Source organism: Hippoglossus hippoglossus, chromosome 24 (genome assembly GCF_009819705.1).
Source record: "Hippoglossus hippoglossus isolate fHipHip1 chromosome 24, fHipHip1.pri, whole genome shotgun sequence".
Taxonomy (NCBI): Eukaryota; Metazoa; Chordata; class Actinopteri; order Pleuronectiformes; family Pleuronectidae; genus Hippoglossus; species Hippoglossus hippoglossus.
This window is the reverse complement of record NC_047174.1, coordinates 9,935,130-10,006,935: the sequence shown is the minus strand read 5'-3', so window position 1 is coordinate 10,006,935 and position 71,806 is coordinate 9,935,130. Positions and strand designations below refer to the sequence as shown.

The 71,806-nt window shown below is 41.4% G+C and overlaps 3 protein-coding genes and 1 long non-coding RNA gene across 9 annotated transcripts; 3 read left to right on the top strand and 1 right to left on the bottom strand.

Annotated features, from left to right (window-relative positions):
* Positions 1-16,859: 16,859 nt before the first annotated feature.
* si:ch211-142k18.1 lies at positions 16,860-29,033 on the top strand. 3 transcript variants are annotated; one of them, XM_034579916.1, is made up of 3 exons: positions 16,860-17,028; positions 25,379-25,945; positions 28,065-29,033. In XM_034579916.1, the coding sequence occupies exons 2-3, from the start codon at positions 25,404-25,406 to the stop codon at positions 28,201-28,203; spliced, it is 681 nt and encodes a 226-aa protein (XP_034435807.1). In that variant the 5' UTR covers positions 16,860-17,028; positions 25,379-25,403; the 3' UTR covers positions 28,204-29,033. The 3 variants fall into 3 exon arrangements, with proteins under 3 accessions (XP_034435807.1, XP_034435809.1, XP_034435808.1); XM_034579918.1 differs by lacking the exon at positions 16,860-17,028 and adding an exon at positions 21,242-21,292 and having other exon boundaries at positions 25,398-25,945; XM_034579917.1 differs by lacking the exon at positions 16,860-17,028 and adding an exon at positions 21,316-21,394 and having other exon boundaries at positions 25,398-25,945.
* Positions 29,034-29,611: 578 nt separating this feature from the next.
* Positions 29,612-38,928, top strand: chrna2b (cholinergic receptor, nicotinic, alpha 2b (neuronal)). Of its 2 annotated transcripts, XM_034579915.1 has the most exons (7): positions 29,612-30,313; positions 34,335-34,486; positions 35,221-35,265; positions 35,446-35,555; positions 36,400-37,552; positions 37,859-38,020; positions 38,087-38,928. In XM_034579915.1, the coding sequence occupies exons 1-6, from the start codon at positions 30,196-30,198 to the stop codon at positions 37,982-37,984; spliced, it is 1,704 nt and encodes a 567-aa protein (XP_034435806.1). In that variant the 5' UTR covers positions 29,612-30,195; the 3' UTR covers positions 37,985-38,020; positions 38,087-38,928. The 2 variants fall into 2 exon arrangements, with proteins under 2 accessions (XP_034435806.1, XP_034435805.1); XM_034579914.1 differs by having other exon boundaries at positions 37,859-38,928.
* A 474-nt stretch (positions 38,929-39,402) lies between these two features.
* On the bottom strand, positions 39,403-57,207 carry ptk2bb (protein tyrosine kinase 2 beta, b). 3 transcript variants are annotated; one of them, XM_034579913.1, is made up of 31 exons: positions 57,061-57,207; positions 51,082-51,317; positions 50,574-50,752; positions 50,363-50,450; positions 49,701-49,780; positions 49,397-49,459; positions 49,160-49,214; positions 48,912-49,052; positions 48,715-48,789; positions 48,197-48,298; positions 47,998-48,115; positions 47,830-47,866; positions 47,578-47,615; positions 47,397-47,441; positions 47,211-47,308; positions 46,497-46,578; positions 46,311-46,411; positions 45,957-46,072; positions 45,558-45,658; positions 45,179-45,268; positions 44,152-44,356; positions 43,153-43,261; positions 42,971-43,030; positions 42,761-42,883; positions 42,453-42,605; positions 42,177-42,212; positions 41,541-41,565; positions 41,382-41,416; positions 41,017-41,151; positions 40,817-40,897; positions 39,403-40,342 (listed from the first exon to the last, which is right to left on the bottom strand). In XM_034579913.1, the coding sequence occupies exons 2-31, from the start codon at positions 51,277-51,279 to the stop codon at positions 40,127-40,129; spliced, it is 2,985 nt and encodes a 994-aa protein (XP_034435804.1). In that variant the 5' UTR covers positions 51,280-51,317; positions 57,061-57,207; the 3' UTR covers positions 39,403-40,126. The 3 variants fall into 3 exon arrangements, with proteins under 3 accessions (XP_034435804.1, XP_034435802.1, XP_034435803.1); XM_034579911.1 differs by having other exon boundaries at positions 42,177-42,605; XM_034579912.1 differs by lacking the exon at positions 57,061-57,207 and adding an exon at positions 53,026-53,208 and having other exon boundaries at positions 42,177-42,605.
* On the top strand, positions 52,143-61,697 carry LOC117758330. Its single transcript, XR_004613266.1, has 3 exons — positions 52,143-52,213; positions 56,153-56,160; positions 61,685-61,697. It is a non-coding gene; the product is annotated as an uncharacterized LOC117758330 (long non-coding RNA).
* Positions 61,698-71,806: the final 10,109 nt, after the last annotated feature.

The window sequence follows — 71,806 nt, the reverse complement described above, 5'->3', positions numbered from 1 at the left end:
TTGTCCTCTCGTCTCTGCGTTGACTCCTCGGCAGCAGAGACAGTTGGTGTTGAGAGTGTGTACCACACCTGATTAGTACAATCACTCTGCTGCTCCAGTATAAACAATGCGAAGGAGAAGTGTCCAGGACAGCAAAGTGGATTTTAATGGTGCCAACCCTGCATCAGCATTAGAGAGGGCACAGTGTGTGTGTGTGTGTGTGTGTGTGTGTGTGTGTGTGTGTGTGTGTGTGTTTGTGTCTTTGTCATGGGGAGGCTGCAGGGACTGACTGAGAGATGGAGAAAGACGAGAAATGCATTTCCACCTGAGATGAAGTGTGCATCCGTGTTTTTTCCTATCTCCTCCTGAGGTGCAACACAAATGTGTTGTCATGCTGCTCAGGAGGCGACGTTCAAGATAACTGGGACAGAATCTACGAGAACATTTGTGTTGGGAGATCCACTGAGAGCACAGGCATATATAGCAAGTTCAGAGCAGGGGGCATAGGTACAGGAGAGGCAGTTCATCACACACCTGAGCAGGACTGGGGAGTTCGGCCTTTGGAAACAGGGATACAGAAACGATAGGAATCCAGTACCAATACCTCAAAACTCTTCAATTGCTTCCACCCTAAACTTTCACGAATATGACCTTACTACACTCTGGGAATTGGGGCATCGCCTCTTTTGATACAGCTTCAGATAAACAGGCCGCTGCCTCTGTGTCCTTCTGCAGCACAGAGTTCCCCTACTCTTTTGCAACAGTACACCCACGAGCGCTGTGGAAGATCCTCCTTTGCTTGCTAATGTGCCGTGAACTCGGATGGCTCTCAGTGTGCAGGGGAACGAGATCGATATGGCTCACATCACCCTACATGCCTCCAGCCTCTGGTGTTCACTGTTGGGATTTTGGGATTGATGACAATTCACCTCACAAGCTCTCTTGTTGTGTTCATGACTATTCTGTGAGACTGTAGCTGTGATACAAAATTAATAGACAAAAGTGAAGTATCTGCTGGTGCCATTCCTATCCTAGTTAGAAAGTGAAGACTGATTACGGCAGAGGCTCCACAGCTAACCAGCTGGCTATCAACCCCTGACTCATTTCAGATTAACTGACATTTGGACGGGCCACACGGATGTGTTCCTCTACCACAGGGAGGTGATGCAAAGTGGCATCTTCACTCACAGGGCACAGGAGAAATATGAAATTACCCCCACCACCTGCCCATGGTCTTTGCCACGCTTGCTTTCAAGTTAATGAATTCCTGCAGGCGGACTCGCTGAAGGGAGCGCCACTCCACCACGCTGCACAGCTGCAGCACTTCAGCAGCAGGAATATCTCCAGACAGGCTCATTTGGCTCAGGTACTGTGACAAGAGGGATCACATTACCACACGGCTGAAGAATTCAGTCATTTTGACCGAGTGAAACTACAAGTAAGAAGAGAGGTCAATTTAGTTTTTTAAATAATTATTATTGCTCACTATGCATGTTTTTCTTAGCTCCTACAGTCATAGAATAAATAAACTGAGCAGTGAATAATGCAGAGTAAGAAAAATAAGACATACAGCTCGTGCTCATACACTTTAACACAGCGATGCTTTGAGCTCAATTCTGATGTCGGTGTGCTAAAATGTTCACAATGAGAATGTGAATATGTTACTAGTGTTTGCTATTATGTTAGCGTCTGAGCTAGAGTGTGGCTCGGGCTGCAAATCTCTGTCCGAACTCGTCAGAGCCCGAGAGAAAACTAACCAAGCCTGACCCGAAACCCAACAGGTATTTTGTTTTTGTGTCCATGCCCAAGCACAAATTTTCCCCACACTTACAGGCACATGCATCAAGGCCAACGAGACTGAACCCGACCCAAACTATCATTTCAAAATTTTAGACCGAACCTGGCCCCTGTTGCTTCCTGACGGGCTCGGGTCAGGTATCCACACTCATGTCTGAACAAGTATAAGGTTCATCATGTTCACCATCTTAGTTTAGCATAGTAGCATGCTAACAACCTGATGGAGAAGTACATGATGACCTGATTTATTGGATTTAAGGTTGAGAAACGTAAGTTACAAGTTACACGGATATCTACATAGCAACTTGTGCAAAAGTTGTCGAGATATTGTTCTGAAAGCCAAAAATATCAACCTCTTTGTACCTTTGGAAACATGCATGTCTGTGCAGAATTTTACATCCATCCAATCGTTGTAGAGATATTTTATTCTTGACAGACCAACGGTAACATTTCTAGAACCACGTTGTTAGAATGCATTAAAACTACCTTTCACGTGCTGTGTAGGATTACTGAAAAAAGAAAGGATGTACAGATTTGACAGAACCTGTAATATGCTAAGCAACAGGGTTTGATTACGCCGTGAACTCAAGGAACACTGCAATAAAATGTGCATTAATGCTCCAGTTTGTCAGTGTGAGTGTTGCCCCAGGCCTCTGAAAACAGATAACACTGGGGCTCCAGAAACCTGTTACAACTCATGAAACACAACCATGTGACGGGGGGGTGAGGGCGGCTGGCGGTGTATACTGTCGGGGACCTTTCTGAGATAAACCCATTCCTCAGTCTTGGAAGAAATTACTGGGTTGTTGGGGAAAACATCTCCCTTGATGATGAACACTGGAGGCTATCAAATCTGTCAGTCATGAGCAAGACTTGAGTGCGAAAAACATTATCAGTCATGCCCCCCCCCCCGTTTCTCCTCACGGTGAAAGTACATTCTTCACTCTGTCACTTCTTCCCATCACTGTAATCTCGGCCTAATTAGAACCTAATAGGTGCATTTGTCACACTACAGGAGCACGGAGACCTTTGATAGGCTGTGATTTATCTGTTTCAAAACAGCAGTTGTTGGTTCTCGGGGGTCTGCATTTGTTCTGTGATTTCATAGAGGGAATAATTCCAACACCAGCAAGGACAATTGTTTTAAAAATAAACTGCTCCCAGAAGACAATCAAATCAATCAAATTTTATTTCTATAGCCCAGATTCATAAATCACAATTTGTCTCATAGGGCTCAACAAGGTGCAACATCCTCTGTTCTGAAGCCTCAACAAGAGTGAGGAAAAACGACCAAATAAAACCCTATTAACGGGGAAAAAGAAAACAGAGAGAGCCACATGTGAGGGATCCCTCTCCCAGGACGGACAGAAGAGCAATACATGCTGCGTGTAGCTGAGATCAACAGAATAACAGCATTTACAACATTGATTAGAAGAAACAGTTTGTAACATAATAGAGAAGTGTGTAAATGTTTTAAATATTTATACATTATAAAATGTCTACTTAATTGAGGAGTTATTGTCAGTATAGGCGTATTGTATGTCAATATCGATGACGTCAAATCATCTTGACAAAACCCCTGGTGGCTGGCTGCAGTTTAGGTCATGCATCCTCCATGTTAGTGGGTGGGACATGGACCAAAGTAAATAGTCGAATACATTTTTCTCAAAGATGGTTTCTGCCAGATTAGGTATGTTAGATTCACAGCTGAGAGTTACTCGTGATAGGTCGAGCACATGTATCGATGCTGCGGCTCCACACCACGATCACTCCTGTGCAGAGTCAACAAAAATCTACATCGCAAGATACCATCCTCCATATCCAGGATATTTTAGCTTAATTTTGGAACAACAAGAGGAAGTGGAGACGCATCGTCCATCTTCATTTACAATCATATGATCAAGCTTTGGGCTAAATCTTAATGACAATGTATAAACGTGACACTGCTAATATGCTGATGTTTATCAGGTAGAGCGTTTATCATGTTCACCAACTTAGTACTAGCATATGTTCGCTAATACGCACTAAACAAAGTACAGCTGAGGCTAATGGGAATGTCGTCCTTTAACTGGTATTTGGTTTTAGACAAATAAATGGAAGGTCGGTAGTTTGATTCCTACCTCCTTTGGGCAAGATTGAAATTAAATGTGAATGTATGATTGCTGCACTATATTGATGTTTGAATGCGAGTGTGAATGGGTGAATGTGACATGTGAAGTGCTTTGAGTGATCGTCAAGATTAGAAAAGCATTAAATCACTGCAGACCGTTTTGCATAAAAGAATTTGACCTGATGATGAATGGTTTAAAGGTTAAAGGGTCACCAGAGGTACAATTCATCTTGTTGGTGACAAAGAAGCATAGCAAAAGAAACGCAGCAATCTTTACAATGGTGTCAAGACATTTACTTAAAGTCATAAATTAGGCCAATAAAGTATAAATCAGGAAATCTAAATTAGGGTTCAGTCCCAGGAAACCTCGAATGTCTACAGAATGTTATTGTATTTGCAATTTTTATTGATGTCAAAGTGATTGAATAACATATGAAACTTTTACAGGATGTTCAATTAATCTGCAAACAAGAGCGGCCATTATTTGGCCCACATTAGATTCCACATTAAGTAATTTGTCAAACTGATTCGGTCATATTTGGATATGATCAAGATGTTTGCTTTGCCAGAGGTAAATGAGATTAATGATGAGTGTTTCATGACTAAATAGGTGTCATTAATCTGTTATGGTGTTGTGAGCTTTCTAAGTGATGAAGGTGAGAATGACAACAGCACGGTGCTGCAGGAGCATTTGTGAAAAAAACAAAACAAAACTGCAGACCTAATTAAAACAAGTTGTAATATTGGTGTCAAAAAGCAAACATTAATCATCCAGAATCTTCTAATTGGCTTTCCCCTTTAAGGGACTCAAATGTCCTCTCACTTTCACTTACTGTGATGGGAGCGAATTAGGGAATTGCACAGAGCTGCAGACTTCTCCCCGAAAGTCTTCCATAAAGTGTGTGCCCATAAGAAATGCCCATAAGAAGTGCAGTCCCATAAAGGCCTTGTGTGACGCTATAAAACACAAATACACAGCATTTCAATTTACGTAAGTGTTTTTAAAAGCAGCAGATTTGTAAGACAGATGTGAAGTTTTCTCTTGCTGTCAACACAGCCACCAATTCACATTAATTCAGTGTGAACATCAAAGCAAGTGTCACCACCCGTGGTGATTCACTTCTTTACTGGACAGATATGCTGTAGTTTCTATGCCTTCAAATTTGCCTTTAGTCCATCTACAAATGTTCCTGTTTTCTGCAATGATTCCGATTCTTTGAAGGTTTTTTGAGTCCACACTATTTTTTCTTTTCATACATTTCCCGTCTACTAAAAGTGGTGGTAAGTGTTCAGGGGGCCAGAAGGAAACTGAGGAGAGAAGTCTGGTCCAGCTCTAAAGACTCCACAGGAATCTTCACCATTTGGTATCTTAATAGGATTTCTAGCTCGATTTCCCAGCTGCCAACGAGTTTCGGGAATTTGTAGACAGGAGCTCCTGTTTAGAGCCAAATTGTTTGATGTGAAGTTGTAATTGTGTGAAGTCTTCAAAGATTGTGAATGGAGGGGGGTCGCAGACGCCGACTAGATTTCTAGAAGGCCCAATAACTTGATGGATGGGGTGTCAACTACCGCCAATCAGAGTGCGGGGCTGGGGGGGAAGGTGGCGAAGGTACATGTGGTGGTGAGGTACAGCCCTCGGTTTTTGCATGTTGCTTTTATGCAAAGTACTGTAGAGATTAATGAAGTAGTAAGTTAGACTATGAGGCACAAACTACCATTATTTGCCATTTCTATATAACTGATGTGACATCCTCCAGCTTGATGTGTCAAGAGGAGCATATTTTATTTCAATCTACCCGTATGTAAAGAGTGCATGTCTGCTTTTTTAAATATTATGTATTCTTTTCATGTATTAGAAAAATAAAACGGAGCAGGTGGACCAGTCAAACTGTCCTTTCGCCTGAGTCAACATAGTCAACTGTAGTACCAAGAATAGACCTACTAGCCTCAGGTTTCTCCTGGTGAAAGTGTGTGACCCCTGTCTCATTCGAGTAGAATGAACTCACAACGACTGCAAGACTCCTGGTTACATAAAAGCAATTTATGTGTGTGTGTGTGTGTGTCAGTATTCCTCAACATCCATTGATTGTAAATTAAAAATATCGAGGGATACATTTCAAACTAAATTAAGGACTTGTTTTTGTTTTTAATGTCCTCACTGTCCTCTTACCAGTGCATTGTCTTTGCACTTGCCATTCGACAAACATAACCTTCAAAACTAATACGCTTGTGTATTTGCATAATTGGAACGTTTCCTTTGACACCAACCTAGTGCTCAAAGCAGGAGAAAAACATTTGTAAATACAAATGACACTGGACCAAAGCACAGAAACCTCAGCAGGTTTATTTGGTAAATATAAAAGGTGTGAATTAAAACAACTCCTGCCAAGAGATATACAAGCTTTCATGGACTAATTTGCTCAGCGCTGTTTGTTTTTACAACGGTTGCTTTTGTTTTCCGTTTGGTTTGTGTTGTTGGATCCGCGCTGTTGTTTGATGCAGCCACTTTGTCAAATGTTGCAGTGAATAAATTGGGGGGCTGCATCAGTGTTCACGGAGATAAATGTCCACATCATCTAGGAAAAGACTGTTTTATTGTCACAGCACTTTAGAACTAGAAAAGTAACGTCATGGTCCCTTGGCTTGGATATATATAAAACACCTGACATAGCAGTAGCTGATTTCTGCTACTTAATCAGTCCACGTCGCAGCATGAAAACATCATTTAAAAATAGCTTCAACTGCTTTGTTTGAGTTTGAGAAAATGGCAATAACTTCCACAGGGATGCAATTTAGAAATCAGTGTTGATTTGCCTTTTGCCACAGTGAAGCCTGCCAGTACCCTCAGTCCCAATAATCCCTCTAATAGAGGAGTGGCTTTCAGGCACAGAGCGTCCAGCAGGAGCCATTAGCGACTCTAATCTGTCAGTGTGGACAATGTAAACACAAAGGCCGACAATAACCAGAGCAACTTGTATTAATTCTTACCATACCAACAAGTAAGGAAACATCTGAGGACATAGGTGCGCTGAAAGACATATGACAAAAACTCAAAGCTATCCAATGACGGTTTGTTTTGATTTACAAGAATAAAACAACAAAATGCCGAACAGACATGTGTTCCACCCATCCATTGACTTCTGCTTAGCCGAGCTCGGGTCCTGGAGAAAAAGTATGGTATTCCAGACCTCCCTCTCTCCAGCCATGCTTTCCAGCTCTGACTGGGGGATCCCTCGGTGTTCCCAGGCCAGATGGGATCCGTAGTCCCTCCAGAGAGTTCTGTGTCTACCACTGGGTTTCCTGCATGTTGTGACTGGTAACTGATATTCTGAACTAACCTTGTCACATGTTCATTAGTCAAACATGTGGCTGCATCTTGCGAGCTTAAGCAATATGCTGAATGCATCATCATATGCCCCTAGTGGCCTTTTTAGTTTTGCATTACTGTAGCTGAACCACAAATGGGTTGTGCTAAGTGGAGTACAGTTGGCTCTAAAAGTGCCATTTTAAAACTCTAAAAGTTTGCACCTTTGCCTCGTGCGGCACATGCACTGTCCACCAGCACTGAGCCACAATGAGCGCCCAATCACAGTTCTCTGCAGTCAACATGGAATTCGATATACAGAGGTGCACAACAGGGCTTGACCCTGACTAAAGCCATGCCATCAGCTCGTTTTGCAACCAAGCACAGTAATGTGAGAGGAACGAGACAGCATTGTTCTGAACTGAGCCCTTGACCCAGAACAGTACACACAGGCAGATGGGATGTTGACCCGACTGTGAAGGAAATCACTTGTATAACTGCCACCACTAGACAAAGGGTATGAAGGAGAAACACAGTCACTTCAAACAGTGTTCAGAGCCCATCACTTTATGCTGCTGTGGACTTCATTTTAAATTGTGAAATTGCCAAATCAATCTACACCAAACCACTTATTATAGCAAATTGAGAAAGGGGACATAAAATCTTCTGGAAATCTACCAAAGTAGTGATGTGCCTCTTTGGAACGGGCTGTGAGTTTGGCCTGTGGTATTGCTGGTCACAGCTTTCTTTCTAAAAGTTACCTGCAGTAATTGGGCCAAAGCAAGAAAGGCCTGCTGCGTATCACATCTCCAAATTGCACTAAATTAAACACTGGTTGCTTAGCAGTACATATACCAGGTGTGTAGCAGATGATACAGATTAGATATATTTAAAAAATGTAAATCTTTCATTTCCACAAGTATTCAGAGACTTAATGTATGCACTCTTTAGAAGCCTATTTGTCAGCAGGTACATTTTCACACTTGGGGAAGTTTCTCTTGACTCGGACCTGGATTGGATTCTTCCTGCCAGATTCAAGCTCTGTCAGAGACCGGTCTTCACATTTCTCCACAGATAAGTTTGTAGCTGCTTCCTTAGTCGTAGAGTTTGCATCTGAAGGGCGAAACGTCAATCCAGTCTCAGGTCGTGTGCCATCTGGAGCAGGTTCCACTCAAACACGCCTCCCTGTATATAGCTGCATTCATCCCTCCCATTATTCTGACCAGTTTCCCTGCTGATGAGAAATCCCCCCCCAACCAACCACCCACCCACCCACAGTATGAGGCTGCCGCTGCCACCACTATACTTCTCCCAGGGATTGCATTAGCCAGGTGATGAGCATCCTATAAAGCGCGCCTTCATGTGCCCTTTACCCGTAATCAATTTAAATTAAATCATCACAGCAATAAAATGTGCCAGTGGTGAAGGCGTCTTCATTCTTTCTGAAGCGACTGCAGGTCCTCAGTGCAAGGTCGATGCAAGGGGAAAATATTTCTTTTGAAATATTTTTCTTTGATTTTCCTTGAGCGGACTGCAGCTACAGTGAAATCCCTTAAAGGACGAGATAGTTCATCCTCTGAACTGAAGCCCTTTGTCCATTTTTATTTTACTGTCACTGATGTGTTTTACTTGGATCTCTCCCACGTCAGGTTTGAGACTTTAACGCTGACGAGCCATGACGCGGCCGACCTGCAAAGTTTCTGCCTCCTCTCATCGCCCCAGCGCCGTGGCTTTACAAGGATACCGTATATCATGTGTTCAATTAGTTAAATGTGAAGCCTCGACTTCCTATACGACGTATATGATCTTTGATGATGGCTTTACAGCGCACCAAATGGAAGCTGTTAACTTTGAGAGAAAGACAGAGGATGATCACAGAATGCACTGCTTCCACAGAGCTGGCGCTAAAAGCAAAACACACCGCTCCTAAGTATTTGGTGCTCCGAGCCGAGGTGCTGGATAACTGCTTCACATTTTTCATATAACAGTGGAGTTTCTAATGGATTCTCGCTGATGACCCTGAGAGATGCAGCTGCTCTTCTTCACCGCAGCAATGACAAAGAAATGAAAACATAACGTGCACTGGTGCTGAAGACCCGATATGTATTATATATATTATAAAAGAATTGGGAGTAAAATCAAATGTTTCCAGGGAGCGGTGCTTCAGGCCGTGTTAGTTATTGGGGAGATGAATAAGTACTATACTATAATACGTTTTATGGCCACAGTTTTTTCAACTTCCCTGTGACTAAGAATAATTGGATCAAAGGCAAATCGTTTGATTACAGTATCGCCTTGATTGTAATAAAATGTCATATTTGCCCAAACATTTAAGTAGCAATTTATAATGTGACTGACTGAAACACAAGTGTAAACAGTTCAGCTGCTTTCAGATATACACTGACGTCCGGACATTCTATAGAAGTGCTGTATGGGAGGAGGCAAATGTCTCAGGGCATTTTCCAAAACCTTTACTTCCAGCCTCATAAAATATCAGGACAATGTCAGAGTGAGTCAATGTGAACATACAGCAGGAGAATCCACAGCGGGTGAGTGGAGTGGGCGTGTTGAAAAATACAAATAGGACAAAAACAGTTTCTATACACGTAGAAGAAGCAGACTAAGAGGTCAACGTGGAAAAACAACAAGATTCAAGAGCTTTTGGAAACTAAGGCCAACCCGGTGTGTAAATGTGCTGTAAACAAAAAAGTAAACGTCCTGCCTCCTCCTTCATGTTCTAAACAGACGCCACCTCTCGCCTGAACGTGTCTGACCCGAACAATCTCCTGCTGGGTTCTTCATATGTACTCGTTTCAGCAGAGTCACGACTATTACCGGCAGTGGTAGTGCCTGATGATCCAGTAATAGGCTGCAGAGTGACCAGTCAGCAGTTCAGCGCGCGCACGCACGCACACACGCACAGTCTCTCCGTCTCTTTCTTACTTTGTTTGACTCCAGTTTCCTCCTGTCTGTCTCCTTTGCCTTTTGAGTTCAGAAGCGTCTAATGATGAAACGCACTAAATCACCTCCAAACAAAGAGCCGGTCTAGACACAGCAACACAATAGTGGAGCAGGAGAGCTGCACTGGCATTCGCAATTAAGCTGTGAAAGATGCGCGAGTGACGGGGCTCCACAATCATGAAAACGATGAAACCAACATAAAAGTCTGCTTCAAGAAATTGCTCTCGGATATTTGTTGATTCGCACAAAAAAAAAAAAGGAGAAAATATCAGCAATTTAAAATCGAGCAATATCTATGCTGATTCATGTCACATTCAGTAATCCTGGAAATTGCTCCTTCCACCTTGAGATAGATTAAAATGCAACACATAAATTGTATGCAATACATTTGTGTGATGCTTCAGACAGTGCTTTGTGGACAGGTAATGTCCATGTGGTAATGCGATCACTGAGAAAACTCAGCTGTTGTCAAATTTCATTAAATGAAGTGTCCAATGATTGCGTGAGGGTGTGTTTGTGTGTGTGTGCAAAGGTGAGCGTGCAGGACAGAGAGGAAATGAGAAGGAAGAAGCCAACAAAGAGTTTAGACCCAGCAAGCTCATAAATATACAACACCATGAACACACAATATGCAACTCTGGCCACAAGGGGTCTCTTAATCAATGGATGAGAGGCCAAACCAAAAGGATGAAGTTTGTTTTGCAAAATATCCACTTTAGTGTGGGCAGGACACTAGTTGGATGACGTTGTGAAGCAGCATGGGCCCATGGGACTTGTTGTCCTCACCACCTTCTTCACGGAGGAGGTAACGTATCGATGTTTTATTGACATTACGCAGCAAACGGCAAAGAATAGTCGTGATCCATTCAGAGGAACCAACACAAACATCCGACTGGCTACCTGGCTAACAGATAAAGTGGATATGACCCAATTAAAAAGGGATTAAAAGGAATTAGGGATCTACCTGGGTTTGAACATTGTTAGAAAAACATTTTGGATCATGTAAGTTCTAACGATACCCTGCCCAGTCAACGGACGAAGCAGGGGAAGTCAGAGATAATTTAATACTTCCTAACCTTAACTCTAAAAAATATAAAACTTAGGGTCTAGTAGTTTTTAGAATTTAAAAAGAAAAAGAATTATTACATACTATATCTTTAACACTAACAGAGGCCAGACTATTTACAGTGAGCAGACCTGCTAAGATGTTAATGTTAGAGTTGCACTAAGTGGTGCTTGGCTGCTCGCTGGAGCAAACCAGTATTTCCTGGGCATTAAACATGGCACAGCCCCGTTTTTAAAGTCAATGTGACGTTGTAAATTCAATTAAGGACTTGAGTGCACCTTTCCCTGGAAATATTATTCTCCCACATTAGCGCCCAGTGAGTTTGTATGTAATGTGTGGAAATCCCATTATTAAAGCAGAGATTTACGAGAGCCCAAAGCACGCGGCCCCGATTCCCTCGGAGCCATCTCGAGTGCATTTGGCATCGGCGTGATCTGAATGCCAATGGCGAGCGGAGCAGCGTGCCCGTTTGAAAACCAACATCAGAAAAGGATTATTTACTTAACGCCGGCAAACGTCTGCTCTTTCCAATCAAATCTTCACTCCTGACTTTTCGGGAGTGCTCAGAGAATGAAGGTACAAAATAAATCGCAGACTTCTTTTCATCACATTTCTTTGCTGCAACTTGAGGCCAAATCATGTTGAGAGCTATAGGGGGAGGAAATAAAACTGATTCTTTTTATTCTTCTTCATTCATATAGGTCGGCACCCTCTGCACCCCTGGGTTCCAAGTGTTCAATCTGGCACATAGGACCAGCGGGATATTTGTGACCCGGCCCCTACAATTCTCAACATGCCTCTTTTGGCTGCCTGTATTGATTAAGAGTTCCTGCCTGGAGGAGGACACAGCTGGCCTCTTGATTCTCACTTTCCTCCCGCTGACCCCCGAAGCTCAGCCGGAGAGCGGAGCAGTGGAAACAGGTGAGAATTACCCAAGCTCACCTTCTCACATGCCGTTTCCTGTTTTCCTTCTTGTTGAGATTGAAGGAATGCACACTGTTTTTTTTTTACGACATCAAAGTATTTCCTAAAACAAAATAATTTTTTCTTTATCTCATAACAGCAAACCATTTTCTTTCTTATACAAGACCGTCATTTCTAGAAAATTATTGAAGCACGATAGTTGGAATCTACGGAACCTCGAAAGGTAACTGCGAGAATCTTTTTAGAAATACCTTTGCATTACCTCACAATACCTGTGTTTAATCTTTCCACTATTTTACACCATCTTCATTTTGTTACCTCACAATACTTTTGCATTATCCTGCAATACGTTTGGGTTCTTGCCATGTAAGAGAACGCAAAAGTATTGTGTGGTAACGCAAGAGTATTAGAAGATAACGTTAAAGTTTTGCAAGAGAATGCTAAAGTAATCCTCAACAATTGTTGTTGTGACCTTTCAGGGGCTCCGTAGGAAACCCATTCAAAAGTTTACTGCACTGGCAGATTTTTTTCCCCCCCAAGAAAAACTTGCTTTTTGTGATGAAATTATACAGATAACTTGACATTTTGTTATTGATTAAATTGGTGTGATGATCAGATTTAAATTCTGGGTCTTCTCAGCTCTTCAGTCTTCTAAAAATACCTCAAGGCTTTCCCCTGTGATACAGTGTGGCTCCTGAGATTCTATTAATGTACAGCACATGTATGGAAAAGATCAGACGTACCACAATCGCAGAAAAGATCATTGAGTCAAATCGTGAATCACACAACCTCAGCGAGCGAATCTCCAACTGTGACTAGGACTCGGTTCTTTCAGCTATATTGAGCAAATTGTTGCCTAAAGGCCTCTTATCGGTTTTCTAACAATGTTCCTAACTTCATGGATATTTAAGAGAAAATGGGAAGAAAGAGGGAAAAGAAAGATAAAAATAGAGCCAAAATCTGGATGAGCGTATAAAAGGCAGCAGAAGACTTAAAAAGAAAGAAAGACGAAGAAAGATAAAGAAGTGCCCGCTGAGTTTTACTTTATTTGTTCGGCCTGACCATGGCAAATAAACACTAAGGGTTCTACATTAATTCCAAGTTAGCAAGAGCCTGTCAAACTACAACTATCTACAATGTAAATTCAGGGTCAATACAATACAATGCTTCCTTTGTCAAACTTGTGATTGAATTTTTCCTGAAGTTGTGTGTCATAAAGCTATATGGTAATTTGATGGTGTTGTATTGGGCCACATTATAATCTAATTGTGTTCCCCTGTGGACACAGTGTGATAACGTTTGTTATTTTCCTGGGTTATTACATCTTGCTTGGGGCAGTAATGGTGGTAATGTTGTCACTGAACATCAAAACATTAATATTAGCTAACTGGACCCTGTGGCCTGTGTTTCTCACCAGCAGCACAGAGTTCTGGAGAAAATAATCAAAATCCATCCTCCAACTCTGTCCACTTCGTCTAAGGTGATGTATTTTTAATCTCAATGTCTTAGTGGGTGCGAGTAACATGATCCTTGTGTTCTTGGTGTTAACAAAATACATTACTGCTGTACATACATTTATAATTTACTTGTCTTAAGACATTTTTTTAGAATCTAAATATGTCAGAGTTAAAAGATCTGACAATGATATTGATGAATGGACCTGAGATGAAACCATTTCGATCGCCTCCTGGTGGCTGGCTGCAGTATAGGTCATAAACCCCACCTCCTCCATGTTAGTGAATGGGACATGGACCAAACTAAAAGGTCCCAGTACATGTCAAATAAAATTTCCCGAAAGATGGTTTCCCTCATCTTAGGTAGTTCTTATGTATATTATGTATTAAGTGTTAATTTTCCCAGTAGGTTTGGTTTTAATTAGCTATGCTATGCTAAAATGCTATCAAAACAGGGTGAAACGCCATGATTGGCAGCTGAGACTGACTCACGATTGGTCAAGAGAGTGTGTATTGGCAGACTCCAAATGCACAAATGGCTGCGTTCATACCCAGTATAATTTGCGGGGGAAGTGGAGATGTGCTGTCCATCTTTATCTTTACAGTCTATGGGTGAAATATTTTTTAGTCTGTTTCAACTCACAATATTTGAATATGGTTAGATCCTGATTGATTTGGATCAGGAGCTAATGAATTAAAGAGACCATATGATAAGAGTCCCATGATTCCCTGAAAAAACTAATTCCGGTGGAGGGTTGGTAATTAATTCGTAGCGTCAGATCGTCACTTGCTTTACACCTCTCGCTCCCGTGGAGGTGATCAAAGCTTCTCTGCAGCAGTGCGTTCCCCTCCTGCTGGAACAACACAGCTCTCCTAAGCCACATAAATCAATAAAAAAAGAACCACAGGAAAAATGTGAGCGAGGAAGTCAACAGTGCGTTATCTCCCTTGGATTTAATGATCAGTGAGCGACACCGTGGAACACATCCAAGCTTTTAATGATACTGCAGTTAAACAGTCAACAGCACTTTAAACACGTGCCAAGTTGTCTGGTTCAAGAGTGGTGCAGTTTCCCAATTTACACCAGTTCCAAATACACGCGTGTGGATTTGAGATAATAGAATATGCAAACACACAAAGGATGTGAACATATTTGTTGAATAATTATTTGTATCTCATGCTCAATATCTCCCAGTGACACTGTGATATATGATGAAATAAGCTTGATTCATCCCACTTGGGGGAAACTGACTTGTTACAGGAGTAAATAGTCAAAAACCAGAGGTGGAAAGTATTAAAGTACAAATACTTTGTTACTGTACTAAGTAGATTTTTCATGTAACTGCACTTGAGTACCTGAGTAATTTTTCAGATTACTTCCTACATTTTAACACAAATATCTGTACTTTCTACTCCTTAAAACAGGCTCGTTAATTTTGTTTTAATAGTTTGAGGGGAAAAAATAGGCCCTAAAAATAAAACTTTAATTAAAATACAAAATGTGTATATACACCTTTAACTATGAACACAATATTATGGGTATAGATAAGTACTTGTGGCACAGGATGATTGCACGAGGGTGTATGCTGTATTTATGCATTATGGAGATATTGAAATTATATTGGCAGGTATGGTATACAATCTGAAAATGAGTAAAACATTGTATATTATATATAAATGAATATAATTTAATATAAAATGGAACAGATATAATTATTGTATATAAGTATATCAAACAGAAAAAGTAGTTAAATTAATGTAAGCAGTGTAAAAGTTAGATTAAGAGTATAGAAATAGTATCAAAGTAGTATGAAAGATTATACATATATAAAATGGAAATTATATATATATATATATATATATATATATTTACTACCTTATAATATAATATGTGTGTCTATCATTGAATTTACATGTAATTCTGTTTTCAGGAAAGTGGTGACATGGGGGATGGCGTCAATGACTTCCATTATGTAGTCATCTCTTCTGTCCTCATGGTCTCCAGGAAACATCTAAACAGGATAATTATGTTTGTCTGATTAAATTCTGGCTCGCCCTCGGAACATCTATCTCGTATTTGTCTGGAGATGAGTTTAATTAGATTTAACTTAAGCTCAGAGAACCGGGATGTTAAAAAACACTGAACCTTTACTATGCATTTCCATTGGTCCAAATCAGTGTCATTCTGATTGATCAGTGTTCACAATATCCTCGGGCTGTCTCATTTCCTGCTGGTTGACTTATATAATGAGGTCTGGATGTAGGTCTGTGCTTTTGTAGGGGTTTTTTCCAGGGTGGCATCTGTTATGAAACACAACCCAGTCCAGACCACTTGTGCCCTTCCACTGCCCCGGGGACCTACGGCCTTTCAGATCCTAATTAAAAGACATGAAGGGGTTTTGGGTCATTTCTTTTTTTATAATGAAACACAGCGTTATTTGTGATCAGGTACGATGTGAGCAGAGGGAACGAGGGTACTTTTAGTTTCTTTGTGACCAGAATGACCTGTGACCTTTGAAGTGACCTGAATCTTAAAATAACAATGGGTGTGTTAGGGGCTTATATTAAATCACAGATCATAGACTGTGATAATGGAAATAAAGATGGACGACATTCGACTCCCAGAAGTGAAGCGAAATCGTCTTGATCCCCCTCCATGTTAGTGGAATGGACATGGACCAAACTACACATTTTTCTGTCATTTAGGTAGCTCTTATCGCATTGATGTGCTCAAGGGTTAATTGAGGTGAGATTGTATTTAATTAGTCATCTGATGTTTTAAATACAATGTGAAACGTCATGATTGACAGTTTGGTTCCAAATTATATCAAAAGTACAAGATGGCGACACCCGTATCCAGGATAGTTTGGCTTCATTTTTATACACAGCCTTTGGTCACAGCCAATCACAGCTCATCTTGTTCATTTCAAAGCACTGATTTTGTCCCTATGAGAAAATAAGGTGGACAAATCGATGGAAACACTCGTCAGTGTAATGCAATGAAGAGATAAGCTTTGGATTAAACTATGTAAATATATACACAGGGAAATAAATTTGCAAAAGGTACTTGTTGTTTCCTCAAATTCTCTTTTTCTAATCCCAGTGACTAATGTGCATGATGAGATTGGTTTTATTCGAAATCGCAAAGATCCACAAAATCTCAGCAACATCACATCTCTCCAAATACATCTCCGATACAAGCTGCATTGCAAAAAGCAGAAAAACAAACGCACTAAAGATTGTGTTTTTTTTTTTTACAACAAACTCAGTGCTGCCAGCAGAGCAAGATTTAATCAAGGCAGGGAAGTAGAACTGGCATGCATAATCTCATTTTGAAAATGTGTCGCACTCATAAGAGAGTCCATTTGTTCAGGCAGTTTCAGGGAGTCGGTCCTGAATTCCGTTAGAAAGTCTCCAAGCTGCAGTAGAGAACCAGAATGAAATATAGAGAAATTTGACTTGATGGAATAATTCACATTATAGGAGTGAAATTATATTTAGCTGTTTATGAAGATACAACCACTGGTCGGTCTGTGGTGTGTTCAAGTGCGACTTTAGTAGCAGGCTTTTGCTGGTGTTACTTATCTAAGCTCAGCCCGGTGAGTCGCTGCCCTAAGAAAAGGAAACGTGTCAGTGCTACAGAATATCGACTGGCAGCAGCCCTGAATTTCACAGAACATTTCCAGCGACAGATATATTAATTGTTGTGCACAAATTTGACACATTACAGATTTTTTTTTTTTTTAAAGTGAATGTTATCGCAAACGCCGGCCTCTTGCTCCCAGAAGCTCCTAAATCTTTGCTGCGAGAGGACGAATGTGGGTAAAGCGGCAGAGCGCGCTGGTTCTGAGCGCTGAAGAAAAGCCTGAGCTGTGTTTGGGGTCCCTGAGTGGATTAGCAGAGTTTATCAGCACCAGCACACTGTGGCTCTCCGCGCAGCCGCGCCGCTGTGGATAAGTGGCTGCAGAGAGCACAGAGTCCTTGGCCTTGGTCAATAACAGCCCTCGGCGTAACACGAGTTGTTGGTCAATTAGAAAATGCTGAAACAGTTTCTTGGTCAATAGATTCACGGTCACAGTCTAATCTGCTATGTATTCTGTAAACTGCATTGCCAGGTGAATTCATATTTTCATCCTTTAAAGTTATACATGATTTTAACATGGGACTGGGTGAAACTGGAGCAAGGGGAGTATTTGCTGTGTGTTGTCAACAGATGCCCTCTGAAATGTGGATATTTTATGTCTTCCATACTTGGCTTTTTAAAAGTATGTTTTGGATAAGCTAAAGCCACCATACTGCAGTGGCCCCGACGTCTTAGCACAAATCATCTAAGTGCCAATCCCAACGGCAAATGACAAAAACCCAACAATATATCGCAAAACACAAGAGCAAAATAGAAAAACAAATCAACGTATCATTAAGTATAAAAACAAACAAACAAGAAAACACAATGACACATCTTAAAAAACAATAGCAAATAAGAGAAAACAAAAACAAATGATAAAACATTACAAAAAACAAGAGCATTAACCTCTAACGGAGAAGTTAGGTACCTGAACTACTCAGTTATTTACTATGTTTAACATTTCATTGCTTCATTGTATTTTCTATTTATTCAGTTTGATTTTATTTTTTTTCTATATTATTTTACTTTCTAAGCCTGTTTATAATGTGCTATATATACAAAATTTGACTTGACTCGTTGCTGATTTTCTTATTTTTTATTTCCATAACTCCATTATGGATGAGTTGATTCTCAACATGTGAATACGTACAATTCACGCAGCTCTACCTCAAACAGCTTTTCACGTCCCTGCAATAAAAGCGGCTGCATTCCATTGCCCACATTATGCAACATTCATCCGTCAGTTGTGTGACACTGTTTACACCAAGAGTGAAAAACGGCTCCCATATGGAGCCTTCCTGTGGTTTCAGGGGGAGGAAGAGGACACGCTACGTGCATGTCCAAACATGGCAGAGGGCTTTTAACACTGATGTTTGAAAAAGACCATCTGTCCCCGACACAACAGGAGGATTTAAACATGTGTTGATGAATCTATTTTGGAAAATCTTTGAAGTGTTAGAGTAAGAATTGTGCAAATTACACATAGTTAATGGTTATAGATTGATTTGATGACATTTGATGCATTATCCTGTTTGAAAGTAATAGAAGCCTCCTGTCTGTCTTTACCTGTAATAATGCTTATTGTATAATAATGTCACATTTTATTTGGAAAGCACTTTGGAGGTGTGGGTGAAGTGTTTGAGTCCACAAAACACTTCTGGAGTCTCAGGGGTAAAATTTGTTATTGCATGGTGCGTGTTTTTTCTGTTGTTGTATTACTTCTGAAGATAAGTCACTAATATCTTCAGTTGTATTTGAATCGGCTGCTACAGTGTTTACCACTGAAACTCCAAAAGTGTTTTGTGGACTCAAACACTCCACCCCCCCCCCCCCCCCCCCCCCCAACAAACCATAACAACAGTGTGTATTGGGTTTTTCAAAGCACTCAAAAAGGGCAAAGATAACCCGAAAGGTAAATACAGTGTGTCCTTCTGAAACTGATATTTTGTTACCGGATATCTGATCGTCCATGAAGTAAAATATCTATAATCCTCTTCCTCAATTTGATAAAAATGTGCTCGAGACCTGTCAGTGTTGTTATGACTTGGTTTCTGATAAGAGGCCGATAAAAACCAAAGATCTCTTCCTTTTAAAAGTCAGCCTCCGGTGAAACATCGTTCCTTCCGTCGGAATCCGGAATCATTCAAACCAGAGCTGATGTGGATCACTGTTTGCCATCATCTTTACATCCAGGATTAAGAGGTGAAAATATATATTTTCTTATCCTGTCAGTGAGCCCACCTGCCACTGGCGGTATTCCAGATATCATCTTTTCATAATCTGTTGATTATTAGCTTAGTAGTTAAATCAGCACTGAAGACACAGGAGCATCTGTGAGGTGCGGACAGCGAAGTTAGAAAGATGACATGTATACCTGGTGTTAAAAACACCCTGTAGAGGAAGTACTTACGTTTTAGTTCAGTCTTTTATGACCATTTTGCACAAATCAACTTTAATCCTGGTCATTTTCCTTTGCATGGACGTACATGATGCAACAACAAGTAAAGAGCTGACTGAAGACCGTTAAAGATGAGAAGGATTTTATTTCATTTACAGTATATTAACCTGATCCCTGCTTTTCCAGTATCTGTCATCACTCGGATTGATTTTGATTTAAATTCCACAAAGTACAATATTTCACTGTAAATCTCTACATGACTCCACGTTTGCTTTCCTGCACAGAGCGAGTGGTTTGAACCATCTGGTGTATCCAACATCCTACAAGAAGGTTTCCCCCTTTTTCTTTCTTTCAGGATTTGGGCTTTTTCGGTTACAAGTGATCTTCTAACAGAGCAGAGAAAAATACATTTCTCTTCAACGCACTTATTAAAATTGCTTGCAATCCTTGTTTTTGCCCTGTTGATTCACAGTGAAACATCTGATTCTCATTTCACGTTCGTTTCATGGATGTAGTAGTTTGGTTTTCATAGCCGTTTCCTGACGTCTTCCACATTTGTTTTACATCATGGTTGTGCAAACTCACACTTCCCTAGAGGAGGTGATAATTATACCCTCAAAGCAATGGCATTTTGGGAACATTATTATAGATGGCAACAAAACAGCTGCTGTAGAGCTTCAAATAAGCCTCCAAATTCAAGTTCACTAAACTGAATTTAGAACATTTTTATTTTAAACTTGAATGTCCCTTTATTAACCACATTTAATTCACTAGATCTAGATTTTTATTCGGATCAAAATCAGTTACCTTAACATGCCAATTTTTTTATGATCAAGATCCATGAGTTATTCTGAGAATTCAACGAAAGGTTTTGTAGAAATCTGTTTCGTAGTTTTTTTTGCGTAATGCTAGCCAACGGACAAATAGACGAATGCAGACGAAAGCATAATCCCCTCGGAGCAGATAATAAACCATATACAAATGGACAGTTTTCTCAGGATCACTGAACTGAATTTAGAACATTTCTATTCCAATGTTAGTTTAAATAATAATTTAGGAGGAAAGAACTGTGAGAGCTAAACACCAGCGTTTAAGTATTTTGTGGTTTCAAGAAAACATAATTCCGAAAATTTGACCAAACTACATTACTGGATCTTTGTCAACCTCCCAACCTCAAACTGTACAAAGCTTTATTTCTCTTTCACTACTGTCTTGGTTTGGAAGCAGCTTTTGTTTTTTCTTCCACGTATTAAATTACCTAAGTGCAGAGTCCAGACACAGTTAAAGGGAACTTTTCCTAAAGTACATAGGAAATGTGAATTCAGCATGGTCATAAAAACACCCCCCCTCCCCGTTCCTCATGCTTCCTCTGCCCCCCCCAACCACAGCCCACAGATGTGAAACAGATTACACTCCGTCCTCACCCCCTCCCCTCTGCCAGCCCCTCTCTCCACCGAAAAGAAAGAAATCATTCAGCTTCAGCCTTTTTCTGCTAACATCCCCCTCCTCCTCCTCCTCACCCCCCCCCCCCCCCCCCCCCCCACTCATCAACAGAGAGGGGCACACAGGCGACCATGCTCTCCAGCCAAACCTTAAGTCTGTGTGTGTGTGTGTGTGTGTGTGTGTGTGTCTACATTTCTTTTTCTCCCCTGACATGAAGAGGAAGGAAAGCGAGTGAGTATTTGTTCTCTGTGCCTGTGAAAAGTTGTCCCTGAGTCGTTTGAGTCGGTTTAAAAAAGAGGGGAGAATTTAGCTGTGAAAAATCATTGGAGTTGGGTAAGTTTGTTTCTGTTATTTATAAAACTTTCAGTTATGGTAAAGTATAATGAAGCTTTCTCACCGGTTAAAAGCAGAAAAATCTAATCCGAGTTCACATCAAGGGGAATTAAACTTATTTAAATTATTAGGAGGGTTTTAAAACACTGCTGTTTATGTGGATTATTGCTGTTTGGTGTTTTTCTTTAGATGCAGTAAAGTTTCTATATGATGCATTTACACACAGGTCTTCACTGCACTTATTTGTCTAATTATATATATATTGTTAATTTACCTGTATGTAAACAGCAAATCTATGAGGCCTGTCTATGCTATATTGACTTTATTTTCCAAAGAACGTAGTTGTCATGGCAACGTTGAAGTGGTAGCGTGTTGGGACCTTTTTAGATACAGTCTATGGTTGTGACACCCGTGAAACTCACCTGTTCAGGCTTTGACAAGAGGCACCACAAGGCCGAGCTGCAGCCACGGAGCAAACAGCCGGAGCTCTGACCCACAGCTGAGAAACAATCAAATTCAAAAAGGTCTACACATGATATCCAAAAGGTTTTACTCTTTATATAACTCGTTTTTTATGGAACACAGATGATTAACCGATTATTTGGCCCTGACGTATGTCCTTTATGATTATAGATTGAAATGTATCCAGCTTTGGACTATTAGTTGTACAAAACCATCACTTTAAAGACATGACGTTGGTCTTAAGGAAATTCTGATCATATTTTTTTGGGGACATTTTTGAAAAAATAATGACCTAAATCAAGAAAATATTTAAAAGATTCATAGATAATGGCAATAACTTAGTTCTTGGTGTTTATTTAATCAAGGTTGGAAAATTATTTACTCTAACTGTTATACATAACAAATAAAAACAGTCATAAAAGAACAAAAGACTAAAAATACTAAACGTGACAATTTAACCATTACCACTATTACAATAACAAAAAGTAGAAATAGGTTAAACCAGGGAAGGTGATGTAAAAATTTTCTAAATTGTTTCTTGAAGTTTTTCAGGGCATCCAACTGAGAACAACTGTGGGAGAATTGACCAAAAAAAAAAAAAGATTATATGTTCAATAATCTTCTCAGAAAAGTTCTGCTACACAAGGATGTAGTCTCTTCTTTTCAAAGATTACTAAGAGGACATATGTGGCTGCTTTTCTTCTGGCAGCCGCACTTCTGCTATTTTAAGCCGAAAGCAAAAACGTCAGCCTGTAAAAACCACTTCACGATGACGAGAGCCGTCAAAGTGAAGCCAAAAAAGGTCACGACGGGCCACAGAGAGTCTAACACAAACACTGCTACTACCGAAGCAGAGGAAGCCAGCGTGGAAAGACCGCAGACATTTTCCAAAGACAAAAGGCAACTGCTCCTGCCAATCTGTGATCTGCAGAGGAGCACGCGTGCCTCCAGTTAACAGGCCCGTTAGACACCGAATTAATGTCACTGGATGTCCTCTGACTTGTGCCTTTTTACTGCTGCCATGATGATTGAATACGGAGAAGTTAGAATGTGAGATATATTTCCATTTGGCTGTATTCTGTCATTAGGCTGAGAGAGCGGAGGGTTTTGATTCATCAAAGTCCAAACAAGAAGAGTAAAACTTCAGAGCGATACAAAGTGTTTGGACGTGCCCTTGCTCCAGCTCTTTTCAATCACGACGCTTTGAATATTTCTGAAGATGTCATTCGTTAAAGCCTTTTCTGCAAATAGATGGGCTTTTTGTATCTTCTTAGTACATTTTAGAGTTAATTGACCATTAAATTCAGACTTTAACACAACATTCTAAAGATTTGCACACACACACACACACACACATTACTCTGCACATGATATTTATATTTTAATCTCCTCTAGACTAGGGCTGTTTTGCAAACACTCGCTCATAAACCCCAATTATACAATAGGAAACGTTTACAAAAGCTGATACATATTCTCAAGTTATGTGTCACCTCAAATGAAATAAAAGTGAATATATTTTATTCCATTAGATAACAGCGGAAATTAAGATCCTAAATACCGCGGATAAGGTGCCGCCATCTTGACATTTTTTTGTTGGAGCCAGGGTCTGAGCAGGACCCATGGTATCAAGGTCCCACTGATGGGATAAGAACTCCCTAAAATGAGAGAATCCACTTTTGAGACAAGTTTGACGTGTACTTTAACTTTTTAGTTTGGTCCACGTCCTGTCAGCTAACATGGAGGAGGCCGGATTTATGACCTATATTGAAGCCAGCCACCAGGGAGCGATCAAGATGATACACACGTCACTAAAAAGAAATGACCCTAATATCATTGGTCGTTGGTTTGAACGTTTCTCTTCACGGCTCTTCTCACAGCTGCTGTAACATATGTGAGGTCACCATTTAAAGTCATCAGAAACAGAGGAGGTGATGGAGAGAGGGAGAGAGAGAGAGAGAGAGAGAGAGAGAGAGAGAGAGAGAGAGCAGCCGACAGTTGGTCGTTTTATGAGTTTGGTTCACGCCACAACTCATCTTAAAATAAATGGACAATTTTACGGTGTCCGTTCTAGTTCTCGTCGCGAGCGTGATTGGGCAATCATTCTGTGTTTCGCAACAGAACGTGTTCAATCCCACCCACTCCGATTTTCAGTTGAGCTGTGAGAGGTTGAAATAGTTTCGAGGCAGCTGCAAACGAATGTGCTCCGACAGCAGAAAAAAGCTCTGCAGTGTACCTCCACCTCACGGGCCCGGTGCCGCTTTTTAAATACATTTCCAGATGCATGACCGGGGAGTCTGCAGTACAGTGAAATGAGAGTGACAGTGACACATACAGGAGGGATCATTTTCTTTGGAGGAACAGAAAAACAAAACCTTTGAGATGGAATTTTGCAAAAAGCTGCTCCTGCTCATGTGTTGTCAGGATTTATGAGGTGAACAGATGTGAAAGATCGCAAGACAACCTGCCAGTTACAAACAAACTACCCAAACAACGCTGCTGCATCAGAGTTTACAGCCTGAGCATGACACAACTCATCCACAGAGCCATGACCAGGCCACAGGGCGGGAGGCATTCTCCAGTACACAACCACAACTCAAGCAGCACACAACTTTCTGCTACACTTTTAAAATCAGCAGTTACAAAACTGAGAGCTTGAAAAGACACAGGAAATGCGCAATCTGCTATGACATCATTGTATGGAAGAATTACCTTACAGTGAAATTTAAATAATTTGAAATACAACAGAATTATATAGTACCTTGAAAATTGTGGGTAAAAATTTGAATTACACTAAAATCTGAGGATACTTCTTCATTGGAGGGAATACAACACGATAGGACTGAGGTGTGATTGATTTTTCACAGCCTGGAAGTTAAACATCAAACTCATGTTTCCAAATGTCACTTAGCAACTGGTTTTTGGATCTGAACTCGACTCAAATACTGTGAAACTAGCACTCAGTAGAGGGCACACCTCCACCAAGACCCAATAATCCCCTTAAATCCCACCAAGCTGCACCAACTTTCAGAAACTCATGCCCGATTCTTTCCACAAGTTATTCCCTGAGAAAACAGACCAAAATATAATGGGTTCTTTTCCTGAACCATAACTCATTCTTCATGGTAATCCATTCAGTTCTTTTTGTGCAAGGGGTAAAAACCCTTAACCCTTGGACGGGGTAAATATATTTTTCTGGGGAATTCACAAAGAGAAATCCAAAAGAAGAAACCGAAGATGAATTTTAAGTGGCTCAAGGAAAATTAAATGTTGCTATTACAGCAAACTTCTGCAGTTTGACTTTCAGGGTCACTTTTATTAAGCCACTGAATATTTCAGATCAACTTCAGTAGAAGCCATTTCTATGTTACTGAAAGGCATAGGGGCGGCACAGTGGTACAGTGGTTAGCACCCGCGAGGGGGTTGAGGGTTTCCTTCAGTTCCACAAGATATATATTTTGACCGTCTGTGCTAAACCAGGCTGCTAAGATGTTTAGTTCTCTCTACACTTTCCCTGTTACTCACCCCTTCCTCATTCTTCCAGGTCACCATGTGGCGCTGTTGGATGTGGCCCTTAATCTTGGCCTGGGTGTCCATGGCAACCCAGACACTCTGCCAAAGTGGGGATGTTGACTGGGGTTCAGGCTCTGACATTGATCCTGCCGTAATGTCCACCAACGACACGTCGCAGGCAGCCGGCGACGAGCCTGTGAGGATGAAAAACAACCGTGACTCTCACACATCAGCAGCATTTCCATCACCGTCGCCCACGCTACACCACGAGCCCCAACCGGACAGGTGCTCGCTCCACTTCGCCACCGACGCTGCTTTGGCGCGACGGCTAAAGGCTGAGAGAGGGGAGCTGGCTTATCTGCAGGCCATCCAGCACGGGAACGAGGCCGTGATGGAGAACTTGGCTCAGTTTGTGGGGGCAGAGGTGGGAGATCAGAGGTACGAGGACGTGATCGAGGAGAACCTCGTCGGCACCCAGGAGGAGCACAAGAGGTGTCAGGAGGTGGTGGAGAAGGCTGAGGAAGATCTGGAGAAGCAGCTGGAGGGAGACGCGTTGGACTCCCTGGCTGGGATGCAGAAGTGAGTGCAGGGAATGAAACGTGTTTGTGTCGAGCTTCATGAAGTTAATAGCTGAAATGTAAAGGAGCTAAAAAGGTTAGGCTCGTTTTTTGGTGTCCTGAGGGAGGGTCAATATTTTCCTTGATTTCTCAGAGAAATGTTCATGGATCTTGAAAAACAATCTGGTATATAGGGGTATAGGGGATTGATATTTATCAGTGTGATTTGATGCAGATCCAAATAAAAAAAATTTGAATTTAAAAGTGGATTCACAAGGGGACTGTTGGGCCTTGGCAGACAAATACACACTCTACTGAGGGACAGTCTAGTTATATTCTAAATTAATTTTCTTTCAAATTCTTCTTGGGTTTCCAGGGATGTGTGACCACTAATTTTTTTAAATAAGTATCTGAAACTCAATTAGTATGACATTTTAATGAAATTAAATATGTCCGACTTTGGTAATTCACCTGAAATGCAGCAGAGGCAGTTTCTATTGCTGAGTATCCTAAGGACCATCTGTGTCCACAAATACAGATACTGCACAGATACATGGTGCACATATAAAGTGAGAGGTTTTTTACACCAAATGTTTGAGCAAACTTTTTTTTGCCTTCTTGTTGCTTCCTTCAAGCTTTTATCAGGACTGATAACAAAAATGGAGCCGAATGCGGAGTCCACACGAGTATGGTTCAATACACAGAGTTTGATTTGACTTACAGGTTTGGTGAACAGGGAGGCAGAGATCCGGCAAAGGTTTCCAAAAACACACAGGCAGAGGGAGGGTCAATAAAGAGAGTTAGGTCAAATACACACTGGGAATAAACACTCGGAAGATGCTGGTTCACTCACAGGAGAACTGACAAGAACAAGAGGAACACACAACTGACAACTACACCAGGTGGAACTGACTGAGGCCAGGTCACAGATCACAAAGGGAGGGACAAAGACACAAAGACAGGAAGTGAAGTGCTCTTAAACAAGAGACAGTGGTGACTACAAAATAAAACAGGAAGTTAAGGCCAAAATCAATAAACACAACAATGAGTCCAACAAAAGAGAATCAAAAGTCTACAACACAAAAAAGGCTATACAACACAAACACAAATCCAAACTGAACCTCAGCTCCACAAACAGTCTCCTCAAAACGATTATGACACCAGACTCATAACTCCTGAGGTTCCAAGGATGTGTGAAAACCACTCCATCATTTTCTGACATTTTAACAATCAACATAATAACTTCTAATCAAAAATATGATTATTAATTGTGGCCCTGGAGAGAAACATATCTGAATTAGTAAATTCACATGTGTCGTGCCCTTTAAACAAGGCTGAGGCATCTGAAGCAGAAACATTCATTTGCAATTTCAATAAGTGGCCCTGGGACCATTTGTGTGCACAAATACAAAAAACTTTTTTTTTTACTGCACTGCTCCATTCTTGTGAGATGCCTCACTCTCCACAGCCCTCTGTCATACACACCCTCCCAATTTGCCGCTCTATTTAAACTGCAAAGATTTCCCATCTCTCCCTTTGCTTGTCAGCATCTCTGCTGCCCTGCATCAGTATCGAAGCCTGTCGATTCAGCCCCTCCATCACCCGAGCATCAACCTGTGAGCTCCGACAGGTAGTTAAAGATATTTGCTCATCAGTCTCCAAAGTATCTGGGGAAGTGATTACGTCGGAGCCAATAAGCTGAACTCTAATTAGGTTCTGCTGCAATAAACATTTCAAACTGTAGCTGTCCCTAAACATGCCTGATTGTTTTCATCAAGATCCATGAATCATTGCCATCGCTAAGGACGTTATGTTTTCACCCCTGTCTGTTTGTTTCTTAGTTTGGTTATTAATGAGCAAGATTACACAGAAATCAATGGACAGATTATTACGAATCTTAATGAAAGGATGTGATATGGGTTCAAAAAAAGCTGAACAAAATTTTGGTACCCATCCGAATCAGGGCGCTGATCTAGGAGTTGTAGATTAAGATTATGAGATGGGGCATTTAGGAGCTGCTCACTCCTCTTATATTGTATAAATTGTCCTCAGCTCTTCTTTCGCCGACTCAATCTTTCTGCACATCTTCTTCCTCCCCTTCCCTCCACCTGGTGACCTGTGCCGTTGTTCGTCCGGAGCAGAATCAGAGAAGAGTCCTCAGCTTTCGACAACATGCTACGTGCTGCCGCAGACATCGCCAACAGGCTGGAGAGCTCATCGCAGGCCCTGCAGGCCTCATTCACCAAGCAGCTAAAGGACATCATCAAAATCCATCGCTAAGGAAGTGTGGACACGGCTTTAAAACATATCGTCCTCTAACTTTGTGCAATATGTTGGATATACCGTGTAAGACTCAATAAGAGGAAAATAAACCTTCCTGCAATTATATAAATATTTTTGCAACACTGAGATACAACAACGTGTCAAGGTCGGCCATTCCATCAAGTGTAGGAATCGACTTTTTTTCCTTTCACAGAAGCTTGTGACCCATAAAATCCATTCGATTATTTCCCATCCAGGTTTATTCCTGAGGTCAAACATGGCAGCAGTATGTGGCTGCAGCTTTGAGCCAAGTTAAATGTGTTTATGGATCAAACCAGATTGGCCTTCAGAGAGCAAACATAATGACTGTGTTAGTCTTCTCCAGAGGAAGCTGTGGGTCGGCCATCTGGTTCAAGGTTGAGGATGGAGGCCGGGACACGCTTAAGATGACAAGTGTGTTTCAATGGGGATTTTGTTTTTGCAACAACAAAACAAGAAAACTACCACAGGGACAAGGATATCTGTGTTTGGAGGAAACTGTGCAAACTATACCTGCGGATGAGGGACAAGATTGTAGAAAGGATTGGACGGCTCCTGTTATCAGGAAGAATTAAACATGTTATAAGCTATTAAACAAAGAAACTCTGAATATGCACATTGTTTAAAATTCCTGCAAGATCATGTGTTTGTTGGATTTTAAAAAGTGAGAGTTAAGATTTAGTTTTACTTCCAGTGCCAGTACTCATCACTATTTTATGATATTTGTAACCATAAAATGTGTAATAATATGAATTTGTACAGTGCATGATATGAAGTATGTATAGTAAACAGCAACAGACAACACATTGGCCAATTGTTTACTTGTTTGGAAGCTCAAAGATGTTTTCTGTTTTCATTTGGTGTCATGTTTGCAAAGCTTCTACTCTCATATTGATAATTTTGGGGAAACTTAAACTTCACTCAACACTTTCCTTCATGTAATCTGCCCTCTAGCTGTTTTCAACACAAACATCCAGATGTTTGCAGGTGAAGACATGTTTTTTTGGTTTAGAATTATGTCAATATTTGAGTGAGTTTGAGAGTCAGGGTTAGGCATTTAGTTAAAATGGTCCAGGTTAGGGGTAAAATGTGAATTGTGGCTATAGATGAAGGTTAGGTTTACAATTGGGCTTAGGTTGTTCACAATAAATATGGAAGTCAATGCAAAGTCTTTTTTATAGGGACTTGTCGGATTTACGTTTTCAGGAGATAAGTGTAAGTCAGTGTATTGTCCTCTGAAGTCAAAGAGACGACTGTGTGAGAGAGAGAGAGAGAGAGAGAGAGAGAGAGAGAGAGAGAGAGAGAGAGAGAGAGAGAGAGAGAGAGAGAGAGGAGGAGGGACTGTTGTTAGTACAAGAGGAAGAGACGGGGAACACTCTCTTGTCTTCTCTGGGAGGATGATGTGCTGTTTTTCCAACCTAATGAACCTGAGTGGTCACTAACAAAGCTTATAATCATGGGGAAGAACTAAAACAAAAAAATTTGAATGGATATCAATAACTTAGACCAATGCGTAAATCCTTGGCACCGTGCGCTAAAAGGTGGATAAGCTGATATCTTACGCAGCAGCAACGCAAAAAGCTTTGGACAGTGGTTCAATGGACTAACGGGCTACTTACAGTTTGAAAAATGACCTTGGTCTGATCTACTGTGTAACGCCGCAGCTCCCAGGATAAGCACCGACTGATGGATAGATCCCCGGCTCAGTGCGCGAAACCCGAAGGTGCAGCAGCCGCTCTAGTCCTCAGTGCGCGGGGCTGGAAGTGAGCAGGGTGACCGGCTGTGGGTGCTGAGCTCCAGAGGAAAGAGACCGGAAAGTTATCCTGAAAGACCCATCACCACACTCTCATCCTCCTCCTCCTCCTCCTCCTCCTCCTCATCCCGTGGCAGCAGTTGTCCGGACATGCCTCCCTGCTGCGAAGATGACGGACTCTGCTCACACATCACGGTGTCGAGGTAACGTGTGGCAGGATGGGAACACCACCGAGGAAGTTGGACTCGTCTCTGCTGGAGGAAAAGATGCATCCGTTCAACCACCTGTTCTCCTGGAGGACGGCTGCAGTGTGGTCGATCCTGCTCTTTCCATCAGGTCAGTACTTTCCTCAAAGATTTCCTCCCGGTTCCTGTGCGCTTTTCGCCGTGCGTATCAGCCAGCAACACGGAGACAGCGTGTAGAACTCAGGGGAACCAAAATGTCACGTTAAAGCTGAGCATTGAGCCAAGTCTCTCTCTGTGAGAGCTGCATTTTCTGCTGTTTACTGCATGATACAAATTGACATTAAAAGGAAAATATAAAAAAGTAGTAACCTGCATTTCAATCTTCCTACAAAGCTCTTCTAATGTCTCATGTGCAAAAGTATGTTTTTTTATTTGAGTCCCACCCTCAGCTAACTTTGTCCCTGAGCATAAATAGTGCTGAAATAAATAAGTTCTTTTCCACTCCATTTGAATTCAAGAAGACCTCTTTCTCCTCCACAACAGAGTTAATTCATGATCCTTTGTCCTTGACCACAATAATTCAGAAACTGTCGAACAGAAGCACTGTACTTCACAAGAAAACACAAGTTCCAGAGAAAATATTTCACACAATATGCTACAACAGGCACCTTATTTATATTTTCACAAGACTAAAACGAGTAAGAATGAATAACATTCACTTTATTGTAAGAATATCTGTTTTTCAAGAGCTTTTCTGGACATATTTGTGGAAAAATGGAAAATGGCCTGCAGACAATTTTTTGCCCATCACCCGTTCACACACATTCACAAACTGCATGCAGCACTTTTTCTATCACACATCACGCATCACTCATTCACACAGCCGTCAGGGACAATTTGGGGTTCGGAATTTTGCCCAAGGACACGTGTAATGAAGGAGAGTGGGGTTGAACTGCCGACCTTATCATTTGTGGACGACCCGCTCTACCTCATAAATAGGTACACAAGAAAAAGTGCCTATAGTTCATTTCAACTTTGAATCCATCCAGTGAGATATTAAAAGCTGCTGAAGGAAGTCGATTCTGGAGCCTATGTGGATATAGACTATATACCTGGTTTAATGTCTTTTCATATGCACAAACTAGTCCTCCCTCAGATGTGTAGGATAACACATCCTCTCCCTCCATCTCTTCATGCTACACAAGTCCAGTGTGCTGGTTCTTGATCTCATGCCAGTGTTTCTCTTAACGCCTCTGACAGAGTTCATCTCTCCTTTGCAGTTTTTACTCAACTCCCTGGAAAATGTTATTTATTTATTTATTTTTTTTAACTTAACTTTAAGTATCCGACAGCCCAATATTGCCAAGAGTGCCTCTGGCCCGAGAAGCTGCTGACTCGATCCCCCAGCTTGGCCACACTCCAACATCCGCGGCCCCACGGTGTGCTGGATGGTCGGGAGCTGGCAGGAGGCTTTGATCTGTGGCGCCCAAGACCCCCCCTTTTTTTCCACATCTGGTCCTTTCCCAGGTGCAGCGACAGATGAGCACGCAGCACCCTGACTGTCAGGAGGGCAGATAAGAAGTCTCTGGTGCACGCCTGTTTGCCAGACGGAAATTAGTTCATGATTGCAGGAGGTGAGCCCAAGTGTACCCTGGGCAAATTAACAGTGAACTTGCATACTATTTACCATTTAGAATATCTATTACTCCTAAAATTTGTTTGCCCAGAAACCCTGCACACATTTTTAAAGACAAAATGGCCAGCTGGACGAATGCTCTCGAGCTTTCCTTCGGCACACTGGACCCGTCTTCCTCTGTTAAAGCCCCTGGAGCCAAAGGGTTAGCTCGGGCAATAAATCATTTAAGTAGATTTGCATGCATCCTTCTGGTGATAGCTCTGCCGGACCCTCCTGGCTGCCCTCCACTGGTCTGTCCCACAGTTATGGGTTGTAAGGACTCGTCATTGTTGGCTTCAGAACTACAACTCACCCCCGGACAGGTAATGACGTGGCCTTGGCCAAGCAGCCATGACTGCTGCCACATGCAGGTGGTTCAAGGTCTCGTTTTGGGATCCTTGATGGCAGCGCACTTCATTGGGCAGCGTGATACACACTGTGATGCCAAACAGAGCTGCAGGGGGGAGCGGGCTGCTGATGGCACATTAGAATCCCAACAGATATTTGGATTTTAGCAACAAATTTGTATCCATTTGGATTCATAAGCTCCACTTCACTGATATATTAAGGCCTGTCCAGGTTAATAAACTCCCTTAGTTTCAACCTAAAGCCTTTTTCCACACTTACTTTGTAGCCACACACTTCTCTAGGTTGTGTGCACTGCAGTAACCAAGGGGAGACCAGAGGATTCTCTGTGCTCATCTAAACATCCAATAATCAGCTTGTAAGGCTTTAAGGGGAAATACACTCTCCCCCCCTCTTAACTGCACGAGTCTCTGCATGGCCATTGGTCAAATGCCATGGCCCAACGCCACTCATAATTTCCCAACGTGTAGAAAACGCCATCCTTGCCTCAGTGAACTAAATAGGTTCTAATAATTTGTTTACCTTCAGACGGAGGCCAGGGTGGCTGCTTCCCTCCTGCCTTCATTAAGCCAAACTAACAAGCTGATGCTGTATTGTCATGTTTATTGTGTAGATATGACGAGATAGTATCTTCTCTTCTAGTTTTCCTCTCGTATTTTTAGATTTTGAACTGTTCTTTTAATGTTTAAACGAGAGAAAGAGACTAATCCAGATCCAAATAGTGTACTCACCAAAGTCTGACTGATAAACCTGCTGGGTTTAGTTTATCGCTGCATATATCAGCTCATCAGTAACAGGTCACGGCAGCAGAGTAATACTAAATAAATGTTAAGAGCACTTTGGAAACAGTGCCCCCATTACAAGGTGTATTATAAAGTCTCCCAACCATTGAGCACTTTTCTCTTTTCATTTGTCACTTGAGCTGTACATCTCAGTCAGTATTTTTACCATCCAGTATCAGTTGTGATGTAGTATATATACACAGATGTCATCATTCACTGCTTCAAGAGAGAAAAGTGTCCGTTAATTGTTTTGTGCATCGGTTGTAACAGAGTGACAGGCAGCTCCACAATAAACACCTCTCGACTACTGAGAAATTAGCTCACCTCCACTTAACACCAGCAGCAAGTAACGATGTGTGTAATTGACTCTGACGACACTGATGAAGGTGGAAGCTGTAATCCCCCAGGGACGGGATTCCTGCCTGATTTTATTCCGCGGGGAAATAACACGGGGACTCGAGTCAGAGCTGGTTCACAAAGCTGTCTGGTCTGCATTTACAGAATCTGTCTGAACAGGCAACTCTCAGAAGGAAGCCATAATAACACTTAAGGGATAAAGAGGGAGGTTACTGTTAGAATGGTGCCGGTGTCGAGGGAGAGACCTTCGGCAGGCGACCCCCTCGCAGGGAGCTCAGATCAAGAGATCAGAAAGATTTGCTCCGATGTGGAAAAGTCAATAAGATGCAGAAACACAAGGTTTTCACAACACACACACACACACACACACACACACACACACACACACACACACACACACACACACACACACACACACACACACACACACACACACACACACAACATCATTGCAGAATGTTTTACTGCCGTTGGTTAGGTGAGGATTAGGTGAGAGAACATGGATATGAGGCCTTTACACTGTGCAACTCCCTTACTCCTGTCGTCTACCATTGAATTATGTTCCCCGTATATCACACCATCAAATACTAACTGTTGAATGTCAGTTTAAGCAGTGCCATATTATTACAATTTAATGTTGAACAACTTCTTATTGTGTTTTCAAGAGAGCTGCTTTTTATGTACTGCTGATTTAAATAGTGAAATAAGATGGGAGTTGAAGTAAATAAAATCTGGAATTTTATTTGTGTGGAACGCTGAATATATGTGACCGAGTTATGGTTGGACGATAATTTTTTGATATAAATATATCAAATCGATAAGTATCACTATAAATGTATTTATATATGTTATAATATTATTTATTTTAAGTTTAAAGACTATTTCTTTGCTCCTGAGTGAGGTTGTGGTCTTAATGTCTTTCTAATGGCCAGAGAGTGACGATTCTATCATATTAATATATATATAAGTATTGAATTATTCTGTGTCCACAGTTCTCTGTTATGACAAGTCGCACACGCACGCTGAGGATGATCTCTTCAAGACGCTGTTCGCCGGATACAACAAGTGGTCGAGGCCTGTGCCCAACATCTCCGACGTGGTCATTGTCAAGTTCGGACTGTCCATCGCTCAGCTCATTGACGTGGTGAGTCAACACAAGCTCTCACACAGTCATTTCAGGAAGGTCACATTAAATGTCCTCATAATAAGGTTATTCCCTACATGCATCGCAAATACACAAATGCACTTAAATAGGAATGAGCTGAAATGTTAATAACCCCCGTTGGATTAATCACTTTTATGCGTCCCCTGGAATCATGTCACTGTCACCTGTGTTACCAGCAGTGTGTCTCTGCATTGGGTTGTGTTCTGCGTAGGTGTTGTGAGTTTTTACAGTGCATGTGTTGTCAAATGATGATAATATCTTGATTTGCATGTATTTTGTTGCAATGCTCTGAGCCTTCTGGGCCACTGTAGAAAACACCTTCAATGAAAATATGTATTTTTATTTATGTGAATTTAGTTTACAGTGGAATAAAGCTTCACATGTTTCAAGGTCAAACTAAGTAGAATGCAGACTTTTGGTTTTTTTAAGTGCAATAACCTATTTCTACAACTTTTAATGTATGATTAAAGGAAGGATATATGATTTCTTTTTTTAAACCTACAAAATCAAACACAAACTTTGGAAAGCTAGATGATGCACCTCAGCCATGTCACAGCTAAAACTTCCAGATTACTTCACAGTCGGTGAAGCTGCTGCGAGCTGTATTTGGGTCGTCTTTGACAATCCTCCAGAAACCTCTCACACACACACTTGTCTGTTCTGCGCCTCAAACTGACAAACTCCGTCCCTCTCTGTGTCTGTGTGTCTGTCAGGATGAGAAGAACCAGATGATGACAACCAACGTGTGGCTCAAACAGGTTAGAACATAAAAAAAATGTGTCACTGTTTATTTATTATTAAGATTTTCTGTCTCTAACAGGGGATTTGATTATATAAAAAATGCAATATAAAAGGGACATTTCTGAAGACGTGAATCACTCAAATGACATTTAAATGAAGGATCACAGCAAAATCATTTCTGCTGTTGGTTTCTCCAGGAGTGGAACGACTACAAGCTCAGCTGGAGACCGTCTGACTATGACAACGTGACGTCCATCCGAGTGCCGTCAGAGCTCATATGGGTACCAGACATCGTCCTCTATAACAAGTGAGTGAGACAAAGGTCACAGAGAAGTTAAAAAACGAAATCTTAAAACAAGGCTGCAACCTTCAGTCTGCAGATTATTCTGTTGAATTACTGAATAATCGTTTCTCCTAGTAAATAGGAAATAGTGGGCATCACAACCTTTCGATTTAATATCATAGAAAATCTACCAATTGCATTTGAGAATCATGGCCAAGAAATTGTTTTTTGCTTAAAGGACAACTAATTAGCTTTGCTTAACATAAAAATGATATAAAAGAAGTTTTATAATTAGGACAAGACAACTATTCCCTGTCTATTATATCTGGTGGGAGGTTGGCGCCATCTAGTGGCCTCAAAACTATACATTCTGCTACTTTCATTCTATACCTGTTTTTTTATTTTTTATAAACAGATTACATGCAGTTTTTTCTGTGTCTGTAACTACAACTACGAATAACTAACCTATATGCGCGAATGGCTTCAGTGTGAAATCTGCTGTACTGTGAAATGTAGTACTTTTACCACAACCCGCACCCTCCTCCTGAATTCCCCTCGTGGAGATTCATCAGAGAGGGTTGATGGTGCGGTTCTGCTCGGTGGAGCCTGTGCAATCACAATCTGTGAGTGAAATTAGAAAAGGTGCCAGACTGATGAAATGATAAGGTCTCGTTATTAAGTCTTCAGCTGAGGCTGTAACGCCATTAAAGCGATGAATGGAGGGGGCATACTTCTGCAGAGGGTTATTATTATTGGGGACATCATAAACATTTTTCACTGGACGGTTTCTGCAGCTTTTAAAACTTTTAAAACCGAGGTCTCATGTTTTCTGTCACGCCCACTCACGTGTCCACTTCTGTCTTTCCAGTGCCGACGGTGAGTTTGCCGTGACCCACATGACCAAAGCTCACCTGTTCCACACGGGTAAAGTTCGCTGGGTCCCTCCGGCCATTTACAAGAGCTCCTGCAGCATCGACGTCACCTTCTTCCCCTTTGACCAGCAGAACTGCAAAATGAAGTTTGGCTCCTGGACCTACGACAAGGCCAAGATTGACCTGGAGCGCATCGAGAACACGGTGGATCTAAACAACTACTGGGAGAGCGGCGAGTGGGCCATCATCAATGCCGTGGGGACGTACAATACAAAGAAATACGACTGCTGCCACGAGATCTACCCGGACATCACCTACTTCTTCATCATCCGGAGGCTTCCCTTGTTTTACACCATCAACCTCATCATCCCCTGTTTGCTGATCTCCTGCCTCACCGTCCTGGTTTTCTATCTGCCCTCAGACTGCGGTGAGAAGATCACCCTGTGCATCTCTGTGCTGCTGTCCCTCACTGTCTTTCTCCTCCTCATCACGGAGATCATACCCTCCACGTCCCTCGTCATCCCACTGATCGGCGAGTACCTCCTCTTCACCATGATCTTCGTCACCTTGTCCATCGTCATCACCGTCTTCGTGCTCAACGTGCACCATCGCTCTCCCAGCACTCACAAGATGCCCCGCTGGGTCCACACCGTGTTCCTGGACCTGATCCCCCGCTGGCTGTTCATGCGGCGGCCTGCGCCAGACGTCCGGCGACGCAGGCTGTTGCTGCTCCAGCAGGAGGCAGCTGCGATGAGGCGGCAGGTCCGGCTAGCTGGGTTCAAATCCGGCCTCAGCACTTCGGCTAACTGGTTGAGGGACGGAACCACGTCCAACGACGCTGACCGAAGCTGTTATGAGGATTTAGAGCTGGGGACGCTGACTTCGTATTTCTCCTTCCGTCCTCCATCGCCCAGGCCTCCAGGGTCGACTCCTCCGCAGCAAAAGAAAACCCCACAGAACCGACAGGAAGCGTCCGGAGGGACAAAAAGACATTCAACAGGGGCCAGAGTCACTCCCACTCAGAGGCCGACTAAAGTAGAAAATACTGTATCAGACTCCACATTCCTGCTTTCACCCAGTGTAGTGCGGGCATTAGAAGGGGTGCACTACATTGCAGACCACCTGAGAGCTGAGGACGCTGACTTCAGTGTGAGTATTAACATCTGTCATCTATCCTCCCTCTCAATTACTAACAGTATTATCTCTTTGTGTGAGTATAAATCACAATCCATGAATCCTGACACCCACATAACAAGTATCTGTTCCTGGACCTGGACTTAGTACAAACAACTCAATGGTCATCTTAGATATTATTGTATACTGATGTAAAAAAGACTAAGACACAAATACAAATGAGTACAGGGCTTTCCAACCAAGCACTGAACTATTCAAAAGTTTGGCTCCAACAAAATCGTAATATTTCATTCCTTGCTTTCTCTGTTTCCCTCCACTCAGGTGAAGGAGGACTGGAAGTACGTCGCCATGGTCATTGACCGCATCTTCCTGTGGATGTTCATAATTGTTTGCCTGCTTGGGACCATCGGCCTCTTCCTGCCGCCCTGGCTCGCCGGCATGATCTAGCGCTTGAAGGAAAGAGAAAAATAAAACCCACAACCACCTTCACTTGAGTGACGTTTGACATTTAGGCCAAAGTCTGGAGTTTGTGTTACACCTTACAGCCCAGCGTGTGGCCTCATCAGCTCATGACTTCACACCACCAAACCGAAATCGGGAAGAAATGTCAAACTGTTCTGTTTAGTGGCTCCCAGTAAATCCAAATATGTTTTACTCACATGTTGGTTTCCTCTTAGCTCATAGCCCCTGGTACACGCTGGGATCTCTGGGTTTAGTTTGGAGTTGTGTGTGAAGAAGTCTTTGAGTACAACTACCTCTCTCTCAGACCACAGATCGCTCGAGGTCACTGGGGTTAACCTCTACATACACGTGTGTATAAAAAAAGAAAGCGGTTTTCCAAATACTTTCCACAGTACTGGTCTGCAGCAGTAGTAAAAATAAAATACAGCTGATACAGCAGACAGGATTTCATGCAGTACTTTTAGAAGTTTTCAGCCCTGTTGTTGATGCCTGATGAGCTGCTGACAAACTACTTCCACGTGGGTAGACGTACTTTAGTAGATGTTTGAGCGATGAAATACTTTGATGAGCCATGAACCTCATTCATCATAAAATGGGACGACGTTAAACTCCCTTTGGTTTTGACATTTGGACCAACATGCTGTTGTTATAGATATTGACTGGACCTTGTTTTTTATTTAATGTTTTTTTTTCTTCTCATAATTAAACTTATGTTTTGAATGATCATACAGTATGATAATAAATACCATGATGAAAACTGTTGAAAGGCCTGTCATGGCATTTATTGAGTGTAAATGAGCACTGTTTGCACACCATCGTATTTCAGCCAGAAGCATAAATGACACTTTCTTCCCGACATTTCATATTGACCATAGTTATTCTATTTATAAAAAGAAATTATAAAAGATAACTCTTTTTATCCAAGTCTTCAAGCTCAACTTTCTGTGCACTGACGACTATCTCTACATGTCAATATATTGATGTACCGTACGCTGGAACACTCAAATGTTGATACACACAAAGTGCAGCAGGGAGAAGAACTCAATCCGAACCTGTGTGTTATCATGTAAGACAATTCAATTTAACAGCCAGTTGACTTTTGTGATGCATATTACTTTTGATGGGTTGATTCCACTGTGTGGTGATTTCAGAGGCTAAGTGGTTTTATGTTGCTGCATGGGATTACATTACTGTACAGGTTATGCCTTTATTGTGTCTATCGCTTATAAAATAGATTACAGCGAAGATTAAGTCAGTGCTTATAATAAATTTAATGTTTGTTTTGATCTGTTTTTAATAATTATTTTCCTCCCAGTCGATCCAAATGAGCACAGAAAGATAATGAATGCAAAACTTTCTGATTTAAATACTTGAAACAATGAACAGGCGTTGAAGTGCAGTAGTATAAATCATTATGTTTATTTAATATCATTTGAATTATGTGCTAGAATTTCATATTTTATGATAATGTTTGTATGGCATAATGCTAAGACTTGATTTTTCAAGTTGATCATAATGTTGGAAACATCTGACAATTCATTATTCAAGTCTTCATCATAATTTACATATATATATATATATAATGCTCATAATTTCAAATGATGAGTCATTGTGACACTTAAAGGACATATCGAGCGGACAAACCTTTTCATTTTTATCATCTTTACTCTTCACACACATAACTATCGACAGCTTTAAAAGACAAACATTAACTTGAGATTAATTTTTTTCCCGCCGCAGTAAAAACTACAGTATTTATCAGAAGACGCGTTTTATATTTACAAGGAAGTTTCAATTTCCCAGCGAGCAATTAAATCAATAACTCACCAGACACAAACGATAATAGTTCACATAAAAGGAAGTTTGTCAGAACTGACAGTATTCTAAATACAGTGCCTGATATCTGTAGACTACCCTATAAATCCCCCATTCCAGTATACACACTCAAAGTTAGCCCGAGTTCTACCACTATACATTCAAATTTAACAACATACATTTACAGGATGATGAATGAGGGGACCAGAGGCTGCAAGAGGCAGATTTCATCCCAAAGGAAATGTCCAGCTATGTGCAAATGTGAGAGAGAGAGAGTCTGATTTCAACTTAACCAGAAGGTTTTACAGTCCACTAGGGGACCACTGGCTTGGCTACGTTGGCCCTGACCCTCGCCTGGTCCACGGCATCCAACAAGTTCTTGCTGTCCATAGCCAGAGTGTGCGCCGCAGCCAGCAGCTGTTTCTTACACTCCTCCTTCAAAGAGGTGATGGCGTTCTGCTGGGCCAGACGCATCTTACTGATCAGCTCCGCCATGTCGTTGTTCAGCAGCTTCTGGGTGCCCTCGATCTGCGGCAACGGTAACAACGGAGGATTTACATCAGTTTTCGCCCACCAGTATTTTACAGTGGACATACACAATAACAAACAAAAGATTTTACAATACTGAAGAATAAGAATAATCGTAAATAATTACCATCTTCGTGAAGTTAATAAATGTCAAGGTTTTGTTGAAACTGCTACCGGGATATGTTGTTTCAACTCTGCATTATCTCAGTGCAACATTGTATACATTTCTTTCACACCTTTAGTGGAGGTTGAGGTAAACATGCAACTTTACCACTAGATGTCACTAAATTCCACACACTGAACCTTTGCAAATTTGTATCCTTTTCAATTATATTGTTTGACGTGGTTTCCTGCCACTTTTTGTTTCAGATACAATCAGAGGTACAGACATGGAGGAAAGGAACACAAACAATAAAGACAGGAACCAGCGCGACGAGTAAACAGAGCAAACAAGCAGCAGATGATGTCGTTTACCTCAGTCCTGATAGACTCGTGTAGGGTGGGCAGTATGTCATCCACACTGCGAATCAGATCTCGTAAAGCCATCCCTGCAGACTGAGGGCCGAAATCCACGAAGAGAATGAATCACATGTTTGAGTCGGGATGGGCAGAATTCAGATTGCTTATAAAACATCGACAAACTTTAAAGGAATAAAGCCAAAACTGAATTGTACCTTGACAATGTTGATGTAATCATCTGACTGCAGTTCAGTGATGTCATTCTTTAGCTGAACGACAACTTTGACCACGTCCATGACGGATTTATACACTTTGTCATCAGAGCGGTCCAGTTCAGCTGTGGGCGTAGGCTAGAAAAGGGTATAATGAGTTAATAATTAAAATACTCATCCAATTATTATAAGGTTATATAATTATAAGGTGACTTCAATCCACTGTCACCTCAGGGGTAATTAAACCTTTTTAAAAGTCTCAAAAAGTTCATTATAAATTCTTTTTTTATCTATAAATCAAACCTAATAAAATTAAATGGTCTTTTAATATTAAAAGATATTATAATGATGAAGTTTGATATAATTACCTGTGCTGTGAGCCGTGGGGGCTTGTCTGGCGGAGCTGTGAGGCAGAAAGATGAACGTTATAAGAGACAAGAGAGAAAGAAAAGAGAGACAGGAGGATTAAGACAGAGATAATCAGCCTTCAGAATTCATTTAATTTGCCAATTTCTTTAAGCACTTGCCATTTGATGTGTCATCTTCTCGAGACTAAAGAGAAAAGACAAAGAAAAATCCCATCAGGACCAGAAATGGTCAAATTATGTATAGACAATGGTGCAAATAGATAATCCCAGTAAATAACGGAAGAACTCATTTGCTATCAGATTTATTTCTAGATTTAATTTAGATTCCACCTGAGAAAGGTATATTGGAATAAAAATCTTAAAGGAACAGTCTTCCTAATTTACGGTGTGTTGCTGTATCCAATGCAGTTTCCTACATTTCCCAGAATGCCCAGAGTTTGACAAACCTAACCTCAAAATAGAAACATTTGGCAGTCTCAGTCCTCCATATTAACCAGCATCACTGCACTTTCACTGCTTAATTTCCACTTTAAATCATCAGGTTTACTTCACTGTTGTTTCTTGCAGAAGTTATATTCAACTAAGTGTTTTCTAACTTCATTGTAACTGTGAAAATGTGTACACCTGGTCACTGGGAATAAATAAGATGAATATGCCACCAAAGACATTCCAAAAAGACAATTAGTAGCAAGGTATTTAAAATCTAACTTAAATATCAGTATTATTATTTCTTATATAAATAGATTTTTCCTTTAATATCATTGAAATCACAGTGTGTGCCGCACAGACACCTACCTCTGGCCTGGTGGGATCATCTGGTCCCATGGGGTCCTGCAAAAGAACAGGCAGGTTCATTTTATAGATTATGGACGTGGACCTTCTCTGTGGAACTCTTATCAGAGTGACATTAAATTCAAAACTAGCGGGGTGTCGAGAGGGAACGAGCAGGTTGGTATCGTTTAACGAGACCACGTTCAGCGTAGCCTCCAGGGCCACGTTGATTTCTGGAGCGGGGGGGTACAGAGACACAGAGAGGGGGTTGACACAAGTTAATGATGCTCTGTTTCCCACCAGGAGTTTCTCTTCCTGCTGCAGCCACATTTCATCCTCCATCATCTGCGCTTTCTGTAGGCGGAGGGTGTCGTGCATGTTCCTCTTCTCCCTCTGCCACAGGCGCTGGGCGTCCTCCCTGCTGTTTGGTTCCACCCGGGGAAACTCGTTCTCCTGTAATGAGAGGATCAAGGAAATGTCACAGGGGCAAGAGCATCTACTTATTGAAGGTGGTGCTTTAGTGTTATAGGTTTATCTACATTAGAACAAGTTAGAAATCGGACACACAAACAGAAGCTTCGGCCTTTAGAGTGCGGCGTGTTTCTTACCCCCATGCTGCGACGGCGAGGGGACCGGGCCGGCAGCGTCAGCATGTTCATGGAGTCGACGGGGGACTGATATTCACACGGACTCGCCAGATCAGGTGAGCTGGCACATAAAGCCTCATTCAGCTGCACGGGTAAACACACATCATCTTCTTAAATAAAGTCTGTCATCTTGGAGGAATCTGTGGAAGTTGCTTGCATTCACTGACGTACCTGAATGTGCAGCCCGATACTGAGCGTGTTCCCAAACCGCGATGGTTTCATTCTCGTAGGCTAAAGCAAAAACGTAAAAATTTAAATTGTGAGTTATATTTATTCTTGTTAAGCTCTTTGTACTTTGCTGTATAAATAAAGACATTATTAAACCAGTGTCTGGTCGGGGCACAGATTCGTACCTTGGGTGGAGGCTCATTTAACGTGAACTTGGGGTCAAAATATTTAGTGGAGCGCGCTCGGTCCCTCTCTCTCTCCACTTCCTGCTCCTTCTCCATCTTGTGGACATCGCTGACGGACCAGAGAAAACAGTTCAGAGCAACAGAAACACACCTGATGGGCCGTTTTATCAGGTCACAACCTGCTGGATTAATTTACTTTAAATGGATAGACTGATTTCATGGCCCTGCTGATTTTCATTTTTACATATTTATACATTACAAATGGTGAATGGACTGTTTTTAGAACCTTTCCAGTCTCATTAAGCACTCAAAGCTTTTTACAGGACAAGTCGCATTCACCCATTCACACACATGTTAATACAGCACCTCTATACACTGTGCTTTTTGTATCACACACCATTCATACACTGTTCAGCATCTTGCCTAAGGACACTTTGGAATGCAGACTGGAACTTATTAGCTACATTATTCATTATCTATAGATCATCTGATATTAATTATAATAGTTTAAAAACCAGTGGTCAATGGACCTAACTTGTTTTATTTTTTGGCAAACTGAGAAAGTCATTCTATTAAAAGTACATTAACATTTGCATCTTAATGAGGCTTTTATATGGTGGCCCTGCCAGCTCAATGCACTGCAACTTAATAAAACACAATCAACGGGACAAGACACAAGATAATTAAGAAAACATCATCATTCATTTTACAACATGTTTGTCTAAATGGCTGTTTTCCAAAAGTTAAAGTGTGTTGGGCTCTCAGGGCCACCATACTTTTGGGCTTCTGGCTTATGAGTCAAACAGCTGAGAGAAGAAAAACACTTTTATGTATATAAAGTGCTTTGGGTTATTTCTTCACATGTCAATGAGGAGAAAATTGTAATGGAAAGTCATAAAATCCAAATGTGACCCGATGTCATTGAAACCAACTACCTTCAACATCTGGGCCTCATTTCCATGCACTCAGGCACTTTGTTAAAATCGCCCACAGACGAACCTGATCTTGACGACCAGCTCGGTGAAGGTGGGTCTCTCTCTGGGGTCGTAGGACCAGCAGCGGGTCATGAGGGAGTAGAGGGCCGGGGGGCAGTTGTCCGGTTTGGGCAGCCTGATGCCCTGCTCCAGTTGGTTGATCACGTCTCTGTTCTCCAGCCAGAAAAATGGCTGCTGCCCGCGACTCATTACCTCCCACACACACACGGCTGCAGAGCAACACAAACACACACAAACCAACAGATGCTTGGAGATAAATTCAGTCATCAAGCTCTGTGACAAGACTACAGAGGCAAGTTTGAACCAATTGAGATGTAAATCAGCCAGTGAGGAAAGACAAACCAGCAGTGTGAAGTTCTGTTTGGTGATGAAGTCTTTTATCCATAAATACATAATGAGGCATTTCAGCCTCAGTGTATTTGTGTTGGTGCTATTGGTGATGGAGTTGTAAACAAACAAGGGTGGCAAATAATTATTTTCATCATTGATTAATCTGGTAATTATTCTCTCTATTATTTGTTTAGTCTGTAAATTACTAAAGCCGAGTGTGATGACTTCAAATTTTAATTTATAATAATTTTATTCCAGTTCTGAACACACAGATATTCACTTGGCTACAGAAGTAATAAGTTGAAAATGTTTTTCATTTTTGCTTGAAAAATTAAAAACTAAATGATTAATTAATCAACTTAGTTGCTGACAAATTCTCTGTCATTCTTTCTAGATATTAAACTCATTATTCAAATAGTATTGTTCTTAAACAACATCACCGGGGGGAACTAAAGAATCCTTTATATATGTTTTTATAGAACATCACCTTTATCTCTACTTTAGGTCAAGACCAGTGAGGCTGTTCGGGTTGTTTGCTCACCCAGGAGCTAATTTTAGTTCAAATTATTGTTGCCATGTCATAAAATCATAAAGGGCTTGTTTGGAGCCACCTGTCTTTTGCCCTGTGAGTGTGTGTGTGTGTGTGTGTGTAGGTGTGTGTGTGTGTGTGTGTGTGTGTGTGTGTGTGCGTGTGCACTCACCAAACATCCAGACATCACTGGCTGTGGTGAAGCGTCTGAAGTTGATGGACTCTGGAGCCATCCACTTTATGGGCAACCGAGTAACAGACGCTGCAACGAAATGGGACCAGTTTTTATTTGACCCAAAATTATACACATTAGGAACATTATCCACATGAGATGACTAAATCACTTGTTTATTTTACAGTTTCGTTTAAACCTGTTATATCAGACTGCCCTACTATTTGTGCAGGAGGCAAATTCCCATGTGCACACAGTTGGGAATAGTAGTATAACATATGGTATAACATATTTCTCTCTGAAATACTTGTGAATTGTATTAAAACTGACTATAAAAACTACTGAATCAGTGTTTATTCTCTCAGTTTGCCTCGGTTACCTTTGTAATATTCTTCATCCTCGATGTACCTCGATAGACCAAAGTCTCCGAGCTTCACACAGGCTTGACTGGCAACCAACACGTTCCTGACTGCAATGTCCCTGTGAAACAGAAAGGTCAAATTCTACGTGGGTATAGATGGAGATGACGTAGATAAGACATGATGAATGTCTTAGTCTTTGTTAACTAATATTGTGCAGAATCTCATGGTAAATACAAGACATGTGACCAGATTTCAGAACTAAAATCATTTAAAGAACATATTTTAACAAGACTTTCATTTATATAATAAGTGAAAGACCAATAACTGTAAAACTGTCTGAAGAAAATTGAATTTATCTACTGTAAATAGAATGTAATGACAGTGTCCCTGAATAAAGATGGAGAATATTCTCTCACCTGTGAACCACGTTGACCCCGGAGAGGTAGACCAGGGCTTTGCAGATCTGCAGACTGAACAGCACCAGCGTCATGTTGGTCAGCGTCTTCTCGTTCTGAGTCAGGTAGTTTCCCAGCTGCGACAGAGTCAACGTTTGAGTTAGGGCAGGAATTTAATTTAGACTTCATCGGCTCAGACGTACAGCAGCTCCCTCTCACTGAGTCTCTCTCTCATGCAAATAGATGCAACTGCACCAATATCACACACGACCCATGTTCCCTGTTGACATGGCAGAAGATTTCAGAGTCTTGTTGATGCATCTTAAACAAATCAAACCCTTTAAGACTAAAATAAACATCATGGTCGACACTAACCTCTCCGTACTCATAAAGCTCCATGACGATCCACACAGGATCCTCCTCGATGATCCCGATCAGTTTGACGATGTGAGGATGTTCCAGGCTCTTCATTATTACTGACAATAAAATTGAACACGTGTTATTGTCAAAGCTCCTTTATTTGCATGACAACTGTCATTCTGGTGTATTCTACTTCATTACCTGCTTCGCTCATGAACTTCTCCATCACGTCAGGTGAGCAGTCTTTGCAGGTTTTCACTGCAACATTGATCCTCTCTACATTCTGTTAGATCAACAGACCAAAAGACACAGTCCTTCAACTAATGGAAATCAATAAGAGGCAAACAGCCCAGAGTAAACAACTGAGCCTGTTAAAGTCAGTTTGGGATGTGAACATAGTCTCAACTGAGCTGCTTTCAGATATGCACTGAGGTCCAGACATTTTCCAGAGGGGCCGTGTGTAAGAATGCAAACGATAGAGTCAGTTGCTCCGGACATTTTACAGAACTTTTCAGAACTTGTCCTGAAAATGTCAGAGTGAGTCACAAGAGAGTGGGCAGTTTAAGACTTTTCTAACACGCGACGAACGCTAAACTGGAAGAACACAAATATTTCAGGATGAAAAAGAGCTGCCACACACATAGAAGACACAGACGAAAATGTTAACAAAAACGTTTTTACGGTATGTGCTGTAAACAAAATCATGGGATTTCCGCAGTGAAATTTAAACATCATATATATCTAACTCCTGAATGCTCTGCCCAGGTGCCACCCGTCGTGTGAATTTTCTAGATATTTTCCTGATGTTGAAAAACGCAACTGACCCGGACTATCTCCTGCTCCGTCCTTCATATGTGAAAGTCAAACTCTGCGAAATGTCATGTCTGAAATCAGCTCAGGATAAGATACACTTACATTCTTCTTGTAAACTCCATCGTAGACTTCCCCGAAAAAACCCTCACCGAGAATCCGGCCGAGAACGATGTCATTTCGGTCAATCCCATACTTCACCACTAGAGAACGGGATTTAACAAAGCTCAAACATGACTTTATTCGTATTTGTATTATTCGTATAGATATGAAAACAAAATTGCGACAAACCTGATTTGGGCCTTTCATCGAGGATCTCACAGTAGATATCCGACCCTGCAAACACAAACAAGATAACTTTTTAAAAATGTTGTGTTGATCGTAAATTCTTCTGCGCCTCGCTCAATATACCGTTTTTAGTATGAAAAAAATCGTAATACTGTGTGATACAATAGAGAAAGTGTCAGCTCACCCATACTGTATCTCGCCGAGCTGTTGCTGTTGTCTCTGCTGCTCCGCAGAAAAGACAGAATGAGAGAAAGCCCTGGTCATACATTTTCCAGTTATGGCTCCACGCAGCACTGACAGCATGATTCAATAAAGCAGGCCCTCACATCAATAACTAACTTTGCAGTTCATTTTACAACCGATGGGAATGAGTAGAGCTTGGACTGAGAGAGGGCACCAATCATTTCAAGTTGGAAAACAGCCACAATCCACTCACCTTGTAGGAATCTCAGGCAGGGGATCTGCATTAGCCTCTAGGATAGAAATTAGTCATGACATTTTACAGTTAGCTTTAAATTATACATTTCTATAATCAAACTACCAACAATGTTGTAGTCACAGTTGTCTTAAGACACCGTTAAGGACATGGCTCAGTTGTACTCACCTTTTCCTGGTCGGGAGATAACAGTTTCATCTGTGTCATTCTCCAATCGGCAGTACCCATCAATAAGGTCAATCATGTTCTCTGCCATAGGGACCGTGGGCACGTTGATCGATAGACGCTATCAGAAAGAGAAAAAAAGGGCATGGAGAACAAAGGAATATTGTGTAATGATATATGATTCTGTTGCTGTGGTATTTACCTGTCTGGCGCCCTCTATGTTGAAGTTCAGGAGAGCTTTGCCGTCGCCCTGAGGTAAACATTGTACCGACTTGATCTGTTTGAAGTCGGCAAGAAACACGGCCTATGGCACAAGAGTCAAGAAATGGAATATGTTCAATTTAGTAAATGAAGCTAAATTGAATTATAGTTGTTCCACTGTTTGAGATACACAATGATTCTACTGTTGGATTTTAATGAGAGACTTGAACCAGTTTTTTTGCTAAATATTTTTAGATCATAGGCTTTATATAAAAGTGGACGATGCATCTCCACTTTCTCCCACTATCCAGAAATGAAGCCAAAATATCCCAGATAAGAATGCCTCCATCTTGTCCCGGGAAAAGCCAGGCTAGCTTCCCCCCCCCCCTGTTTAAAGCTATGTTAAGCTAACTGGTTGCTGGCACTAGCTTAGTTTTTAATAGATCAGCTAAATAGATCAGTTATCATTAAAGGTCAAAGCGCTCTCACAGGAAATACCTAAATCTTCACCATGCTTACCGCTGAATCCTTCTGTGTGCGCTGGCGAATTCCTCTCCCACCGACGACCAGCTCCACTGACAGACTCCAACCTTGCTGTTGATAAATGAGATCGATTTAGGGCCCGAGCACACTGTGGTATGTTCGTGTCCAGGTGGACTTGGAAGGGAGGCGGGACCAGAAAGAATACAATATCCTGAAATCATGTTGTCACTCACCACTAGTTCACATGGGAAGACCTCTTCGTCATAGCTGACGAATTCCTTGAGGGTCTCGAAAAACTTGACCACGCAGTCGTCCTCCTTGAGGGTCGCGAACTGCTGAAACGTTTGCTGGATAAGCTTCCGTAGCTGCTTTGACTGGATCGAAACACAGATATTTGGATTTGTTATAATTTGTAGATGACGAGAACAGAATTAGTCAGCGTCTGGTTGGTTATACTTCAGTCAAGGTTGGGAAAGTTCACCTTCATGCTGTTAATCAGCTGTTGAGGAAAGAACAGGTCCAGGCCCACTTCTTTTCTTCATTTGCAAAAACAAACACAACAAATAAAAGATAAATATTGCTGCAAAGTGAACATATTATAATGTCTCTAATGCTCAGAGTTCTTTGTCAAGTAGCTACCAGGTATTTCAAACAAATACAAATATATCATCAAAACCATCCAAATTAAAGTTACAGAGTTACAAGAACAAAAACTTACTCTAGCAGCTCAAAGTTCGACTTCTTTTCTAGACCTTTTGCATTCATGTCTTTATAGAACCTCCTGTAAAAAGAGTAAAACAAAGCATGTGAGAATGTTTGTGCATCCTCAACATTAAATGTATTTATAACCTTCTACTACAGATGAACAATCTGAATATCATCTCGTCTATATCCTTCCAAAGATATTCAATATACTATGAATCCAGCCAACTCTACCACCTCCCCCTCAGGCTCAAACTAATGGAAGTGCAAAGTTTAACCTGTAAGAGCAAAGGAATGCAGAGAGGAATGCAGGGACTCACCTGATCTCCAAACAGCCGAGTTGCAGAGCCATCCCATCGCTGACTTTACTGGCATGATACTGCATATAGTCACTACGCACCTGTTATATAGTTAAACAGAGAAATCAGAAAAATATTTCATCCAGTAATATTGGTAAAATATCTAATAAATCATAATAAAATGGAGGCAATATTCAAACTAATATAGATTATTTTTTCTATATTACCACTGCCAATCAAATAAACTTTTTATATTGACAATAACGTCAAACACAGATTGTATAAAGTGGAAACTGCTGGAAGGTGGTGATGACAGACCATTCAGCTCCCCAAAAGTGAAGCTCAAGTGTCTTGATTGCCCCCTGCTGGCTGGCGGCAGTTTAGCTTATAAATCTTGCCTGCTCCATGTTAGTGGATGGGACATGGAACAAACTAAGATTCACCATCATGAGTAAGTGTGGCACTGAGGGTTTTACATTATTATACAGTATTTAGATTCATTTGAAACCAAAAGGAGCGCCACCTACAGAAACTCACACTTTATCAACACAAAACCAGACAAGGAAAAATGTCTCGTCTCTGCTGAACATCTGCTTTTTTGGTCAGTGTGACTATTGATCACATCTCCATTGATCTAAACCAGCCCAAAACATTAAAAGAGAACATACAGTGTAGTCTGTTACCTGTTGGTAAAAAAACATCAAAGTAGATCTCTCATCTTCGAATTTTTCCAGGAAATTAACAGGAACGTATCTGATTCGAAGGTCATACCTGTATTCAAGAAGAAAGCACGCAGCGCTTTAATGTCACACACACTGCAAATGTCTCTCGTAACGCACACATCCAAGCGTTGGATAATGAAAAATGAAATTGTGGATGAAAACACACGCGTACCTCCACTCTGCCTCCACATGATTGCTCTCGTAGCGCTGCTCCACTTCCCCAACAGTCAGATCGGGATGCAGCCAGTGAAGTTCCTCAGACTTCAAGTGTTTCAGCAGGAGGCCGTAACAAGCTGTGTGAGTGATGTTGGGACCCAGACGGCCGCTCACCAGAATCGAACGAATGATCGCCTGAACGAGGAACCATGGATTTTTATTCACCCATGCCAAATATAATACTTTATGTTGGACGCTTGCTTTGATTTAATGAGTAGGAGTGTGTGTGCTATTGCTTACTCTGTATGAGAGAATATGAATATGATCAACTTTTGTACATTTTATTAAAGCCCAAAAAAAACATCATCTCCAGCTGAGGTTTAAATAAACACCACATGCCTCGAAGCTGTCGGATCGTCTTTGATTTGTTATCAAAATTATCTAAGACAAACTAAAGTTCCCCTCTTCATCACAGTCTTCTGACACGTTGACTCCCTTCCCCACATTTTGCACAGTTCTCTCACCCTAACTTGCCAGGAGCTGTCACATTTCACCAGCTTGAAGTTCTTGCCCAGGTTGTTGTTGGTGCAGAAGCAAACTTTGAGGATCTTGATGGGTCCTCCGTCCCCCGTGATGAGCGACTCGGGGCTGGGCTCGACGGTGCTTTGCCTGGGACTGAGCACCTTCCAGGACAGGGTGTCACCGGACATCACCTCGTACATTGTCACGGTTGGGTTGTCACCATCATGTCCACAACATCCTTGTTACAGACAAAGGAAAACAGTTTGAATCTAGACGCGAGGTGAATATCAAATGAAGGCCTGCGATCCCACGGCACCAGAGCACACACTGTTCTGTGACCTGCTGCAGCGTAGTACTACACTCGTGCTCCCCTTCACATTCGTGCTGTGATCCTGTGCCATGCGGTGTCCGTGACTCACATCATTTGATTCTGAGATCGGCCGATTACATTCTTTCCTAACCGTGATTTCAAGTGAGGGCCTGTGTGATTCATACAACCAAACTGTGACAGTGTAGAGACTTGTATCATCTGAATCAACAGGGATGTGGAACATTTTTTAAATCATCACTATGTTTATGTTTTTCCATTAAGTTGTTGAAAACACAACGTGGGAGTGATGGTCTGTGGGAAACTACAGGAAACCAAGGACAAAAATGTGGTAATCCGAGTCGACACCAGAAACCGAAAAACAATGAATGACAAAGTGATGACTAACCATCACATGTAGCAGCGTCTTAGCTCTGAGCCTCGAGGCAAGTCGCTTTGATTTATCTTACATGTAGGAGGGAGTTAAAAATAACTTTGAATGTATGTAGGGATTCTGTAATTAATTTAAAATAATTTTATATTTTGGGAAATACATTTTTGCCGAGAGTTAGATGAGAACATACATCAATTTCAAATCATCAAAGTGCTGTCAATCTAAGCTTATTAAAAAACCAAATGAAACCAAATGAACCAGAAAGAATAGCACTTGAACATACATCAGTGTGATAAGAGCAACCTAAAATGACAGAAACAATCTATGGACCAATATATTTGATGTTCACTTTAACTTTTTTCGATTGGTCCCTGTCCCTTCCACTAACATGTAGGAGGCAGGATTTATGACTTATACTGCAGCCAGCCAGTAGGTGGCGATCGATTTGATTTAGGGGAGCTGTCATGTCATCCAGTTTTATCTATGATTTCCACCCATTGACACCAGTAACATTCACAATTTCATACTGCATATCTCGTTTCATTAGAATGTACGAAATGTAAGTGCAAATTTGTAGTTTTATGGCGTTTGACGTAGTTTTTGTTCGTGCAGTGACCCACTCTTTACACATTAGTTCTTGTCATGGGTTAACATAAGAAAATACTGTTTGTTGGTTAGTTTTGAATAAGCTAGCACTTGGATTTTGTTATATTTGGACAGAGACAACCGAGGTGTTTCCCCTGTTTCCAGTACAAAAGGTACTAGCTGCAAGCTCCGGCCACATTTTCACTGTACAAACAGTTAAATGGAAAATTGCTCCTTTAAGAAATACATCCCATCAACAGGTTACTGTGCTGCAGCCACTCAGGTTTAAGCAAACATGATATGAAATCAGATAAATCTAATGGAAATACTCAAACTTCAGCTCAACACATCACAGCCACAACTGCACACCTGGAAACAGCTGTTTTCAAGAAAGGTGAAAAAGCTGAAAAAAAGCTGCAAACACACGGACAGAAACTTGATGACTGATCACAAACCGACCCATCAAATTAAAAGTCACAGACGCTGCTCTCAACCTCCAAACCCCTAAATACAGTAATTCTCACTCTGCACCACTCGTGTTATTTTCTGTTCTGTCAATCAAAAGCCTGACGGGATGTTGACTCAGCAAACAGAGGCAAGAAAAAACTACCCTGACAACACACCTAGCCGGGAATTAAGCAATTTCTCCCAGTTACCCACCTCACAGCAGCGTCCGGCAGTTAAACTGTCACAACACGTTTTTTCTCAGAAACGAATCTCTGCGCTGTTAGTCCGCTGCGAGGGAGCTGAGCTGTGCTGGTTTCTCTCAGGGCTTTCCGCTGTTGGACGCCGCTGTGTTTTGTTAGCCTGAGGCCATGAATTCCCCAGCAGGGCCGCGTCTGGGTATGTGTGTGAGTGTGTGTGAGTGAGTGTGTGTGTATGTGTGTGAGAACGGTGAGAAAGGAAAAGAGAGAGAAGATGAGCGTGCAGCACGGTTGGCATGTTGCACCATCATCTGGGTGTGGGAGGCCGGACAGAGGTGCTTGAGGAGGCAGAGGGGGAAGTTCGAGATGAACGTGGATTTACAGACTCCACATACAAAACACATTCCTGGACTAACGTGGTGGAAACATAATGGACATGAACGCAGCACTTTGCGAACTGTTGTGCCAAAAATATTTTGATTCTCTAAGGGAAATGGTGCAAGACAGAAAAAGATGAGGAGAATGAAAGAAAGTGATGAATGACACAACAGGATGTGTTGTAAAGTTGTGTCACTGTTGAGTCTGCGACCTCTCGTCTGGTTCAGGTAACAAGCACGTGAGACTTTTTTGGTCAGGTTTTAGTTTTTGACACTTAAACACTAAAATACAGAACAATGGGACATAGATAGTAAATCTCAATATGGAGGCCAGTGCTGCACGTTAACTGCTCCTACTACACGTTCACATGGACGCCAATATTCCAATATTAACTAGATTAAGGCAATAGTCTAAATAAAACACTGCCATCTAAACAGATTATATAAAAACAGATTACCTTAACCTGTGAAAGACACGGGGAGTATTCCAACCTTAGTCACATTATGTAGACATGTATAAAGTCTCAATCGCATTTTCACAACATCTTGCAACATCGACGTAAACAACTGTTAGACGACGCATGTAAACAAGTCACTGAGTTACAATCACACTTTGCTCTGAATCATGTCAACACGAATGGAATGTTCTCATAGCAACGCATGTTAACATCATAATCTGAATGTCGGTTTTTTTTCACAATAAGGACAATAGTCAGAATATTGGTTTCCAAGTTAACAGGTCTATCAGGTAGTCGATTGAGAGAAGATGTATTAGCAACTATTATGTCATGCAATCGACAGTTATAACCATTTTTAAGAGAGTTTCCAGCTTCTTGTTCCTTCTTCTCTAAATCTCACTGGGTTTTGGTGGAACAAATGATCAATTGAAGACGTCACCTTGCACCTTTTGGAAAAAAACACGACAGATACTTTTACTATTTCATGACATTTTGTCAACCAAGCAATTACATTTAGGCTAAGAAATTAGTTGTGAAAGTAATAAATCAGAAAGGGGATTAACTGTTGCAGCCCTACAAGGAATAACTGGTGAAATTTGTCGCATGTTTACATATTATTAACCACATATCTAATATCTACTACTGTAATTCTTGTGGTCTGTGTCTAATTGCTTTTATTAAGTTTATTCAATTCCTTTTTGTCCCCACTGTATTCAGTCTGGATTTAGACTGATGTAAAACCCAAATTTCCCCCATAAGGATCAACAAGGGATTATTTTATCAACAAAAAATCATAATGCATCAATTGTAATTCAAGTTTGAATACTTTAAGTTCTCTCCTCGCTGCTTGTGTTTACTCTAGACTTTTAATGTTTGCGGAGTTTGGTGAATTTTGTTAAGTAGAACAAAAGGGCTTTGTCAGGAGAAGTGCTGCGATTGTCAAAGTACACGATTCAAACAATAGCCGGAGCAGGTGCTTGTGTTTTGAACGTGATCATCTCATCTGGTGAGAAAAGCTGCTGAGCTTGTTCAAGTAAATCAAGTCGTGCTAATGCTGTAATTTTGTCGGACAAGCCCGTGCAGCGCTCTGTAGAAACAGGACGGTCTTGACAAGAAGAGCTCTCGCCAAGAAAAAGTAAACAAATCTCAGACGCCGAGACAATACGAGGACAAAAAAAGCCTCCAATTAAAATCACTGACAGACGTGAAGTCCTTTCTTCTGTCTGTCTTTAACAGAGTTGGGTTTGTTTTTTTTTTAAGGCAAACAAAACGACACTCTCCAGGCACACGGTGCTGCTGCTTCTCTCGCACACTGTCATGCTGGCGCTTGAGTTGTTATGGAAACAACTGTTCCCGAGGGAGATTTTTTTTATCACAATCAGTGACCGAGGCAGAGCGAACAAACTCTCTCAGTGCTCAGCCACAACAAAAAGGAATATTCAGAACTCAAACATTTACCTAAAGTAAAAAAAAAAAAGTTACTCCCGCCTTTATTCTATACGTCCAACCTCCAGACGCGCCGTGTCTGCAGGTGCCGTGTCAGGGGGTGAACGACGGAGACTGACTGGGGGAGAGATTGTGACGAATGGGAATGAAATTCCACAGGAGCCGGTGGAGAGGCCACAACAAGGCTGCACCTGAGGGAACTGAGGGGAGGCTGCACAGGAACAATGGAGTCATTTCACAATACACTGTGTTGTGGAGTAATACTGTACATCCCAATGATTTTATCTGTTAATTAGCGGGATTACATGAAAAGCAACGGGACAGAAACCTGGTGGAAGGATACAGACTAATACATGGATCTTGATGAAAAAGAATCTGACATGTTTAGGGGACTGATATTTACGAGTGTGTGCAATTTGGTGCAGATCCAAATAAAGATCTTGATGTGTGGTTTCACAAGTGGACTGTTGGGCCTTGGAGGAGGTGTGAACTCTCTGGTTTGCCTTTCGAGTTTGTTATTTGTTTTGATCAATGTACAAAAAAAAGGACGCATGAAATTACACCATTGTTCTTGATTCAAAAATATCTTGCAACTAAAACAATGTTGCCTTTGGGATTCAGTCCATTTACAAAGTTCTTAGTCGAGCAGGATTACAGAAATGAAAACAATACTTGAGAACATTTAGAAACAGGAACGTTTGCTATGGTAAGATGTCTCACTCGATTAAAAACAGATTTCAATCCAGATTGTTCACCAAGGAAGTTACGTTCCTTCGTCGGATGGTTAGCAGGATTACGCAAAATCTCCTGGACGGATTATCACCGAACTTGCTGGAAGGATGTGCTATGAGATCCACATCAGGGGGCGAGGTCCAGGGATGTTTATTTCACTTTCTTCAACAATGTGAGATTGGTCGTTTTCCAACATTTTCCCTGATTTCCCAGAGACTAATACATGGATCTTGTTCAGGGACTATTTATGACTATTGTCAGATATATATAAGATTTAACTTACACATGGTCAACTGTCTTTGATCTTTTTTAAACAAACTGCTCAGTGGTGCACTGTAAGAGACACTGTCTTTGTCGGGACACGCACCTCCTGACAGTATCATCACATGGTGTCTCTGACTAATGACATTATAAGAGAACTGGGGCACTATTGATGCATCATCGCACAAGGTGAAAAGGCAACTTCACCCCTTTAGAAAAACTTATGCTATAGATTATGCCTGGGTGCTTGTCAACACAGGCAGACATGGACACATTCCCCCTCCACACAGTGCTGTGCTGAGGGTCTTGCGTAGAGCAACGGCATGACCCAAGGCACTGGAATGTGGCTGGCTGCTGCCTCACCTGCACAGACATGCTGTGATAGTGAGCAGAGTTTCTCTCTATCTCTCTCTGGGAGAAATGGCTTCACACCGTGCTCTTACAAATCTAGTCATTACAGCGAGGAGAGAATAATGCAACTATTCAAGCTGCAGAGTCAAGTTTCACATCCTGCACTGCCCCGCAAACAGCTACAGGAGAGAACGAATGAGAAATACGTGTTGTTTATGATGAGTCAAAGCAAAAGTATGATTCAAATCTGGATGTTTCAGCTCATGGAAGCAGGATTATCTGTTTGTTTCATGATTTTTTTTTATAAATCTGGGCCTTCAGCAGCTACTTGTGAGCTTCAGTAAATCACCATAACCTCCCCTCACCCCAGAATAAAATCCTCTATGCTGGAATAAACATAAAACTTAACATAGTGTTGGCTCTTACCTGATTATAGCTGGATTCCTCCAAGGTGTACAGCCTGACAGAAAGTGTTATTCCACACGAGGAGTGCGGGCCTCACAGTGTCTCAGGTTGGGAAAGAGTGTGGCAGGTGATGGCCACTCCCTCACCTCTGCAGTCTGCTGCAGGAAGGTGAGCCCACTTCCTTATTACACCAGCCCCATGTACTCAGAACAAGGCGGAGGACGGGCCCACTTCATGTCGTTATAGAAGAGAGGTTTACTTGTTGTGTGTGTGGTCTCTCTAAGACGCATGAATGTTTTTGAGACAATGTGGTAAATATCTAAACCCTGCTTGTTCTGATACGTGGTGGAAAAAAACTGCTTTGAATTAAAGAAACGCAGAATATTCGAAGTATCACTTTCAATGTTGGAATTTAAATTTCCGTCTGTCAACTTTCACTTCACAACAACAGATATGGCGAAAAGTTGTCCTATGTCCAGTCGTCCTCACTCAAAAGTGGGACTGTTGTAATTGCACCATTCGAACCGCAGAGGGCGCTACAAGCTAAAATAATATCTAGAGTGATTCATTGGCTGTAAAGGCCAAAGGGCCAAACTGTGTTCAACTTATACATTCCACGTATATTCATGTACGGTGTTTATATATGTAAAGTCATGGATGAAAAATAAAATGCAACTTTTTTTTTTCAAATACCAACAAACATTAAACAATAAACTACAGATGAGATGTAGCTCTCTACGGCAGATGGCAAGTGCATCAATAGACAGAAGATTATTATAATTATTGTTATTATTGTAGACACATGACAGAGAATAAAAAAACAGCACAATAGAAAATAAGGGATAGTAGGTGGGTGTATCGGATGATTAGGGACAGGACACTGGCCCGTGTTACAAAGTCCAGCAACAACCCACGGCAGAGCAAACCTGGGTGACACTAACAAACATTTGAATTTGTTACCAGCTGACAAACAGCTGTAACAACAGAAAATCAATATAGTTTCTGTCATGTTTTAAGTTTAAACAGTTACAGTTGCTACTCAGACTCAGATAGACACTCAAAGTAACAGTTAATGCACTGAGGTTTGGTTTGAGATATATTTTACTCTTTAAACGTCAAGAATAAGTTGACAATGTTTAACTACTAAATTTAAGATGATCCTTCCCTACACCAAACAACAAACGTGTTTGTTTTTCATCCACAAATGGACATATTTATTAATGTAAAACGTTCTTGTATATTGTCCCAAAACAGATTCAATAAAGTTTAAGTTTAAGTTTAAGTTTTAAGTTTAGTTTCTTTAATTTAAAAAAATGAATCCATAAATAGGTGTATCCAAGTTTACAGTTAGACACAGATATTTGTGACTGAGCATCTATGTGTTATTTTGTAACTTTATTTTTGTTGACAGTGTATTGAAGTGTAATATCCTCTTTCAAGCACCACACTGAAGAAGTACTTTCTGAATTATTAAGCCTATTTGCTCGGTAAGTTAAGATTTATGATGAACATGAACAAATATTTAGTTTTACTGTGGGATCAGCGGAAAACATAAACTGTCAGGAAAAAAATGTAAATGTCAAGGAGAAACAGGCGTGAACATCTTTGTATTGCTTGAATGTTTCTCATTCTATCGTCACATTATACGCCCCCAATGACATGATGACTAGAATAACTAAAGTCATATATTTGGCTCATTTGCTGCTCACTGCCATCACATAGCTGATACTTTTCCCTCCACACCTCCGACTCCCCGGAGAGGAGAGCACTTTGTACGAGCATGTGTCACACAGCCACCTGTGAGCCCCGGGGTTCTGCTGCCGGATACTGACACAGCTCCGCACAGGGAGGAGGTGGCACCCAGCGTGGGCACAAGTGAAGGGGAACATGGGGGGGTGTGATGTTGGGGTCTGAAAAAGTCAGTGTTAATGATCACCAGTGAAGAGTGAAACCATTGCGACAGCGAAAGCTTGGCATGCCTGTGCCTGCTACCGTCTGAATGCACACAAATCCCAGCTTGACGGGCACCTGTTGTGGATTCTTGCCCTTGACACTGACTGCTGTGGTTCGCTGGATGGAGGGTGGGGTTTGGACTTGTTCTGACCCAGACTTGAACCTCACGACAGCTGCCTCTGTTCCACACAGCTATGCCAAACTCTCTGCCATACAATGTGCTGGATGCTGCAGCAAGGGACAAGAAATCAAAGTCTATCAAAGTCTAGAAATCAATTTATTTTGTACACATACACACTTATTTAAAGATGATTGTAAAGACAGATTATAACTTAATGCTGGTGTTAACATATACACTTTAGGTCTATTGGAAATGAGGGGCCATACTAGGTACAATCCCAGGGTGTGTTGGAGGTGGGGCGGCCTCTGTTTTGAATAACTGCTTCTCGCTTGAAAGTTCATCAATCAACTACTAAGAGACAAACGACTTCAAAGAGACTCACAACAGCTACAAAGACAATTCAAAACCACCACAAGCACTCACACAGAGACAAAACGACCACAAAGAGACCCAAAACAATTACAAAGAGGTGCAAAACGACCACAAAGAGACAAGAAACAACTACAAAGAGATGCAAAATGACCATAAAGAGAGAAAATCAAATCACTAGGAGACACTATCAACGTCAAAGAGACTCAAAAGAGCTATAAAGAGAATTAAACACCATCACAGACACTCAAACAGAAGCAAAATGACCCCAAAGAGACACAAAACAATTACAAAGAGACACAAAACAATTACAAAGAGATGCAAAATGATCATAAATAGACAAAATAAAACCACAAAGAGACACCAAAAAACCCTAAAGAGACGTGAAATACATGGAGAGACTCAAAATGCAACTGCAAAAAGATGCAAAATGACTATAAAGAGACAAAAAAACAACCATAAGGCGTCTCAAAACAACTAGTGATTCAAATTACCATAAAGAGATGCACAAAATCCACAAAGTGACACAAACTGTCAACACAGACCCACAAAGCAACAACAAAGGGATGTAAAAAACGAAAACATAAAGAGACAAGAAATGACCACAAGGAGACAAAACAACTACTGAAAGATCCCAAATGATCATAAAAAGACAGAAAACAGCCACTAAAATATGCAAAACAACCATAAAGAGGCACAAAACCCCTTGACAGAGATGCATAATGACCACAAAGAGACAAAATGACCATTAAGAGACACCAAACAACCACATAGATTCACAAAACACCTATAAAGACTTAAGAGAGACTCAAAATGACTACAAAAAACACAAAGAGACACAAACTGTTCACAAAGAGACACAAAACAACTAAACAGAGATGCAAAATGAAGAGAAAAAGACCAAAAAATGACCATAAAGACGTACAAAAAGATACATAAATGAATCCAGAGACTCAAAATACAGACAGACACAAAGCAGCCACAATGGTTAACATAAAGAGATGCAAAAACCACAAAGTGACACGAAATGTCAACACAGAGACACAATTAACCACAAAGAGACTTTGAACACTCACACACTTCCCATCTATAATCACAGCTGCAAACAAAAAATGAGCAGAGCACGGCAAATTTCTAAATACTGCACTGAAACCTGCCAATGATGTATAACATGTATGTCTTTTTTAAAGTTGTTGGCATTAGAGGGCTGTATCACGGAGGAATAAACTTAAGTTTTGGCCTCACAGTTTGTAAGTAGGATTAATTAATTGTTTTTTTTTTAATGAGAAAAATATATTATATTTTTTATATCTAATTAATCAATGTAAAAGCAGCATTTAAATATTGTCTTTCGCCGAGGTCAAAGTTATTGTAACTACATATTGTCATATCCCCTCGAAAATGTAGTGAGATAGAAATATAAAGTCACATAAAATGGAAATACTCAAGTGTGGTACTTGAGTAAATATACTTGATTACAAAGTGTGGATTCCCACAGTCATGGTCATGCTATAGTGTTTTTATTTCTATACCAGCCCTGTTAGTGTTCTATAACAGCAGTTCCTTCACTCTCCACTAGAGGATTCATAACACCAATTATTACAATTAACGGTGACGTATGAAATGTGTTTTTTTAAATATCCGTGAGCTTTGATTAATGTTGATTCTTCCAATGTGTGACGCTTTTGCCCAGAACATGTGACGGCGTTACCCTCCCCGAGAGCAAATATTTCTGCTGAACCTGCAGGAGACATTTTTGGGGTCGAATCGTTTGGACCTATTTTTAGAGGCTCGGCTTTTATGAGGGATGAGGTGTAATAAAAGCTCCGATGACGCCCACCCCCCTGTCCAAGCATCCCACCCAACACAACCCCACCCTGAACGGACGCTTTGATGTTACAGCTCGCTCCCCCACCCAACTCCATCTAGAAATCCTTGAACCAACCATCTGTCTCCCTAATAATGTCCGAAATATTTATCTTTCCCTCGATGGTCATTAAGTCCACATTCTCCCACCGTTAACCTCCGAGGTCAAAATGCTGTTGACATCACTGCAGTGAGTAATGGACGTTTCTCTGTTTGTTCACCTTTTGACTTGTGGGACGGACACCTGCGAGACAAAGAGATCGGAGTCCAGAACGCCGGAGGAGGAACGGGGGCGGGGGGGGGGGGAGTTATTTGGTTTGGGTAGCAGGTGTGTAGGTCTGTGTGTGTGCGTGTGTGTGTTGTGTAAAGGAGTGGTCCCTGAATCCCTTCCAAACTCAGCAGGAGTCGGCAGCGCTCACCGAGGTGTGAAGTGGCCCCGGCAAGGAGTGGATTATAAACCTGGCCTGCATCACAATGGAGGCGAGAAGCAGCAGGGGCCCCCCCGCGTTACAGGTTTAGCAAACAAGTTAAAATGCACAGGAGTATCCCACGTGCTTCCTAAAGAGCTGTTCTGAAAGGAGACCCGTTGTTTGAAATGATATACAATTAAGCCCCCCTGGAGGAAAGAGGAAAGGTCGAAGTGCAGGTTAAATGAGACCCTTTCATAAAAGAGCAGGTCATTAAAGACAGGTCGGACTGGTAAACAACAAAGACAGATAAGGATGATTGTGTAACAAAAAGGACATTTAGATTCTCCCATTCAGGCTCAAATGTCAATTGAGTTTTAAATGGTGAGCTTTTTAAAACTTAATCTCGCTCGTTCTTTTGTTAAACATTGTTTCAGTAAATTAAAAGAAAAACCAAAAGGATTAGGTGGGTGTATTGGATGATTAGGAACAGGAAAACTTTTTTATTTTGTTGAAGAAATATGAAAATACAAACAACATAAATTAAATAATACATACAAAATCAGTGAGTGAAAATGATAATGCATCTGTTCTTTGCGTTTGCACAATGCAGGGAGGAAGCATGAAAAAAAATAAAATAAAAGGTGCTGACTGGTATAGTCACCTACAGTAATTGTATACAGTGAAGAGACCAGGAAGAAGCCATAAAAAGTAGTTTTGTTTTCCTGCTTTACTATAACTTCAAAAGATGAGACTTAAAAACAGTGTTTCTAAGTTCCTGCGGTACATGAAGATACTAAAGTGCAATGACAAAAAACACAATAATGCAACTGGAGAAGAGAAACGTGACTTCAAATAGAAGAGTGTTAGCAATTTATATGATTAACCACCATGATGCTGACGTCCCAGACAAAAGCAAAAGAGTCTTTCACTAAATCTGCATCTATTGCTCTGCTCAATAGTTGGTGGGGTGTGACCCATATTTGTGGGATGACTCACGCTGCATTAGTTCCAGGTCAACCACCTGTTATAAACGCCCAAATATTAAGCTTTTTTCTGATGTGGTAACTTCAAACTTAACCATTAAACAAAGTATCTGCCCCATCCACACTTTTTATTTTACTTTCCACTGACATCACAAGTATGGTTTCTCTCATATTAACTAAATTGTACAGATAGCTTCAGTAAAAACAACTGACAACATATTTATTTGAATTATTTATATATATATTTTTTAAATGAATGTTATGTTTCTGTCCTTTCAAACTGACAAGAGAAGAGTTTAGGTTAGCCGACACTGTTACCTGTCACCACAGCTCCTCCTCGCGCTATGAACTATTCATGGGATGTCATCCGGAGAGAGTGAATTCAGTGAGTGCTGCATGGGACACGGGGCGGTGAAGGCATGGCTGGCACGCTTCACTGGGTTTTATGAGCGTCAGCTGCCATGGGCATCAGATGGTGTGATAACATGACGCAGGTCAATCCTCACAGAGGTCCTCTGAGACACATGAGGACTAATGGATGAGGGTTAAGTTGTGAGGTTGTTTGTGTGTGTTTGTGGCTGTGAACTGCGAATAAGGATTGTGAGACCTTAATATAAGACACTTGTATTATTGTGGCCTTATGATATACAATATAGAAAAGTACATTATGGTTAAATTATTTAATACTTTTATTAAATAGTCAGCAACCGAGAGAGGAAATGAGACGGAGGAGAAATAAAGACTGAAGATATGTGGCCAGAAACAAAGTAATGACTACATTTATATAATAGTATAGTACAGCACATTATAGTACAAAGGTATAGTATAGTATAATACAATAGTGCAGTTCAGTAAACTGCAGTATACTACAGTCTAGTACAGTATATTATCGCTGAATAGTATAGTATAATATAGTATATTAGGGCAGTAAGAACAGTATAGTATAGCACACAACAATAACATATATTACAATACACACTGTAGTATAGTATAGTACAGTACAGCATAGCACTGTACACTACAGTATAGTATAGTGCAGTGCAGTATATTACCTTACAATAGTATAGTATAGTGGGCCTATAGTATAGTACACTACAGTATAGTACAGTACAATAGTATAGTACAGCACACCACACCGTAGTACACTATGGTATAGTACTGTAGTATAGTATAATACAGTATAGTGATGTACAGTACATTATATTTTAGTATTGTATAAGAGTTAATATTGATATAGAGCTCAAACACTCATGTGAATGGAGTTTGTTTTGGTTATTTTCAAATGAAAACATATTAATGTGTGTTTCATCCAAATATGATCAAAATCTGCTCACTGTTGTTTTCAAAGATCAGTAAATAGATTGTTAATTGTATTTTGTGGTTTCATAAAAGATTATCAGAACAAATATCTGTGCCAGAAGTTCAATCAACCATTTTGATTAACTACCTTTTTAATATTGTTGAACTGCTTCAAGTGACTCAACAGTTTACTTTGTTTACATATAACTCATCATAAGTACAAAAAGCAAATTGTTCATTATAAGTGTGACATATTTACATGAGCCTGAGAGACAAATTGTTATTGTATGAAGAGTCAATGAAGCAAATCCCTTTAAGTGTCACTGAAGTGGCTTTTACTTTCTGTTGGTATAAAGGCATGAAAGAAGAAGCGCAGACAAACATCCACTCAGGCTTGTGTGTCTTTTGAAAATGCTTTCCTGCGCGCGCACACACACACGCACACAAGCTATCTCACACGCCCACATGCACACAAACAAACACACTCCCTCACCACACACAGCCTCCGAGCGAGAGAACAGAGGGAGGAGGGGCGATGAGAGGATGATGTCACCTTTGTAGACAGCTAAGCTGAGGCTTGAGATAATGGTGACATTTCAGGGGAGGTGATGTCATTCTTCCACTGCTACTCCTCCTCCCTCTCTACCCTCTGCTGTCCTCCTCCCTCCCTCCCTCCCTCCCTCGCTCGCTCCTCTCCTCATCCTCGTTGCAGGTGGCTGGCCAGGCCCTTTAAATCCCGGCACAGGAGAATTAGCTTTTGAATAGGCACAGAGCATCCAGGCAATGTGAACCCACCTCCCCCTCTCCACGCTGCGCTGTGCTCGTGGCTGTGATGTGTGGGACTCTTAATGTGTGTGGGTGTACTGTGGGTGTTATGTGTTTTAACATGTGGGTGTGTGCACGCATAGGCTTCGTCCGCTCTCTCTTTTGCACCGTTTAACAGGCATCTCTTTCAGGATGTACTCGGGTTGAGTTTCATGTCAATTTGAAGCATTTATTTACATCACTTTAAGCACGGACATGTGCCAGCTTGTGCATAGACCTGCATGTTTATGACAGCTGCGCGCATGCATGTGTACGTACACAGGATTTCTGCCCTCCATCCCTGTTGCCCATTGAGACCAATCAGGCGGAGAGCTGCCAGGCTGCAGGGCTGGTTGGCACTGAGCTCCTCACCCTCATAATCTGCTCATTAAAGGTTTCCTTACTTCTCACAAGCACTATTGCTCCCCAAATGTATTGTATCACACATTATAGTCAGTGTGTACTTCACAAAATCCTGTTTCTTGTCTCACCAGAATTGTAATATTACCGCCATCAGGGAGGTAATGTTTTCGCCCAAATTTAATAGGTTCTGCCCTGACCCTACACCACCACGTTTTGTGGAAATCCTGCCTGTGGATTTTGTGTTATCCTGCTAACTATCAGGCAGACAAACAAACAAATGCAGACGTAAGAGGAAGAACCACAGAGACTAATGCCCTATCTCACCATGTCGAAGCAATGTTTCCCATTAATGATCCATTCCAGGGAGTGACAGCCTGACATATTCTAATTTGTTCTGCCACGGCTTCATAATGAATCAAATTATTTACTCCTCTCATAATAACAAGAGATCTGTGACTTGGTGTTTTGCTCCGTTGCTGCATTATTATAGTTGTGTACAGCGCTATTTTCTGTGTGTTTGCCCACGCTATCGTACTCAACGTTTTTACTGTCCACGCAGACAGTCAGACCTCACAATGCGTGTACCCGCTTGTGGCAAACACTGCAGGTCTCTGTCTCACGCGAGAACTTGTCTCTCACTCTTTAGTCTGTGTGTCTGTCACTTGGAATCTGTTGCACGTGAGAGCAATGTTTGTGCACGAGCACTCGCACTCCCGTGGCTACCACTACAGAATGAGTTCTGTGGGAAACGCTGCAGAGCGAGTGAAACACAAATCCCTTACCAATATTTAATATATTCTAACCTGACATATACTACATCCTTTTACTTTACTCTTGTGGTAAGCAATGCAACGGTTTGTGTGTAATCCTGCTAACAGACAAACAAACAATATGAAAGCATAAGTGTCTTGGTAGAGGTAATTGTGAATCTTGATAAAAGATTCTGACATATCGAAGGGGTTGTTATCAATGATTTTGTGCGGATCCAAATGTAAATACTGGATCTAATGGATTTAAATGTGGTTTCCTAGTGGTACAGGTTTTTTTCAGGCGCTGCAAGGTCAAGAATAGGACAAGAAACCTATAACTTCACCATCATGTGTAGCTGAGAAACTAATGTGGCCTTAATCATAAGGTTTGTTTTAATCTAAGGGGACTGTAAGGCCTTAGCGTGGGTATACGCTCTACTGAGTCCAATTCTAGTATCATGTATCACAGTCAGTGTGTCCTTCATACAACCTCTGCTGCTCTCCTGATGTGTCCTTTAAAATCAAAGACAGCTAATTATATAATCCAAAATCCAAAATCAAAGACAGCAGATAAAATAATACAACATCTTTTCAAAGTAATGGCAAAAGGAAAGGATTAAGCAAACATAAGCAATAGCAAATAGTTATCCAGTAAAAGCCGTTCAGTAAAAGCATGCTTTGAGAGATGATTTAAAAACAGATACAAAGTGTATGTTTCAAACAACCTCCGATTCTAACCCAAAATGTATTATATCACATATTCAAGCCAGTGTATACTTCACAAAACCTTCATTTCCCTCTTGAAATCCATTATATCAGTATGATAGTCAATGGTTTGGGTTTAAGAGGTTTACTCCACTCCAAAACAACCTTGTGCTGGCTGCAGACAAGTGCACACTGTGGAGGAGTTTTACACAAAAAGGATTCAGAAACAGAATCTAATATATAACATAAACAATAACACATGACTCGTACACACTGTCGTATGAAAAAAGGCTACTTTATTTCCCCGTAAAGTTTAATCTGAAGACATATTTAATCTGAGGAGATTCGGTTTAACCTACTCCAGCACCCTGGGCCGATTGCCACAGATAGTGATGCTTCAAAGCCCAAAGGCTGCTGCACCTCTGGTCTAAAGCTCCGAGCTGGAGGCTGCTCACCACCAGTATTTTTATCCCTGCAAAACTCACCGCTGCACTTTCACTCTGCCAAGTTCTGCTACACGCCGCCTTTCTTCTCCTGTTGAGAGGACTCAAAGCAGCGTGAGTGAGCTGTAAACAAGTTCCCACCCCCCACCCACACTGCCACACACGTGCACATGTACACACACACACACGCACACGCACACGCACACAGACAGAACAGGCTGTATCTGGGCAAAAAGTGCTCTCTGGAACCGTGAGCATCTGTCTTATCATATGATTGCTGTTCGTACGTGTCACACACTTGAGTCACGGGGGCACGAGGAGGCTTCCCTTCACACCTACAGAGGAAGTCGACCAGGAACAAGAGAGCATGTTCCAGAGAGAACAACTGCCCACCAACGTTTATGTAGAGGCGTGACCATGAGCAACAACAAGGCAGCATGGCAACTAAATAATGCCGAACTGTAACACAAGGCTTAAACTATCCGCTCCTTCCAAAAAAGGCACATGATATAGACATATTTGTATTCTGTGTACATGTATAACTTTATTTGTACGTGCACAAATTTGAGGCTGCACACAGCACATTCACATCAGCGACTTTTTAATTGAATATGGAGTAAATATTTGACTTTCCTGCAGGAATTATTTCACTTTAGAAATACATTGCATGCAAAGTACAGTGTGTTACGTAAGGATTATTATCAGCTTCCTTTGGAGCCTAGGGTTGTTTTTAAATACGTGAGCTGTGCAAGATTTAGAGTGTGCTCAGTTAAATCCTGTTTGGAAAATCAAACGCACCCACAACGCTGTTTTTCTTTTTCATCTCACTTGACCTGGTTGTAAGATTTTGACGTGCACCTGCGAGACGAGACAGAAGCAAATGAGCGAATGATGACACGCATTGCGATGTTTGCATGCTAGCAGTCACGTCGACTGAGTGCTGAAAAGCTCTCCAGCGTTATTCTGAAGGAGACACGGTGGAAAAATATTTACTGTACTCTGAAGCAAAAGGAAATGACTTTTTCAGAGCATTGGCAGAATGTGAGAGTTAAAACCTTTCAGTGCAGAGAGCTCCTGAGAGGCCGCTGATGTGTAGCGTGCAACAAGCTTTTACATTAGGGGAGTAATTCCGCCTCGCCGCCACGGCTCCCCGGGGAACAGTTTTTAATCCTGAAATGCAGAGTTGAGTTGATATACATCATTTTCAATTTGATTGCCTCACCTGATGTGTGAAAATTGTGTTGGTGACTAATGGGATGTGGTATCCATTATTGAAACTTGAACATACAGCAACCGCATGAGCTCTCGCGTAGTAAATCATTCATGTATCGGTGGCTTTTGACATTTATCGAGTCATATCTTATGGTCTTTTACAGAAACGCAACCAGATTTCAGACTCAGGAGAATGTCCACACAATCTTCGCTCAGGGGCGCTCACAATACGTTCACGATACCACATTCCTATCCTGAGATATTTGTTTTCTTCTTGTTTTCAATTTCTGCATCTGTCGCAGGTCTGAAACCTCATCAATGCGGTGAATCCTCCGGAGAATCTCCAGCTCACACACGCTCATTTGGACACTATCCAGAGTTTTTACTCAGGGGTTGGCAGGAGAAACTTTAGGGGAATGTCCAGAGCCTCTCACTCAGACGTTTGAATGTCAGGAGATTATCCGGAGTTCAGTGCACGACTGGAAGCAGCCACACACATTTGACTCGTTGAGAATATCGAGGAAACGAGCCGCGTGTGACATGCGACGGGGGCTTGTTTTTTAATTTGCCAAAACAACAAGCAGGTGCGTTTGCACATGAGGTACCTCGAACACCTCTTTTGGTAAACACACAGTCAGATGTAATGACAGATGGCAATTCTCCATCCAGGAACCATCATCTGCGATACCCTGGTAATGTTGAACACAGGGTCCCCCAGGACGCCGTGCTGTCAGACTGATGGACTCATTAGACAAGTGTAAACGTCTGCACGGGGCTGGGCCTGCGTCTACCACAGGCCCTGGGCTGTTTGTGACACAGTTTACTCAGGATGGAGAGCAGGAACACTAATTAAGATGTGGAGATATTCTTCAGCACCCGAGGTGTCACCGAGGTACATAATCGCAAATACTCTCAGGGCTCCTGTTCACATTAATAAGTGGCAGCGCAGGTACATGTCAATCAATAATACTGCATCCACTTTGAACTATCTTATGGTTATTAAATACGTGATTCATGTTTAATAGATCGGCAGTGAGACATTCATCACAGACAGAGAAAAACTTGTCTTGCATATGTTACGTCTGTTTGGTTCATTGGTTCTGCACGTCCTCAGTAATTAACGCTACGCCTCTGCAGGATGCAATACGCACATGAACAGTAGGGGCAGTGTAGGGGCAGATACTCGCTATTGTAAAGATATTGTTGATTTATAGGCCTCACATACAATCAGTGATGGTGCCGTGATCGCTTTTTCTGCCTTTTTGAAAAAAAAGTAACCATAAATGGTAAAAAATGGTTAATGGACTTTCTCTACGTATAAAACTCTTTTCCAATCTTATCAACAACTCAAAGCACTTTACATTGCAAGTTGCATTCAGCCATTCACACGCACGTTCATTAAGCTTCTATATGTGCAGCGTTTTTTCTGTCACACACCAGTATTGCACAGCAGTCAGGAGCAATTTGGGTTCAGTATCTTGCCCATTGACCTTCTACCTCCTGAGCCCTGAACCATAGCTCTTCTAGGGCTAGGGTCGCAAATCCTGAGGTCCTATATAGTATTAAGTGCACGCAAGTATGAAAAGAATTAAACTTACAAAGCATCAGGAACTGTCTCTATTAAGCAAGTATACCTCGGCCTAAGTGTGGTATCTCCTCCTTCCTCCTTTTCAGTTGCTTCATGTTGATGTCTTAATGCAACGTGAGAAACCTTCTATTGACTTACTAACATGTTAAATTGCAGACTCGATGGCTTACGCGAAAACAAAGTAATTAACAAAGGGTTATGAACATCTCACCACAGATAAGAAGCCACCAGGCACCATGTTAAATTAATAAATCAATGAAATACATAGGTTTTGGTTTAGTGTTAAACACTTTTTATTCAAGTAGTTTTTATAATCGGTTTGATCTAAAGTTTGACAGTTTGATCTAAAGTTTGAAGCTAACAAGGTGGCACAGCCTTTGTACTATCACATGTCAGAACCTTAAAGGTCTAATCCTCCGTGACCTGGCTCGTCACTCTGCAGGAATGTTGTGATGCATCGGTTTTGGCCCTTTACATCTCTGACTCCCATTGTTGGCCATCTGGGCTGCGGACTTTCCGGTGAGCCCCCCTGATATGCGTGCACACGGGTGATACCAAAAGAGTCTATGAACTGCAGGTGGCTTCTGAGAGGTCACAGGGGTCTCAGAGGGAGACCACAGAAGAGCTGCTTAGAGGGATGACATCACTTAATCCCGACGCTGAAACGCCTCAATCACCACAGGAGCGGAGACTGCGCCCTGACGTGTGTGTGAATGTGCGAGTGTGAGTGTGTGGGGTCTTGATCCCGATGTCATTGTGGCCCCAAAGTCCTGTCCGCCCACCTGAAAGAGCGGCGGAAGTTGTTTTATTGTTGTTCTATTCCTGTCCACCCTCATGCCTCTCCCTCGACTTTCTGTTGAGCAAACATATACTACCTCGGCTAAATCAGGGCGAGGTCTTCAAAGAAGACATGTGAGGGCTTTTTGTCAAAAAATATGTCAGTGTGTGGATGTTGTGGTATTCTTTTAAGTCCAGTTTGGACAGATGACGTTTGAGTTTGGGAATCTGCACTGTAAGAGGTTCATGATTATAACTTTGAACCAGCACTAAAAATACCAGCTCAGGGTCAGGTTTAAAATTAAGATTCGAGACGGTTTATAAATGGAAAGAGTTTGAAACTAACAAGGTTGCACAGCCTTTGTATTATCACGTCATGACCTCAAAGGTCTAATCCTCACTGACCCGACTGGTCTCGGCCAAAGTCCCCAGCATTCCTGAGGTGGATTTCCCCCGCACCAGGTTGACAACACTCTGCAGGAATGTTGTGATGTACCGGTTTGGGCCCTTTATAACTCTGGGCTGGGCTGCGGACTTTCCTGTGAACCCCCCTGACATACGTGCACACGGGTGATGTTTATGAACTGCAGGTGGCTCCTGCGGGGTCCCAGAGGGAGAAGAGCTGCTTAGGGGGATGACATCACTTAATCCCGACGCTGCAGCGCCTCAATCACCACAGGAGCGGAGACTCTGCCCTGACGTGTGTGTGTGTGTGTGTGTGTGTGTGTGTGTGTGGTGATTCTGATGTTATTGTTGCCCCAAAGTCCTGTCCGCCCACCTGAAAGAGCGGCAACAGTTGTTGCAGCTATTTCTGTTCACCCTCATGCCTCTCCCTCGACTTTGTGTTGAGCAAACATTCACTTCCTCGGCTAAATCAGGGAGGACTTCAAAGCCGTGTCTCTAAAAATGATTACTCTGACGAACTGTGAGGGCTTTTCATTGAAAAATGTGTCAGTGTGTGGATGTTGTGGTAATCTGGACAGATGACCTTAGAACCCTGAACCAGCACTAAAAATACCAGCCCAGGTTCAGGTTTAAAATTAAGATTACGAGAAGGTTTATAAATGGAAGAGAAGCTATTTTTATGTCGTTTTCCTTCTCACTGAGAAATACAACAAAGAAAGA

Excerpts from the sequence above, each read along its gene's own strand:
- si:ch211-142k18.1 (XM_034579916.1), top strand. The coding sequence starts at position 25,404 with ATGTGGCGCTGTTGGATGTGGCCCTTAATCTTGGCCTGGGTGTCCATG. Across the intron at positions 25,946-28,064 it reads TCCCTGGCTGGGATGCAGAA|AATCAGAGAAGAGTCCTCAG; the intron begins GTGAGTGCAGGG and ends CGTCCGGAGCAG.
- ptk2bb (XM_034579911.1), bottom strand. The coding sequence starts at position 51,279 with ATGTACGAGGTGATGTCCGGTGACACCCTGTCCTGGAAGGTGCTCAGT. Across the intron at positions 49,781-50,362 it reads TGATGTTTTTTTACCAACAG|GTGCGTAGTGACTATATGCA; the intron begins GTAACAGACTAC and ends ACTATATAACAG. Across the intron at positions 48,116-48,196 it reads ACATAGAGGGCGCCAGACAG|CGTCTATCGATCAACGTGCC; the intron begins GTAAATACCACA and ends TCTTTCTGATAG.
- chrna2b (XM_034579915.1), top strand. The coding sequence starts at position 30,196 with ATGGGAACACCACCGAGGAAGTTGGACTCGTCTCTGCTGGAGGAAAAG. Across the intron at positions 30,314-34,334 it reads GATCCTGCTCTTTCCATCAG|TTCTCTGTTATGACAAGTCG; the intron begins GTCAGTACTTTC and ends CTGTGTCCACAG. Across the intron at positions 37,553-37,858 it reads CTGAGGACGCTGACTTCAGT|GTGAAGGAGGACTGGAAGTA; the intron begins GTGAGTATTAAC and ends CCCTCCACTCAG.